This window comes from Miniopterus natalensis, chromosome 22 (genome assembly GCF_054644295.1).
Source record: "Miniopterus natalensis isolate mMinNat1 chromosome 22, mMinNat1.hap1, whole genome shotgun sequence".
NCBI classification, from domain to species: domain Eukaryota; kingdom Metazoa; phylum Chordata; class Mammalia; order Chiroptera; family Miniopteridae; genus Miniopterus; species Miniopterus natalensis.
This window is the reverse complement of record NC_142102.1, coordinates 9,180,503-9,251,923: the sequence shown is the minus strand read 5'-3', so window position 1 is coordinate 9,251,923 and position 71,421 is coordinate 9,180,503. Positions and strand designations below refer to the sequence as shown.

General features: G+C 46.8%; 1 protein-coding gene across 3 annotated transcripts; it reads right to left on the bottom strand.

Moving 5' to 3' along the window:
* Positions 1–40,798: 40,798 nt before the first annotated feature.
* SV2B (synaptic vesicle glycoprotein 2B) lies at positions 40,799–70,632 on the bottom strand. 3 transcript variants are annotated; one of them, XM_016197752.2, is made up of 12 exons: positions 70,167–70,632; positions 65,031–65,211; positions 64,571–64,722; positions 59,237–59,370; positions 57,819–57,908; positions 56,164–56,274; positions 55,242–55,330; positions 52,729–52,893; positions 45,639–45,772; positions 42,751–42,951; positions 41,468–41,627; positions 40,799–40,982 (listed from the first exon to the last, which is right to left on the bottom strand). In XM_016197752.2, exons 1-12 carry the CDS (start codon positions 70,615–70,617, stop codon positions 40,799–40,801), a joined length of 2,052 nt encoding a protein of 683 aa, XP_016053238.2. In that variant the 5' UTR covers positions 70,618–70,632. The 3 variants fall into 3 exon arrangements, with proteins under 3 accessions (XP_016053238.2, XP_087685315.1, XP_087685316.1); XM_087829189.1 differs by lacking the exon at positions 42,751–42,951 and having other exon boundaries at positions 70,167–70,617; XM_087829190.1 differs by lacking the exons at positions 64,571–64,722; positions 65,031–65,211 and having other exon boundaries at positions 70,167–70,617.
* Positions 70,633–71,421: the final 789 nt, after the last annotated feature.

The window sequence follows — 71,421 nt, the reverse complement described above, 5'->3', positions numbered from 1 at the left end:
TAGCATTTTGTGACATGTAAAGATGAAGTTCCATTTTCCATGTTCATAAATAAAATTATATTGGACTCGGCCGCCCTCCCTGGCGCACATGTGCCTGCGGCTGCTTTCACGCTGACGGGCTACGACAGAGGCCATCTGGGCCACCACGCCTACAGTCCTCACCACCTGGCCTTCACGGAGAAACGCCTGCTGGCCTCTGACACGGACGCTCAGCCACATCGTCGCTTGAGAAAAGGGAAATGTGAGTCCGGGTTAAGTGGGAGCTGTGTAAATTAGGGGGCAACCTTCCCAAGCACTTCAGCTAAGAAAATTCACTATTCGAAGACCAGGTTAGGTGGCCTGGCGGCGCCACTATGGCCACCCGCCCAAATGGCCCCTCGCCTGCGCCCCTCGGTGGCCGGGTCACAGGCGCCCTAGGAGGGAGGGAGCATTCGGGGGGCCCGCGCCGTCCCCCCGCCTGCATCTTCGCGCTGCTTTCCGAGCGGCTGTCAGAGGGCCGAGGCCCGCTGTCACCTGCGGCCCCGGGAGCGGCGCCCACAGCGGGCCGCCACCTCAGCTCGGCAGCTGCCCGCGGTCCCGCCGAGGCGCCCCGGGCCTTCCACCTGCCCTCCGCGGGCGGCCTCCGTCGCTCCCCGCGCCCCAGCCGCACAGACGGAGAAGCCCTTTCAGGCCTCGCCCGGCTCGCGCGGAATCCCTCCCGCAAACAGAGCTCCTCTGTCGTTTGCAACCGGGCAGCCGCCCCTCCCGGGGAGCTGTAGTAGTGTTTTTTCTGCGTGGCCTTCCTGGCCCATCGTGTGTGTGTGTCTGTGTGTGTGTGTGTGTGTCTGTCTGTGTCTGTCTGTCTGTGTGTGTCTATCTGTCTGTGTGTGTGTGTCTGTCTGTCTGTGTGTGTCTGTGTGTGTGTCTATGTGTGTGTCTGTGTGTATCTGTCTGTGTCTGTCTGTGTCTGTCTGTGTGTGTCTGTGTGTGTGTGTCTGTCTGTCTGTGTGTCTGTGTGTCTGTGTCTGTCTGTCTGTGTCTGTGTGTGTGTGTCTGTCTGTGTCTGTGTGTGTCTCTGTGTGTGTCTGTCTGTGTGTCTGTGTGCCTGTGTCTGTCTGTCTGTGTGTGTCTGTGTGTCTGTCTGTGTGTCTGTCTGTGTCTGTGTGTGTCTCTGTGTGTCTGCCTGTGTGTCTGTGCGTGTGTCTGTGTGTGTGTGTGTGTCTGTGTCTCTGTGTGTCTGTGTGTCTGTGTGTGTGTCTGTGTGTCTGTCTGTGTCTGTGTGTGTCTCTGTGTGTCTGCCTGTGTGTCTGTGCGTGTGTCTGTGTGTGTGTGTGTGTGTGTGTGTCTGTGTCTCTGTGTGTCTTTGTGTGTGTCTGTGCGTGTGTGTGTGTGTGTGTGTCTGTGTCTCTGTGTGTCTGTGTGTCTGTGTGTGTGTCTGTGTGTCTGTCTGTGTCTGTGTGTGTCTCTGTGTGTCTGCCTGTGTGTCTGTGCGTGTGTCTGTGTGTGTGTGTCTGTGTGTGTGTGTGTGTGTGTCTGTCTGTGTCTCTGTGTGTCTGCCTGTGTGTCTGTGTGTCTGTCTGTGTGTCTGTCTGTGTGTCTGTGTCTGTGTGTGTCTGCCTGTGTGTCTGTGTGTGTGTCTGTGTGTGTGTCTGTGTGTCTGTGTGTGTGTGTGTGCACACACAAGCTCACAGGTAAGCTGGGAATGAAGGAGAGAGTGTCAGGGAGAGAGCAGCACAGGGTAGCAGAGGGAAGACATAATGTGGACACTGTGAAGTTAAAATATGGGGTCCCCAAGTCAGTCCCCTTCGAGCTGGGCAAATGGAGCATGAAGAGAAGAGAGGAGAGTGGGTGGCCCTCTCTGACACCTTACTCGTCAACTAAGACAATTTCATGACCAAAAACACCTTTGAAAAACAAGTGACCAGGGGGAAAAGTGTCTGAAAAGAATACAGGATAAATTAACACTGGCTGTCCTTGGGTGGGAGAGAGAAGAGGCAGGTTATGGGTAATCTTTTCCTTTCAGTTCAACTATTCTGCATCTTCACACTCGCTTTTCGATGTCAAGCTGTAGACCAAGGACATCACTGGAAAAGCAAACTGACTGAGAAAAGCACAATGAGGCCTGGCGCAGCCAAGGCGCATGGGCTACTTTCCATGCCTAATTACTTTAGGGTTGATCAAAACACACCACTTTGTAGAAACTCTTCTTAAGATGTGTTTTGTAACATTTCTCCTTTTGGCCTAAGGACTATACACTGAACACAAATGAACCTTCCTCCAGCGCCCCAGGGCTGGTTTACGCCCCCCCTCCCCATCCAAGCACAATGCATACATGCGATTCTGACTAATTGAAACATTGAGTGATTAAGATTTTACTCTAAGATAAATATACAGTCTTCTGCATATATTTATCTTCTGCCCCTCAGCTAAGAGGGGCAACTGAATAAATGCACCGTAAGGATAAAAAAGAGAGAAAAGATAATACCTACAATATCTACCAAGCTGGAAACAGAGGGTGTAAGTGGCGTTTGACATGGCAGGCCCAGGAATGCTGAACCCTAAAGCCAGCAACGGGAAAGCAGCCAGGATCCCCCAAAAACTCAAGAGTTGGCGCCGTAATTCATTTCTGGAGGCAGAGGGAAGAGTAAAGATGAAAAACAGGACTGGATTTCTATTTAAGTAGCGCGCAGAGCCCATGTCTTCTCCCTGCCCTGGATGACTGCACCTCCGCCAAGGTGGCAGCAGCAGCCTGGAGGTGTCTTCCTGGCAGGAAAGGGACAGTGTCTCTGGGCAGGAGCTGTCCATAGCCAGGTGCTGAAGACACTAAAAAGAAGGGATCGTCCGCATAGTCAACACTGACACTCTCCAGCCTTCCTTCCCACTTGGTTGCAAAGAGCATAGCAGACACTCGGGAGGTAAAACGGTTCTTCTCTGGAGAGAATCTCACCTGCCCGAGAGAAATGTCTAAAGATACTGGTATTGATGTGGGGAGGTGAGTGGTTCCCAGAAGCCTGACCCAGCCAGATTACCTGCCAAGGGAGCCCACGGGCACAGGGCTTCTAACAGCTTTTAGGCGACTCCTTCGTTAGCAGAAACAGACAGCGAAGGGTAACCAGACAGCTCGGGAAAGCTTCTAACATGAAAGGCAGAGACCAGAGCAAAGAAACAGGCAAAAGCAACCTGGATGGTAAAAGGATTGTGTCAGGAGATAAAACACTCAAAAATCCATTATGAGTATCCTCAAAGAGATAAACGCAGGTATTATTTTCATGAAATAAGAACTTAACCCATAGAATAATAAAGTTCTATAAAAATCAAAAATATGAGAGAATTTTCTTTTAATTTTTCATTTCAACCTCAATACAAGGTTGAGTAGGAGACTTTTATTTCTCCCCCAGAAATAAAGCTAAGAGAAAGCTTCAAAATAGAAAAAAAAGCAAGAAAATTAGAAAAGGTTCAATGCCATCAAATGATCAGAATTTCAGAAGCAGAGAGACAAAGTTGAAAGATATAATTTCTCAGATTGAAACAGATGAAAATAAACCCATACCAACACATGCCATCTTAAAAATTTGAAAAATAGAGCAAAAACAAGACCCCAACAGCTTCCAGATAGGAAAAAACACATTATTTACAAAGAATCAAGAATCAGAATGATTTTAGTCTTCTTAATAGCAGCCCCAGAGGCTAGAAAATAATGGAACAACATGTTCCAAATTTGAAGGGGAAATAATTTCCAACTGCGAATGCTACACCCAACCAATCACTTAAGTGTAATAAAGAATAAAGTCATTTTTTCTAGAAGAGATAACTCCAAGCAGATAAAACTTATAGACTACTTGGTGTATTTTAATGCAACTACAGGAAGTGGTCAAGGATGACACAGAACCATAAAACAACTCAGAAAATTAACTCCAGAAAAAACAAATATTATGCCAGAACAGAAAATTTATCACAGTACACGTATATGGCTACTCTATGAATAGCACTTATAGATAGTCATAAAAATGTAAATGGTGAATATTGATCTAAGTAACCAAAGTGATACAACTATTTGGGGATGATGGAGTAGAGGAGAGGATGTCTGCATACAGAAAAGCAGTGAAAGAAGAAATTAGAGAATGCTTAAATCCCCCAAAATCGAGAGGTAATAGAATAAGCATATTATTTAGAGATATGAAAGCCAGTACCAAAAGAAATCCTTATCAGAATTTATGGTGACTGCCTACGAGGAGCACAGCATAGGGAAACTGGAGGCGGGAGAATGCTAGGACTCATAATAAGCCTTATAAAATTACTTGACCCTTCAAACAGTATGCATGTTAAAAGTTTAAACTTAAAAGTCCATTAATTTCTCCCTGCTGGGCGTGGCTCAGCGGCTGAGCATCGGCCTAAGATCCAGGAGGTCGAGGTTCGATTCCCAGTCAGGGCACATGCCTGGGGTGCAGGCTTCTCGATCCCCAGCAGGGGGCGAGCAGGAGGCAGCCGATCCATGACTCTCATCACTGATGTTTCTCTCTCTCTCCCTCTCCCTCCCTCTCTCTGAAATCAATAAAGACATATTTTAAAAAATAAAGTCAATTAATTTAAAATCTCTACATAAACGCACACCAGGGTTCCTCCTAATCAGCTCTGAGATCAGCCACTTAACTTTTCTGAGATGCAAATTCCTCAGGTATAGAAGATAAGAATGAGACCTGATGGGCTGACTCTACCTACTTCACGAGAAAGGTAAAAATCAACCAGAAAAATAACCAGCAAGAATAGCATACGCTCACTCACATTTCTAAAACATACTCGTTTAAAAAGTGCTTTCAGAAACAAGTATTTTATACTGGGGGAAGGAAGAAAAAAAAAAAAAAAGCCCAAATACCATGTCAGTAAAAGCTCTTTATAAATTGTAAAATACGCATGTGAAATAACGAGCTTTCGTTTCTGTTATAATAACCACCTGGCATAGCTCAAAAGCTTACGACCTAGCCTGACAGGTAGAAGAGCTTGTCTGGGGGCCTCATAATTCATTGCCGAGTGGCAGGTAATTTCATTTTGCGTGGCAATGATACTGTCTCTGGCTTCTTCTATGTTACCTTCCTCGTGAGGAAATAAAACACCACCTTGCAAGCGAATGGAACGCAGATTTAGAAGGACATTTCCATGCCCATTATTTCTTTTAATCCTCAGGACTGTCCCCGCTTTGCAGACCAGAAATCCATTCTTCAAAGGCTGGAAGTGACCTGCCTCAGACCTTTCAACAAGGGGGAGGGGGTTGGAACTCGAACCGAGGTCCTCCGACTGTGAGCCTCTGCTCTTTCCATTGCACCAAGAGCCTGTAGCATTAGAGCACTTGAGTGCATCTATTCTAACCTCTTCAGGGATTAAGAAGCTGAGGCTAAGAGGTTGCAAACGATCTAAGATCATATGATCAAGGAGTAAGTTAGGAATTCAGTCAAGACACTTCCCCCGTGGTCCCTAAATAGTTATAATTTCTCTGCTATGGCAGCCAGCCTGAAAGATAGCCCCCAATAACCCCTGTATCTACTAGTACTCAGACTCCTGCATTACCGCTTCCATACTGAAGAAGGCGGACTGAGATAACCAATGGGATGTTGTGGAAATAACAACATGGGACCTCTGAGGCTAGGTCATAAAAAGACATTGTGGTTTCTGTCTCGCTCTCATAAGTCATTTGCTCTGAGGGAAGTCAGCCACCACGCTGCAAGGACACCGGGCAAGAAACAGAACCATCCTGAGCCAAGGGTCTGCACCAATCTCCGGCCCCACTCGAGCCTTTAGATGACAGAGCCCCTGACAATATCATGACTATAACCTCAGGAGACACCCTGAGGTCAAACCGCCTGGCCAACTTTCTCCTGAATTCCTTACATACACAAACCATATAAATAATAAAGGTTTACTGCTGTTTAACTCACTTAGTTTTGAGGACATTTATTATAGAGCAATAACTAACCAATACAGTTTCCATTATGGGCAGTAGTTTCTCCAAGATACGTGCAACCTTCCGCTTTCTCCTTCTGAATTCTGGGCTTCTCTTCCCAAAATGTGCTCATAAATCCACTTTTCAGTAGTTCCCTGAACTCACTCTCAGAGACGTTAATCAAATAACAGAAGTTACTGCAATAATCTGATTGCTCCGTGGCCTTCGCCCAGCGGCCCCAGAAGTTTTTCATCTTGTCCCCAAGCAATTTCCTCACCGGATACTCATGTCTAAAGCCTGAGATAAGGTTGGCTCGGCAGTGTGAACGCCCCAGACTCTGTATCTGACCTGCCCTCTGGGGAACACACAATCCGACTGGAGATGCACCTCCTTGAAATGCTCGTTCCTGAAATGATGGGGTTATGGCACTTAAATATATTCTTGTTTATTCAGCCCAGGTCCCACGTTTCCCTCTTCTTCAAATACTCCTACCATCCTCCTGTCCCTCGTGATGTTATCGCCTTACTTCTAGAAACCAAAAGCATGGACACTCGTTCTTAACACTAAACGCACTGACCCTCCTTTTAAAAATGTATGTATGAATCACAGCCCTTTCTTTTTCCAAAGCAATTAAATTGTGCAACCTCTAGTTTCCCAAAGACTGGAACATTTGTGCAACTCTCTTGAGAAAACGAAGTGATGAAAATCCTGAACGCATCCCACCTTTGCCCTGGGAAAACCGAAAGTCTTGTCAAGAGGAATGGGTCAGGATTCTAGCAAACAGGGGATCGTCCCTCGTCCTGGCTAATGGGGAGGTTAGGAGGAGGCCCAGCCGGCAACGCCTTCCAGAAGAATTCTAATGAGAAATAAATGAGCTCAATCCCAGTGCTTCTGAGACTGTCAAGACTGTACGAATTACCCAGCGGGCTGGTAAAACGCAGATTCTGATTTCTAAGTCTAAAGGGTGGCCTGAGATTCTGCATTTCAGCAAGCTGCCCGGAGATGCTGCTGCTGCTGCTCGACCGTGGGCCACATTTTGAGTAATGAAGATATAAAAGAATTGCAGCTCTTCGTTGTTGTAACGGGCGTTGTTAATATAATCGCCACAGCAAGAGTGGCAATGCTAACTAAGTGACAGAGCTAGGATTCAACTCCAAGGAGGCCTACCTCTCAGCCCAACCCCCACGCTGCCCTGGAAATGTTGCCCCAATAAATTTAATTTAAAAAAAAAAAAAAAAGGCACAGTTAGACCACAGTTTATAGACATTATGCCATTGGCCTACTAGCTCAGTGACTTCCCTCAGTGACTTCAGCCCTAACATCTTCAAGTCTCCAGAAAATAATTGCAGCAGAGCAGTTACGGATTCATTATAGCTTCCCTCACATTATCACATGCTGAGGGCTTTTCAGGTTGCCCAGAAGAAGTCTGTCAGCAAAGACAGATTCGATCCAAAATGAAAATTGAGGTTTAGTTCGGCCCGGGGAAGGGAAAAAACAATTAACCGAGAGATGGGAGATTAACCTCCCGGGGCCACATCTCAGGGGCGAGCAGGAGCTGACGGCTCTGTGTTCATTAGAATCAATTAAGCGTGGCCGCCCCTGGATCACAGGCAGAAGGGTCTCTCCTGAGACTGAACGGGCCCAGGGACACGCATGAGCTTTAACCTCATGGCTTTTCATGAAAGGGCTGGGCCTGAATAAGCAGATTTTTGACTTTATAGAGGGTGTGACGAGGCTGGTGAGACCAACCTGGTCTTATTACTTAACAGCACTTCTGGGGCAAGGGTGCTTTGCATTTTTATTAGTTTATCTTAAATACGCCAACAATCAGGAGATAAATCCTGAGAAAGGGAAAGAAGTAGGCAGACCTCACTTTCTAAAACCTGGTGCCAGACTCTTTGGTACAAATTGGCGGTTCCAGAACAGTCCGGGGGCTGTAAACGACGGCATGGGGAGTAGAGTCAATAATGTTATAATAACTCTGCACAGTGCCAGGTGGGCACTGGAAACAGCAGGGGGAACACTTTGTAAAGTGTATGACTGTCGAACCACTATGAAACTAATACCAAATAATATTAAATGTAAACTGTAATTGAAAAATAAAATTAAAAAGAGTATGCAAAAACAAACAAACACATAAGTGGCCATACAGAAGAAATGGTGTGTGCGCTGGAGCTGGAGCTGGAGCTGGAGCTGGAGCTGGAGCTGGAGCTGGAGCTGGGGCTGGGGCAGAAGCTGGAGGTTTGAGGCCTAGTGACATGCTTGCAGTCACCGCCAGTTTAAAGCTGGGCTGATGTAAGCTGTGACTAACCACGGAAAAGAGCAGCTCCTGCTCTGTTCCAGGCGTGATGTGGAGCACATTAAATGTAGTAAATCTTTCCTGCAGTCCTATGGAGAAGGATGGATCTGTGGCCTTTATCTTACCGAGAATTGGAGTCATGTTATTGGCTTCAGCCTGGAAGGAAGCCCTGCAGCAGAAAGTGGAAAGGGGCTCAGCCATCAGAGGCCGGGGACAGTCGCCACCCATGCAAGCGGACATCCATCAGTGCAGCTCAGCCACAGCTGAAATCAGAGGTGGGCCACCAGGATGTGACAAGCAGCACCGCGCTCTTCCACCTCACGGCTCTGTGCAGCCTCCCTGCAACCTCGGTGCAACCCCTGAGCAATTTAGCAGCAGCTTTCAAGATTAAAAATGCGCACAGGGCTCGATGGAGGAGTTCAGCCTCTAGGGATGTGCCCTGTGGACATTCTTGCACGCGCGTGCAGTGTTGTATGTGCGGCGATTTTTCTCAAAGCGCTATTTGTAATGGCAAACCCACTGGGAGGAAAGAACTCAGCGTCGATCAATGTGAAAGCACTCAAATAAATAATGGAGCAACGGATTAGGGTGGCATTAGCTATCTGTAACAAGCTGCGCGACACTGTCACTGGCAAACCAGAATGGACGCTCGGTTGGTAAGAACAGGAGCCAGCCGGCATGCCCACGACGACACACGCAGGGTGGGCGTCAGCTGTGAATGGCAAACCACGTGGCAGTTAGGATGGGACCTCTCTGTAGTCACAGCTATGCTTCCCCTTTGAAAGTCCGTTTTCAGATCATTGTTTCATTAAGAAATTCAAGCTGAAAGTCCAACCGTCTCGCCCTCCATTCCACCGGCTGATTCTCCTGCCCTGGGCACAGCAAGGCCTCTGGTAGCTCAGGACGCTGGTGCTTATTTGAAGGGTGAATGGAAGGGTAGATTCAATGTATTAGGCTTGTTACGCGGTTATCGGTGGAGTTGGTTTTTCTCCTGTGCCAGTCTCCTTTCGAGTCTAGATGCTGGAGCAGCTGATCGAATGATCCAGCCCGAGTCCCGCGTGTGGACAGCCGGCCTCACCGAGTTAAGCTGATTCCGCAGCAGGATCGCTCCATCGGCAGCCTGACAAATCACGCTCAGCAGGGATGTTTCTCTTCCCCCTGCTAGCTTTCCTTTCAGCTCGAACATGCAAATAAAACTGTACGAGCCAGAAGAAAAATAGTTAAGAGCTTGGAGTCCTACTCAGTCCCTCTTCTTCACCTGCCATGGCAGCTGAAGGGCTGTGACCAAACCCGTCGGGGACAAACCTCCCCACTGGCCCCCTGCGCTCCCTCTCTGTGAAGGCACAGAGGCCTGTCCCAGCCCCGCCACGTTTCCTCACCCTCAAGGGGGCTCACACAGGACCCCATGCCTAGAAGAATGGCCTAAGTTCAGGGTGAAAAGGCAATCTGATCCCGAGGCAGGCCCTGCTCGGGAGCTGGTGAGCCCTGCGGGGCCTCTCTTGCACCCGCTTATGTCGCTCCTGCTCTTTGGGCCTCAAGTATGTCCATCCAGGGGCAGGGTGTCAACACGGTGAGGTACATCCAAAACCACCATCGTAATTTACGCTGCCAAGGAGGCCAAAGCAGGCCCTACCTGGCATCCTATCAGGCGTTCTGGTTTTTTCCCTGGTAGGGGGAAAGCCCTGAAGAGCAAAGAAAAACGCCCCGTGTCAAGATTAAGTCCAGGAGTGTTGAGGATACAACATGGCATGGAAATAAATTTCTGTCCATTGAAAACATCCTTCTGCAACGGGGACATTTTAGGAAGGACCAGCTGTGAACCACCCCATGGAAGCAAATGCATTTTCCTCCTTTTTCCATCCATAGGGATCAGGGTTTGGATCCCAGTAGCTTAAAACAAAGCACGCGGTGAGAAGGCCCATTCCTCGCAGTGCTGCGGACTGGCTGCCCCATTTCACGGCGGGGCACCATTCAGGGGCGAAAGGCGACAGAACGTGTGCATTTCTTAGTCTTCACTAGGGATTGTGGAGCCCAAGACACCACGGGGAGTCCTGGGGCAGCAAAGAAATGAAGGGGCTTGTGGCAAATGGGTGCTCAGAGCAGACAGGAGAAGTTCACCATGTGCCAGCTGCTCGTTGGAGCATCAGTCTCGAGACAAGCGTGTCCTGTTTTCCTGTCACTGCACCTTGCTCATGACTGAAACAGGGGCAGAGATTCTAGGCTTCCCCCATGCATTCTGGAAAGGCCAAAGTATAGGAACACAGGCTGCCCACTTCTTGTCTGGATCTTGGAGTTAACAGAAGGAAAACCCCATGGAAAAAATATATATATTTTTTTTTACTTTTCTAAATAAAATACATTTAAGTTAGCAGAGGCAAATTTCTCTCTCGTTAGGATACCTATTTTCCATTTGTGAGCTTTTGAGAAAATATGACACAAGTTTTCGTGTCTGAAAGTGCTAAAATTTATTCTGAATTTTTTTAAGAATCAAATACATACCCAATAAACATGTAATGAGTAATTTTATATTCTTTAAAGGAACTGGCCCAGGCAGAAAGTTGATTGATTGCAGAGTGACAGGCAGGTATCGGTACCATATCAAAGGCCTGTTCATAGGATCATGAACTGAGATTTGGGCTTCAAGTTGGCTTAGCTGACGACTGTAAGACCTTGTTCAGTAAGACTCTAACCCCTACAGGACAGAAGCAAGTGACAGCGCTGCATAAAACATGACCACAATTCATGGCACGCTTTCTGGCAAAGATCTCAGGCGGCCCCTGAGGGGTCGACAAAGCTGTGATTCCACATTAATTGATACAAAGGGTGCTGTTTTCCAGATGACCTCACACCTAATTGAATGAGGCAGACACACTTGCCACACGCGATCATGTTTCCTGCACGCGTTATTGTCACTTAGCGTTCACCGGCCTTAACCAATAGTGTGTGACGGTTGAGGGGGCCGGCTCTGAATTCTCATAGACGCAAACCCTACGAAAAAATAGCTCTGTGCGTTTGTAATTTTTAAAAGGATGACAAAGAACAGGACCTACCTCAAAAGGTGGCTATAAAGCATGAGAAATATAATATCTGGCATACAGTAAACATCTGTAAATATCATTATTACTGGCATTTTCTGAAAGCATTACGGATAGGTTCATTAGGTAGACTTTGCTCCTTGGGCAAATTGAACTAATATTTTTCAAGCACTTTTGTACATAATGCCTTCACATGTGCTTTTAATTCCTCACAGAGCCACAGTGAAGAAGGCATTATTATTCCCATGCAAAAGCTAAAATAAATCAAGGTAAGGTAGAACAAAATAACTTGCCCTTCACCACTTGGCTATAAAGTTGGGAAGTGTTTGATTTGAGTTAAAGTCTTCTAACTCCAATCATGGACAATGTATTGTGTGCCTGTGAGCAGTGCATTGAAACTCTCTCTGCCTCAGTTTCCTGTCCTACAGATGGAAGGAATGGTATCTCCAAATAAAGGATTATAAGAGAAACTATCATAAAGTAGTATTCAGAATATTAGGTTTTAAAAATTGGCTTTTTTACAGCTGAGAAAGCCAACTCTGCCTCAGCCAGGAGAGACTGTATTTCAGCCTATTTTTCAAGCTCAGGTCCGCAGGTTTGAACTGACCACCTTGCTCAGTGGCTGGCACACTGTTATCAGCCACCCATCCGCGTCTCTCTTTCTAAATTGTTTTCCACCCTGTTTCTTGCTGCAGGCCTGCTCTCTTCGCCTTGCAAGCTCCTTCGGCCCAGTTCGGGGCACACACGCTTCCCATCGACGCACGTGGTGATCCGGCTCCCTTTACATCTATGGAAGGACCAAGCGTGGCTTGCGTGGGAGCTCAGTGGCTTTGCATAAATAGGAGCACGTTCGTCTGCTAGGGCAGCTGTGACAAAGCACCACGGTGACTGCAGGGGAGTGAGCGGGCCCAGCAGAGGCCAGAAGATTGTCCTGCTCCTCTGGCCACAGTGTGGACTCCGGGCCTCGTGAGCTAACGCAGTGATCAGCCAGAAAGTTCGGGATGGTTTGTGAGCAGCAACAGGTAATGATAACATTACGGATCTCATTCTGTTTCCCACTTTTCCTCGTCTGACATTATGCATTTGAGACGTTGCTATTTGCAGATCTGGTTCCCTCCTTCTGGCTGCTATATGGCATTCTGTCGCATGCACGTGTCCCGTCTGACATATCTGGTCTTCTAGGGACGAACAGCTGCACTGCCGCCAGTTTGGGTTTTTGGGTTTTTTTGGGTTTTTCTGCTCCACACACATTCTCACAGACATCTCATCATCTGAGAGTTCCTCTGGACACTGTACTGAGAAATCGAAGTGCTGGGTTGCAGGCATAGGACTCCCTGCTTGCACTAAATACTGTTGGACTGGCCTTAGAATAGCTGCAGCTCCTCCCAGAATTGAAGGAGGGTCGGCCAAGGGACTTTTACGTCTCTTATTGGAGCAGAAATTATTCCCTGGTGGTGGCCACCTTGCGGCCTGCAAGGGAAAGTAAGTATAAGCCCCTGGATCAGAAAGGAGCCCAGAAATGAAGGCCCAGCTGCTGAAGTAGGCGGACCGAGCCCTCTTTCCCTCTGTTTCTCTTCCTCACGAGCCTTACCTGACACTGATATACTGCTGGGGTTTTTTTGTTACTCGCCTGGCATATCATCAAATTCAGTTTTCCATTCTCTAGTCCTAAATTTACATGTTATGATTTTTAATATTTTCATTTCTGCATCATAAAGGATCTAAAAGGGCGTCAGAATCTGTTGGCGACAGACAACTGCGTTGAAAACAATCTGTAGTTGAAATCACGTAGTGATAGAAAAAGAACACTTTTGATAATACTAGAAAGCGATTATGTTATATTGTTAAGAGGTAAAATCAGGATGCAAAGTATATGGCAAACAATTATAAGGTTAAGAGAAAAATATCAGAATACAGAATATTATGCAGCACATGATCACAACCACAATGACTGGAGCATTTTCTCTGAGGCTACCTGCCAGTGCCAGCTGCTCAGACTCTGGGCCTCAAGTTTTGCAGAGCAAGAGGGCAGAAGCTCAGCCCAAAGCCTGCCCAAGGTTGGGATTATTACAGCTCTTTCCCTCATTAGGCACGACCCCTAGGGACAGGAGCAAACTAGGCCAAAACCCATCTGCTGTCTTATTTTACCACAGCCACGCACAGCCTAGAAGGCCAAGTTTCTAAGGCGCTGGGGAGAAAGGCACAGTCATCCTTGACCTTGAGGAACCTAAACAAATAATTTCCAAGTGCAATGCCCACCAAGCTGTCAAAGATCACCAAGCCCACGAGGAAGCGAGGCCACATGAAAGAAAACAAGCAGAAGAAATAGGCAGCAAAAATCACACACCGATTATACAACCACCGTGACTTATTTCTACAGCGATTAAAAGTAAGCTTGAAAATATTCACTGATAACAGGAACCTATAAGAAGTGATATAGTAGATCTGAAAAAAAACACACACACAACTTTAACATATAAAATATGTAATAAAAGGAATTAAGAGCTCAGTGGTTGTGCTAGGCAGCAGATTAAACATAGTTTAAGAACGATTAGGGGAAAAGATTTTCCAGTGCCTTAGTCCATTGGGGTTGCTGTAACAGAATACCATAGACTGGGTGGTTTAATCACAACAGAAATCTATTTCTCACACCTCTGGAGGCAGGAAAGACTAAGATTTAGATACCAGCAGATTTGGTGTCTGGTGAGCACCCACTTGCTGGTTGATAGATGGGACACAGAAGCCAACTGAAAGAGCTCCCAAGGGCCAAAGATGCCAAAAACCGAGCAACAACATAAATATAGAATTGGATTATAACCCAAAATATAAACATCTGTGAGTCAATACTGAAATAAATACAAAATAAATAGGAAAGCAGAGACATGCCTGTGCAGAAGAATTACAAATAATGTATGTGGATACTACGTCCTGAAAGAAAGGAAGCTTAACTCCCTAATGTTCAAGTGTGAGCTACACATAGTGCCTTCCTTCCAAAAAGAAGGAAAATGGGAGCAACTTTACAGTGGAAAAGCTTGGCAACGCTACGTCAGCCGGGTGATCAAGGTCAACATCAACAACCACAAGCGACCCGAATGGTACGGAACTTTTATTTGATGAAAGTGTTACTTTGCCTGTGTGATCTGAATCCCCAAACCCCATAACTCCAGCCTAATCACAAGAAAATATATATTTTTTTAAAAAATTTCAGTAGAGAGACATCCTATAAAACACCTGACCAGCAATCCACAAAACTATTAAGGTCATCAGAAACAAGGCATAATCTAAAAAACTGTCAGGGTCAAGGGGAGCCTGGAGAGGGATTACAACTAAATGTAGTGTGATGTCATGTATGGGGTTTAGAAGAGAGAAAGGACATGAGATAAAAAACTAAGGAAATGCAAATAAACTACGACCTTTATCATGTATCAATATTGATTCATTCATTGTAGCAAATGTCACAATTAATGTATAGTTTAGGGATTCATGTAAAGGTAGTAAAATTATACAGAGAAGCAAAAAAAATACATAGTGATTATCTAAAAGGGAGGGAGGAGGTTTTGATCCTGAGAGCCAGATAAGTATTCCCTGGGGTGCTTATGATGTGTATTTCCTGACCTGAATGAGAGATAATTAGGTACTAAAGCAGATGTTGGTTTAGTAATATTCATTAAGCTTTATTATTATGGGGTAAGCTATACATATCTCTGTACTTTCATCACCATAAAAATATTTTTTAATTGAAATTAAATATACACTGAAATAACAAAGGAGATTTTTCTCTCAGTCAACAAGATTATGGATATTTTTGCTTTTTCCTTCATTTAAAAATATTTTCTAATTTTTCCGTAATGCACGTAAATGCTATTTCTTATCTGAGAAAAATAAACTCTACTTATCAAAAAAAGGAAAGAAAAGCGGAGTGTCAAAGAATATCTGGCCAGAAATAGTCTTTTTATTTCCATTTAGAGCTTTATGTTTTGATAAAAGTTGACTAGAAATATACCAGTTATGGCCATTTAATTCCAAACCAAGTGGAAATTTAAGGTATCATATAATGACTGAAAAATCTAAAAATGCTGTGTTATTCTTTGCCGTATGTCCTTTGAATGCTATAAAAGATTGCTTTTATAATCCCCAGTTTGGAAATACGCTAGCAAACAACAAAAATACGACAACTTTGGAGAAGACACAATGACCACAGAAAAGATAGCCAGAAGTTGCCTATAATTTCACAGCCTCCATTTGAAAGCAATTAAGCATCTGGCCTTGTTTGTGATATCAAATACCAGGGGGTAAATTATATGTGAAATAGGCAACAGCCTCAGCTTGATTTTGTGCAGGCATTCAAGGGAACCACAAGATGTGTATCCTTAGAGAACATGTGTATCCTTAGAGGAGTGTATCTTAGAGGGGTGTATCCTTAGAGGGGTGTATCCTTAGAGGGGTGTATCCTTAGAGGGGTGTATCCTTAGAGGGGTGTATCCTTAGAGGAGTGTATCCTTAGAGGAGGGTATCCTTAGAGGGGTGTATCCTTAGAGGAGGGTATCCTTAGAGGGATGTATCCTTAGAGGGGTGTTTCCTTAGAGGAGTGTATCTTAGAGGAGTGTATCCTTAGAGGAGGGTATTCTTAGAGGGATGTATCCTTAGAGGGGTGTATCCTTAGAGGAGTGTATCTTAGAGGAGTGTATCCTTAGAGGGGTGTATCCTTAGAGGGGTGTATCCTTAGAGGGGTGTTTCCTTAGAGGGGTGTTTCCTTAGAGGAGTGTATCCTTAGAGGAGTGTATCCTTAGAGGAGTGTATCCTTAGAGGAGTGTATCTTAGAGGGATGTATCCTTAGAGGGATGTATCCTTAGAGGGGTGTATCCTTAGAGGAGTGTATCTTAGAGGGATGTATCCTTAGAGGGGTGTATCCTTAGAGGGGTGTTTCCTTAGAGGAGTGTATCCTTAGAGGAGTGTATCTTAGAGGAGTGTATCCTTAGAGGAGTGTATCCTTAGAGGAGTGTATCCTTAGAGGGGTGTATCCTTAGAGGGATGTATCCTTAGAGGGGTGTATCCTTAGAGGAGTGTATCTTAGAGGGATGTATCCTTAGAGGGGTGTATCTTAGAGGGGTGTATCCTTAGAGGGGTGTTTCCTTAGAGGGGTGTTTCCTTAGAGGGATGTATCCTTAGAGGGGTGTATCTTAGAGGGATGTATCCTTAGAGGGGTGTATCCTTAGAGGGGTGTTTCCTTAGAGGAGTGTATCCTTAGAGGAGTGTATCTTAGAGGAGTGTATCCTTAGAGGAGTGTATCCTTAGAGGAGTGTATCCTTAGAGGGGTGTTTCCTTAGAGGGGTGTTTCCTTAGAGGGATGTATCCTTAGAGGGGTGTATCTTAGAGGGATGTATCCTTAGAGGGGTGTTTCCTTAGAGGGATGTATCCTTAGAGGGGTGTATCTTAGAGGGGTGTATCCTTAGAGGGGTGTTTCCTTAGAGGAGTGTATCCTTAGAGGGGTGTATCCTTAGAGGGGTGTTTCCTTAGAGGGGTGTATCCTTAGAGGGGTGTTTCCTTAGAGGGATGTATCCTTAGAGGGGTGTATCTTAGAGGGGTGTATCCTTAGAGGGGTGTTTCCTTAGAGGAGCGTATCCTTAGAGGGGTGTATCTTAGAGGGGTGTATCCTTAGAGGGGTGTATCCTTAGAGGAGTGTATCCTTAGAGGGGTGTATCTTAGAGGGATGTATCCTTAGAGGGGTGTTTCCTTAGAGGGGTGTTTCCTTAGAGGGGTGTATCCTTAGAGGAGTGTATCCTTAGAGGGGTGTATCCTTAGAGGGGTGTATCTTAGAGGGGTGTTTCCTTAGAGGGGTGTATCCTTAGAGGGGTGTATCCTTAGAGGGGTGTATCCTTAGAGAGGTGTATCCTTAGAGGGGTGTATCCTTAGAGGAGTGTATCCTTAGAGGGGTGTATCCTTAGAGGGATGTATCCTTAGAGGGGTGTATCCTTAGAGGGGTGTTTCCTTAGAGGGGTGTATCCTTAGAGGGGTGTATCTTAGAGGGGTGTATCCTTAGAGGGGTGTATCCTTAGAGGAGTGTATCTTAGAGGGGTGTATCCTTAGAGGGGTGTATCCTTAGAGGGGTGTATCCTTAGAGGGGTGTATCTTAGAGGAGTGTATCCTAGAGGAGTGTATCCTTAGAGGAGTGTATCTTAGAGGAGTGTATCCTTAGAGGGGTGTATCTTAGAGGAGTGTATCCTAGAGGAGTGTATCCTTAGAGGAGTGTATCTTAGAGGAGTGTATCCTTAGAGGGATGTATCTTACAGGAGTGTATCCTTAGAGGGGTGTATCCTTAGAGGGGTGTATCCTTAGAGGAGTGTATCCTTAGAGGGGTGTATCTTAGAGGGGTGTATCCTTAGAGGGGTGTATCTTAGAGGAGTGTATCCTTAGAGGGATGTATCCTTAGAGGGGTGTTTCCTTAGAGGAGTGTATCTTAGAGGAGTGTATCTTAGAGGGGTGTATCCTTAGAGGGGTGTATCCTTAGAGGGGTGTATCTTAGAGGGGTGTATCTTAGAGGGGTGTATCTTAGAGGAGTGTATCCTTAGAGGAGTGTATCTTAGAGGAGGGCATACTTAGAGGAGTGTATCCTTAGAGGGGTGTATCTTAGAGGGGTGTATCCTTAGAGGGGTGTTTCCTTAGAGGGGTGTTTCCTTAGAGGGATGTATCCTTAGAGGGGTGTATCTTAGAGGGATGTATCCTTAGAGGGGTGTATCCTTAGAGGGGTGTTTCCTTAGAGGAGTGTATCCTTAGAGGAGTGTATCTTAGAGGAGTGTATCCTTAGAGGAGTGTATCCTTAGAGGAGTGTATCCTTAGAGGGGTGTTTCCTTAGAGGGGTGTTTCCTTAGAGGGATGTATCCTTAGAGGGGTGTATCTTAGAGGGATGTATCCTTAGAGGGGTGTTTTCTTAGAGGGATGTATCCTTAGAGGGGTGTATCTTAGAGGGGTGTATCCTTAGAGGGGTGTTTCCTTAGAGGAGTGTATCCTTAGAGGGGTGTATCCTTAGAGGGGTGTTTCCTTAGAGGGGTGTATCCTTAGAGGGGTGTTTCCTTAGAGGGATGTATCCTTAGAGGGGTGTATCTTAGAGGGGTGTATCCTTAGAGGGGTGTTTCCTTAGAGGAGCGTATCCTTAGAGGGGTGTATCTTAGAGGGGTGTATCCTTAGAGGGGTGTATCCTTAGAGGAGTGTATCCTTAGAGGGGTGTATCTTAGAGGGATGTATCCTTAGAGGGGTGTTTCCTTAGAGGGGTGTTTCCTTAGAGGGGTGTATCCTTAGAGGAGTGTATCCTTAGAGGGGTGTATCCTTAGAGGGGTGTATCTTAGAGGGGTGTTTCCTTAGAGGGGTGTATCCTTAGAGGGGTGTATCCTTAGAGGGGTGTATCCTTAGAGAGGTGTATCCTTAGAGGGGTGTATCCTTAGAGGAGTGTATCCTTAGAGGGGTGTATCCTTAGAGGGATGTATCCTTAGAGGGGTGTATCCTTAGAGGGGTGTTTCCTTAGAGGGGTGTATCCTTAGAGGGGTGTATCTTAGAGGGGTGTATCCTTAGAGGGGTGTATCCTTAGAGGAGTGTATCTTAGAGGGGTGTATCCTTAGAGGGGTGTATCCTTAGAGGGGTGTATCCTTAGAGGGGTGTATCTTAGAGGAGTGTATCCTAGAGGAGTGTATCCTTAGAGGAGTGTATCTTAGAGGAGTGTATCCTTAGAGGGGTGTATCTTAGAGGAGTGTATCCTAGAGGAGTGTATCCTTAGAGGAGTGTATCTTAGAGGAGTGTATCCTTAGAGGGATGTATCTTACAGGAGTGTATCCTTAGAGGGGTGTATCCTTAGAGGGGTGTATCCTTAGAGGAGTGTATCCTTAGAGGGGTGTATCTTAGAGGGGTGTATCCTTAGAGGGGTGTATCTTAGAGGAGTGTATCCTTAGAGGGATGTATCCTTAGAGGGGTGTTTCCTTAGAGGAGTGTATCTTAGAGTAGTGTATCTTAGAGGGGTGTATCCTTAGAGGGGTGTATCCTTAGAGGGGTGTATCTTAGAGGGGTGTATCTTAGAGGGGTGTATATTAGAGGAGTGTATCCTTAGAGGAGTGTATCTTAGAGGAGGGCATCCTTAGAGGAGTGTATCCTTAGAGGGGTGTATCTTAGAGGGGTGTATCCTTAGAGGGGTGTTTCCTTAGAGGGGTGTTTCCTTAGAGGGATGTATCCTTAGAGGGGTGTATCTTAGAGGGATGTATCCTTAGAGGGGTGTATCCTTAGAGGGGTGTTTCCTTAGAGGAGTGTATCCTTAGAGGAGTGTATCTTAGAGGAGTGTATCCTTAGAGGAGTGTATCCTTAGAGGAGTGTATCCTTAGAGGGGTGTTTCCTTAGAGGGGTGTTTCCTTAGAGGGATGTATCCTTAGAGGGGTGTATCTTAGAGGGATGTATCCTTAGAGGGGTGTTTTCTTAGAGGGATGTATCCTTAGAGGGGTGTATCTTAGAGGGGTGTATCCTTAGAGGGGTGTTTCCTTAGAGGAGTGTATCCTTAGAGGGGTGTATCCTTAGAGGGGTGTTTCCTTAGAGGGGTGTATCCTTAGAGGGGTGTTTCCTTAGAGGGATGTATCCTTAGAGGGGTGTATCTTAGAGGGGTGTATCCTTAGAGGGGTGTATCCTTAGAGGAGTGTATCCTTAGAGGGGTGTATCTTAGAGGGATGTATCCTTAGAGGGGTGTTTCCTTAGAGGGGTGTTTCCTTAGAGGGGTGTATCCTTAGAGGAGTGTATCCTTAGAGGGGTGTATCTTAGAGGGGTGTATCCTTAGAGGAGTGTATCTTAGAGGAGGGCATCCTTAGAGGAGTCCAACACTGGAGAACCTTTATGATTACACCTGACCCTCTGCAAGTTACATCAGCATCCCTGGGTTTTGGTGTCCTCACCTGTAAAAAAAGGGCTTGAAAGAAATGCCCTCTAAGGAGCTTCCCAGGTTAAAAATCTCACGACTGCAGCCTCTCCAGCACACAGGAGGGCAGACCTTATGATAAGGCCAATGGTGACGATACTAGCACTGAATATTCCACATTTTCATATCACAATGCCATTTATTTATGTCCACTTTACCCTCAACAGCTCCTATTTTAAGTGGGAATAAAAATATCATTCTACCTATCTTAGAAATGAGAAAACTGAGTTGAACTAGGCTGGGTGATCTCTACAATTCTCTTATTTTATTACTATGACAAATTTGCCTTCTAGTAAATAAAGGCGCTTGGGCCAGAAGCAAGGCCTCCTGATTATGAAAAAAAAAAGCCTTTCCCTAATTCATGGTCACCTCCTGTAGCTCAGGCACCTCACATAGCAGATGGAATTGGCCCAGAGGTCACTCACTTATTTGGACATTCCCCAAGGTTCCCACCAAACAATTACTGCACATTCGTCTCTTCTATAAATGTCACTCAACTGAGTCTGTGAGATCCGGGTTGTAATTCCAACTCCTGATCTCTGACCCTCATTTTTATAAATGTATAAAACTACTAAGAGCTTTAGATCACTGCTTGGACGGTAGAGGCCTTGCTCGACAGAACTGCTATACCCCCCCATGTTTTATAAGGCAACACAGTGAGGCCGGTGTCATCCTTGGGACAGTACAGCAACTCAGCCCCAATCTCCAGAATGTTCCCCACATTTACAGTAACTGGGCTTTGTGTCCCTGCCTTCAGTATCTTTCAGCAAATTCTGCGCCCTGGCCTGATAGTGTGTCTCCAACTTCGTGGGCCACCAGAGCCACCTGGAGGACTTGGGAAAGCAAAGGGATGAACCCAAACACCAGAGTTTCTGACTCGCTCGTCTGCGGTGAGAGAATTTGCATTTTTAACAAGTTCCCAGGCCATGCTGCTGCTGCTGGCCCAGGGAAGGCGAGGCAGACTTCATATGCCTCAAAAATGAGAGAAACTGGCTCGTAGAGAGACTCAGAAATAAAAGAAATAGAAAGTCAAGTCTGAGAGCATCCGTGTTCCCGGCCCCAGGTTTCTCTGAGAACTGGTCACACTTGTGTTCTCAGGTTCTGGGACACCCCAGTGTACCTAAAATGAACCCCCCTTTTGCTTAATTTAGCCAGTGCGATTTTGCTCTGCTGGCACCTAAATGATTCTATAGAGTTGTATGTCCACCCAAGGCAACAACTCTGAAGGTTATCATTCACTGAGGTGTCACTGAGGGGACACCCAGGACTCTCTAGTGAACTTAGGGTGACAACTAAAATCTAACGGCATAAAGGTATTCATCTGAGATGCAATGCACAAGATTTCCAGCTCTCAAAAAAATGATTTCGTGGAATTGCAGGAGGTCAAAGTGTGATTTTTATATAAGGTCTGAAGTCAGTGGGAAGAAGTGCTGATGAAAGAGACAGGTTTAGCCCAGGCATAACCAGGTCACTCTCTAGCTCTACTCTGAGATTCCGGTTTCAGGATAAAATAATATCTCAGCCTTCAATGAGTTCTGCAAATGCAAGGCCTGTGCCATCAGATGAAGGAGCCAGGCTGTAATAGACAACCTCGACAAGGGGGGAGGGGGACCCTAAGACAAGAAATAAAAGATAAATATAAAAGACAAAGCTTCTTTTTGGATCTTCTCGAGAAGTCTTAAGCTGCATTTCCACTATCTCAACAGAGCAATCAGAAAACAAGCCTGCAGGGTTAGGCGGGAATGGGTGGGGAGGGTTCCTGGCCAGGCTCGCCCAGGGTCCCCAGAGCTGCAGGGTGTCAAGCCCTTAGGTGCCCAAGATTGTGCTGTTTCCTTCACTGTCTAGAAAAACATCAGATGCCCTAACAGGCACTTCCTAGAGCTAACAAACCATAACCTGGGTCCACTGGTCTCCTCCTTACCTGCAAAGAAAATCTACCAAAAGTAATCAGGAGGGCTTGCCATGCGAGTCATGGCTATAACTAATACCCTGGCTGGCACTAATGTGGCTTTAGACGCCAATTTTCAAAGCGAAAAAGGGGCAGCCCATCTGCTCCGGGGGATGTGCTCCGTCTCCCTGCCCTGAGGGAAACTTAAACCAGCCTGCCGAGGGGACATTGTAAGAAAGTGCAGGGACGGTGAAGTTTCTGCCTGATCGAGGCCTCCTGGGTCGGGGCCTTGCTCCTGCCGTCAGCCTCGGCCTGTAAATAAATGAGTCCTACGGGCACTACCGGCCTTTCCCTTCCGTTGTCCACATGTCCCCCCTTGTTGGGCCACAGCCTTCACAAACTGGACTCTGATTCTTTTAGTTCGCCTTTGCAGGGTGTGAGAGAGCAAAAGCCCACAGAGAGTAACAAGAGAGAGGGGTGCTCTGTCCCTGGAAAGCATTAAAATGCGGGGGGGGGAGGACAAGATGGCGGCGCAGCAACCACAGCAAAATCACAACTAAAATACAGAACCGCCGTCACTCGGGGCCTCCTGAGATCCGGCTGCACAGAAGCCCCACAGCCAGGGAGCTGAAGAAGCACCGAGAGCAGTAGGAGGGGGAGACGCGGGCGGGGCGGGGCTGAATAGCAGGGACACGGCCGCGGGCCTACCCCCGGCACCTCGGGGTAAACCCGGGAGGGAATCTCGGCGGTGGGGGTTTCCCAAAGGAGGGAAGGTTCCAGCCCCACAGCAGGCCCCAGCTCAGGGCTCCAGGCCGGGAAGAGACGTCCCCTCAACTCCGGGCTGTGAAACCAGCGGGGACTGTCCCTGAGGGTCGCGGAGGCTGCGGGAGCCCCAGCAGCTCCTCTAAAGGGCCCGGCAGGGACTCACTCGGACCCGCGCCCTCTGAGCCTGGCAACGGGCAGCAGCCAGAAAGGACCCGGGACACTCGGGAGGAACTAACCTGCCTGAAATCGGGCGAGAGCTGGAGGGCAGCTTCCTCCCAGGCAGAAGGGCTGGCGGAGGCCATGGCTCCTGAGGCGAGTCCTCCCCGCACAGCCGGCAGGCAGGCGCCATGTTTGAGTCGCCAGCACCTGACACACACCGTTGGCCCCGCCCCGTGATTCCCGGAGGCCCCGCCCCTCCCACCTGCAGCTCATCCAGGCCATTTCCAGGGGCTTTTCTGTGCAAGTGGCCTCTCCAGCCTCATGCTTAGGACTTTCCTAAAATCTCTCAAACAGGTGGCAGCGGGCCCCATACGGCTCGATAAGTGGCCCAGGCCTGGCACTAGGGCAGCCTGCACTGGCTCATAGCTTGGCCTCTCCTGGGCACCTCCAAGCCCAGCACAAGCAGCAGCTAACTGTGGTTTGCTGTGTAGCTCCTGCTGGGTGGCCCTGGGCAAGGCACTGGCACAGGCTGACTTTGCACCTCCCGGGAGGCCCCAGAGACAGTGCACCCGGTGGTCAGACTCTACCATGCTGGATTACAACCCTACCACACCCACGAGGGACACTCAAGGGGCTCACTTGGTGAACACCAAAGCTCCCCTGAAGTAAATCCTGATCCATAAGGGTGTCTCCAGCACAGCAGCTCTCTGGCTGTAGTTGCAGCTGGTCTTCACAGCCGACTGGCCTGGGGGTCAATTCCTCCCAGGGACGCCAACAGCAACCAAGGCTCAATGACAACAGGGCAGTGCACACAGCCCACACAGGGGAGCACCTAGAAGGCCCAGCTCAGGTGACTGGGGAGGCTGAGCCACTGGACCCTACAGGACACCTACTACACAAAGCCACTCTACCAATTCCAGAAAACATAGCAGCTCTACCTACTACATAGAAACAAACACCAGGAAGCAGTCAAAATGTGAAGGCAAAGAAACACGTCACAAAGGAAAGAACAGAAGAAATCTCCAGAAAAGGAACTAAATGAAATGGAGCCAAGCAAGCTACTAGATACAAATTTCAGAATAATGGTTATAAGGATGCTCAAGGATCTTAGTAAGACTGTTAAGAAAACAGGTGAGATGGTCAACGACATAACGAAGTACCAGTCAGAAATGAAGTCTACAGGAACTGAAATGAAGAATAATTTACAGGGAATCAACAGTAGAGTAGAGGATGCTGAGAATCCAATCAGCAATTTGGAACATGAGGAAACAAAAATCACCCAACCAGAAGAGCAAAAAGAAAAAAGAATCCAGAAATATGAAGATAGTATAAGGGTTCTCTGAGACAACTTCAAGAGGTCCAACATTTGTATTATTCCGATGTCAGAATAAGAAGAAAGAGAGCAAGAAACTGAAAACCTATTTGAAAAAATAATTACAGAAAACTTCCCCTACCTGGGGAAAGAAATAGACTTATAAGCCCAGGAAGCACAGAGAGTCCCAAACAAGAGGAATCCAAAGAGGCCCACAGCAAGACACATCACAGTTAAAATGTCAAAGGCTAAAGACAAAGAGAGAATCTTAAAAACAGCAAAAGAAAGGCAGTTAGTTACCGACAAGGGAGCTCCCATAAGACTGTCACTGATTTCTCAACAGAAACTTTGCAGGGCAAAAGGGAGTGGCAAGAAATAGTCAAAGTGATGAAAAGCAAGAACCTACAACCAAGATTGCTCTACCCAGCACAGCTATCATTAGAATTGATGGTCAGATAAAGAGTTTCCCAGACAAGCAAAAGCTAAAAAACTTCATCATCACCATTAAACCAGCTTTACAAGAAATGTTAAAGGGTTTTCTTTAAGTACAAAAGGAAAGGCCAAAACCAGAAACTTAAAAATATGAGAAAGGGGGAAATCTCCCAGTTAAAGCCCAATATTCTATAAACACAGCAAATCAGACATTTAAAAAGCTACTGTGAAGGTTAAAAGAAAAAAAGTATCAAACTCAACTCAAAGTACAATAAGTACTTAGGAGATACACAACACAAAAAGATCTAAAATGTGACATCAATAACATAAAGCATCTATGGGAGAATAAAAATGTAGTCTTTAGAGAACGTATTCGAGCTTAAATGTCAATCAGCTTAAAATAGAGAATAGAGCGCTATAAAGAATGATACACGTAATCCTCATGATAACCACAAGCCAAAAACCAATAAAAGATACACAAAGAACAAAGAGAAAGGAACCTAAACAAAACACTGAAGAAAAATGGCAAACTACAAGGGAAGAGAGATCAAGGAATCAGAGGCACAGAGGAAGACATGCAAAAACAATGAAAATGGCAATAAGTATATACTCACCAATAATTACTTTAAATGCAAATGGATTAAGTTTTCCAATAAAAAGACGTAAGATGGCTGAATGGATTAAAAACATGACCCATCTATGTGCTGCTTACAAGAGACTTGCTTCAAATCGAAAGACACATACAGACTGAAAGGGAAGGGATGGACGAAGGTATTATGTGCAAATAGAAATGAACAGAAAGCCAGAGCAGCAATACTTACATCAGACAAAATAAACTTTAAAGCAAAAAAAAATGCAAAAAAAAGACAAAGAAAGACATTACATAATTATGAAGGGGTCAACCCAAGAAGAGAACATACATGGCCAATAGAGACATGAGAAGAAACTCAACCGATCATCAGGGAAATGCAAATCAGAACCACAATGAGATATTATCACCTCACACTCTCGAGGGTGGCTCTCTGCAACAAATAACAAGTGCTGGCGAGGACATGGAGGACCCCACAAAGGAACCCCTGTGCACTGCTGGTGGGATTGTAAATTAGTGCACGCACTATGAAAAACAGTATAGAGATTCCTCAAACACTTAAAAACAGAATTGCTGTAGGATCCACCAATCCCACTTCTGGGCATTTATTCAAAGAAAACAAAAACACTAATTTAAAAAGATATATGTACCCCTATGGTCATTGCAGCATTACTAGTTAATAGCCAAGACAGGGAAGCAACCTAGATGTCCATCAATAGATGAATGGGTAAAGGAATATTATTCATCAATAAAAAGAATGAAATCTTGCCATTTGCAACAACATGGAGGGACCTAGACGTGAAATAAGTCAGGCAGAGGAAGACAAACACCGTATGTATAGAACCTAAAAGAACAAAATAAATCAATAAACCAAACAAACCAGAAACAGGCTTATATAGATATTGCCAAAGGGAAGGGTGGAAGGATGAAAGTAAAAAAAAAATAACTAGAATAAAATACAAGTACCATGTGTAGCCCACTCGTTCAATAAGTATCTTTTTAAAACAATAAAAATAAATAAATAAACAAATTTGTTTAACAAATGAGCTGATATGGCTTCTTCATCACATTTACAAAGCCACACATTCAGTCCTACATCTGACTAAGATATTTCGACCACAAAATAAACTGGGGCTGGTGGGGCTGGACCTGGGTGCTGTGTGTCCTTGTCACTGACAGAACCTGCAGATGGCTTCACTTTTCCTCCCACAGGCACAGCCGCACTAATATAACAGAGAGGGCTTTATTACTTTCCCAGCACACTTGTTTGTTTTCTCGGGGAAGAGAGGATTTATACTCAAGAGCTTGATGCCCTGAGATACTTTCCTGCCATCACTCTCAGCAGGTGCCAACGCTCTGACACCAACCGGACACCAGCCCAGGGAACAGGTGCTCAGCCTGGAGGCCTTACCCCTCCCCATGAAGAGTTTACCTCAAAAGGTCCAGCCAGATGATTAACTATCCCCCAGCCGCAATACAGATTATTAGAAAAATACCGTAAAAATATTAGACAATGTTTTGATGTAAGAAAATTTAAAACAGCCAAATTCAGAACGGCCCAGCCACCCCAGATGCAGCTGCTCAAAAGCACTTACGCAAGTGGAATATGAGCACCGCGAAAGCCGTTCTTGTACTAGTGTGTTGGGAAATGAAATTTTTTAATTACCGCATTCACTTTTTAAAATTTTCTCATTTTTGACCAAGACTGTGTAAGGTTTTGAACAAAAAAAAATTATATACATTCCGTGATAGCTTTTGTAAAGCGAGGACGTTAACAGCCATTGGATATGCGCTACGTGCTGAAGGATGGGCATACAATATTGCAATTTACCCTCGCAACACGATGAAATTTGCTATAAATGGTTATAACAGACTGAATTACGGTTCCAGATCCTTACTCTGTTCCCAGTAGTAGGGTCATATACCACACCTTTGTCCCGTAAACTTGCAGTGCCCCTTGAACTCTAGGTTCAGCTCTGTGACTTGTTTTGGCCGGTGGGATGTTAGCAGGGAGGATGAAAGCAGAGGCTTCTGCAGGTGGCCTTGTTCTTCCACTTTCGCTGTCATCGGCCTAGTCTTCTGGTGCCAAGAAGACACATGAGGTGACCTCAGCTGAGCCAAGCCAAGGTCAGTCTACCCCTTACATGCCCAACCCCCACACATGAGCTAAATTAGCCCTTAGTGTTGTATACTTTTGAGATTGGTTGTTACTTAGTATTGTTGCTGTGGTTTAACTAAAACAGTGACTGAGTCAGAATTCAAACTCAGACCTCTCGCTCCAAATCAATAGTCTTTTGTCTGTGTCATACTAACACACAGTGTAAAACTTTTACTAAAAATCACACTTGCTATATGGGAAATTGGCTTGAACCAAACGAGATGTTAAACAAGGTCACCCTGGTCGCCCTCCCTCTTTTCCCGTTATGAACTTCCATGCTTAAAATATCCACGTTGGAATGGTGCATGCCTCACAAATGACAATGACTTCTATTAAAACAATTTCAATACAAGAATCGCCTGAACCTCTAAAATTGAACTAGACATGGTTGGAAATCAATTTCATGTACTAATATTTGCTATCAGAGAAACAAAATCACACTTGTTAAAAACCTAGCAGAGAAATGGTTGAAAAGAGAAATAGCTAAATAAACGGTGGTGTGCTCAGATAATGGAATATTATCCCTCTATTTATATAGAAAAAAAGCTAAATATGTGCATGCATATTTTCTTATCTTTTCATGAGGAGAGAGAAAAGTATGGAAGGATGCACCAAACTGTTACGTTGGGTACCTTGGGGTGGATGAGAGCACAGGTGCGAGGGAAAGATTACCAGCATTTAGTTTATACATTTTTATGTTGCTTTGCTTGTTACAACATCTTATATAACTTAGAAGCCATTATGTCTTCGAATATCTTTTCTTTCTCCCCTCTCTCTGGTTCTCCCATTATGCGTATGTTGGTGCACTTGATAGGTACCTACATTTCTCTGAGATGCTGTTCATTTCTATTCATTTTTTTTCTATTTCTCATCTTGCACAGTTTCATAATTCTTTTTTCTCCGACTTCAACTCTTGAGCTCCTCTAGTAAAGTTTTTATTTCAATTATTTACTTTTCAATCCAAGAATTTCCACTGGGCACTGTGTTATAATTTCCATTTTTTTACTATTCTCTGTTTGATGGGACATTGTCACCACACCTCCCTTTACTTCTTGAATGGTGGTTTCCTTTAGTTCTGTGACCGTATTTGTAATGGCTCTTTGGAAGTCGTTTGCTGTTAAATCTGACATCTGGTCACTCTCACAATCAGTTTCTATTGTTTTTTTTCCTGGTGTATGGGCCCCATTTTCTTTTCTTTATATGTCACCACCACCATCACCACACACAGTGTTAAGCCTCTAGTGTTGTTCCTCGGAGAGAGGCGGATGTGGGGATGTCGCATCCACACTGGAATGACAGAGGTATTCGTAGGACTCTCACCGAGCTGGTAAACTCTACTAATTGCCTTTTCCTTACTCTATTGTTTGCAACAATTCCCTGAAGCATAAATTGCTCTATAAATTAATCCAATCAAATTGTGACTTTTTTGGAGGAACACGTGTGGATTTCTATGTTACAAGATCTGTATATGGCTATACAGATCTTGTAACATAGAAATCCACACTGTGTGCCCACCACCCAAAGTCAAATCTCCTGCCATCACCATATATTAGAACAGTTGGGTGTGGTGTGTTTTTTTTTAAATATATTCACTGGTTTTACTGGTGAGTGGACCAGCAAAGTGCCTCACCTCATGCTTTCTTGCTGCAAGTGCCCAATCACCTGACCTCATGTAGCCTCAGTAATTAATGAAAATGTAAATTAAAAAGCAAAAGACCTGGAGGATATTTTACTCCAAACCTGATCATTTGCAGATATAGAAACTGAGGCCCGAAGTCAAGCGATTGCTCCTCATGATCCTTCCTCGTGTTCTCCCTCCCAAGCTGCGGCATCCTTGGGAGCCCAGGCAGACCCTAGAAAGATGTGGCAGGTGCAGGTTACGGAGGGACAATGACAATCTTCATGCTGCTCAGCTTGTGTCCCCCGGTTCAACCAGGCAGCTCCCACGGAGGGGGTATTTTATTTACGGGGCGCAGAGACCCCAAATCAAACACTGGGCCAGCTAAATCAAACACCCCTGGATAGCCAACTCCCAGGTTCCCTTAGAATGGTGACATTCAGTCCCTGCTCCTTAAATCTCGTGTAACTAAAGATAACTCTGCTTTGTTTCACAAAAATGCATCTGGAGTACAGAATCTTAAAACAGAGTGTGCCCAGATGGTAGCGATATTTAAGGAAATGCTGTTTTCCAGTTTGGGAATTTGTAGATTTCATTGGTAGGATTTTTCAAACCCCCTTCTTGCCCATACGCAGTTCAAGTTGTCAGGGGAGTTTCGTGGCGTAGTCATGGCAACCATGAAGCCTCACTATGCTCCCACTGCCACCCTGCTGCGCATAAACACACGCACACGCACACACACGCACACTTCACACACTTTACCCACAATCCATAACTCACTCCAACTCCAAAAACCATTTACATCCTGAAAAACGAGCTTAAAATAACAAATACCAGAGTTGTACGAACCTCTACGTGTGGTGTGTTTGTCACTCGGCCTAATTACCATTCACACTTAAAATAAAAAAACCTAAATAGGATTCCGTAGCAGACTGCTTGTGGTGGAGCGCTTGCATTTTAATAGAGGGGAAATAAATTCGTACATTCCCCTCTTGGCTGGGAGAAAGGTTGAAACTGAAGGTGGCTTTCAAAATCTGCTCATTCCGCCCGGCCGGTGTGGTTCAGCGCATGAGCATCGACCTGGGAGCCAGGAGATCGCGGTTCGATTCCCGGTCGGGGCACAGGCCCGGGGTGCGGGCTCGATCCCCAGCAGGGGGCGTGCGGGCCTCTCTCCCTCTCCCCTCCTCTCTCTGACATCAATAAAGATATATTTTTTTAAAAAAAATCTGCTCATTCCCACTTGCTTTTGCTTTCCTTGCAGTAATAATTATTCCTGGCTAATAATGTTGGTTTTTAATACAGGTAATTAGTGTTTCCAACACTGTAATTCAATTTCCTGAAATTGAAAACCTGCATTTCTACGGGTCGGGTCGCAGCGATTGGACCAAGAAGAATTCCTCTCCCTTTGCTCGAGTCGGGCCACACCAGGTGGCATGTCCAGCGCCCAGGACACCAGTTGATGAATAGATCTGCCTTCGGGGCCAGGAGACTGAATCAATGAGCAGATCTGGAAATCGTATCTTAACACTAAGCCCTGGAGAAACTGAGAGTCTTTGGTGTGGGGAAGGGTGTGGGATTTTAAATCAGAAAGTCTGCATTTGATGTGAAACCATCTCTGAAGAGCAGAGGAAATGCTCCTGAGAAAGGAGTATCCATAACCAGGGAGAGATACCTGACCCAGGCATTGCCGCCCCTCCAAAGCAAAGGATTGGGGAAGTGTCCTCACTATATGTCCCCAGGGCCCCTGCCACCCTGCTCCCTGTGGTAAAATGTTTTGGGCAATAAGCCCTCCCAGCGAGCGAGTCCCATCTCCTCCCTCTCAGTGACTCTCTTCCTAGCCTGGGTGAGCCCACAGATAAAGGCCTATGTGAGAGGAGTTTATTGGGGGTGGGGGGAGTAATTCCAGGGACCGAGGGACAGGGAGAGGGAAGAAGAAAAGCCAGGACAAAGGTGCATCTGCATTGACTAACTGGCCCTCACTCTTGGCCCCTCACTCACATCTGAAACGGGTCCCCGAGTCCCCCGTCTGCAGTGAGCAAGGGAAACTCACTGGCACACGGGCTCCTGTCCCATGTGGGTCCAAGGCCTCTCCCGCAGGCCATGGAGCCCACTCCCCTTCAGAGTTGAGCAGCTCAGCAGTTCTTTGGATGTCGCAGGCTGTGGCGTCAAAAGGCCCCAGGCGGCAAGTGAGAGGCCCTCTGTGTAGGCCCGAGGGAAGGTGCTGTCAGGTCCCCTGTGCAGGAAACTTGTCAAAGCCTGTGACGTGAGGGCCACAGCAGCAGCAATTGGACTGAAATAAGAGGTGAGGCCGAGAGGATCTGGGGGGGCCTGGGAGAGAGAAACAGTCCACAGAGGCCACCGCAAAGCAACCACCAGGGCAGAGGGTGGGCAGCGATTCCTTAGGCATGCGGCAGACAGGCCCGACTGTCCGTTCCCGACTCAGGGGTACCGTTCCCCATTTCCCTCTCTAGAATTTTCTCCAACTACCGCGCCGTGCTTAATTTCCATCTCTCTGAAGCTGCCTGCATCCCCAGACGCAAGTTCTGTCTCCCTTCCATCTGCAATTCTGCGCCTTTTCTGTTTCCCCCCCTGGGAGGAACCAGGGTCCTCAACGCAGCCTCCTCTGTTCCTAGGACTTCTCATGATGACACCTTGCCCGGTCCTGCGGGCACCACCACTGTCCCCTCTCACCTTGTTCCATGCCTGCCTCCTCCTGACCTTCTTTCCTTTAGCCTAGGTTCCCCAGGGGAAATCTTATATCCAGTATAAATTACATCTGAGGGCTTGATGCCAATGCAATATTGATTTTTTTAAGCAAGATATAAAAATTTCGGATAGTCTATTATTTGGCAAGCAACATAAGAGACTATGAAGCTGCAGTTCTTGAACATGAGGAAAAAAGTAAATGCACACTGACCAGATCATGCGAACAAGCCATTCTAAAGTGTTCCACCGGCCCAGCCTGTGTGGCTCAGCGGTTGAGCGTCGACCTGGGATCCAGGCGACCAGGGTTCGATTCCCGGTCAGGGCACAGGCCCGGGTTGTGGGCTAGATCAATGACTCTCTCATCATTGATGTTTCTATCTCTCTCTCCCTCTCCTTTCCTCTCTCTGAAATCAATAAAGATATAAAAAATAAAAATAAAAAAAAAGTGTTCCACCGGTGCCACGGAGACTGAGTTCAGACTCAGTAAAACCTTAATGCCAGAATTTTGGAAGAGACATCATTTCTACGACACTTCACCCTGTCATCCTGTATCTCTTACCCATGTAAGAAACCCCAGTTTCCTTCAGTCATTCTTTCTGCGGGGCATGGGCCACGTTTGTATGTTTTGTACATATTCCTAAATTTCCTATAAACTGGGCCACATTTGTAGTAATCAGCCACGTTTCTTAGGGGTTTTGCTCCAGGCTGTTAATGGAGGGTTTCCAACCGTATTAGGGGTTCCTTCTGGAGGCGCACAAGGGATGCCACATGTTTGCATAGCAGTGTTTTCACGTTCATCTGCCTGCTTCGGCACCCCACTTTGATGTTTAGGGTCACCCCCCCACAGACACACAGAGCCTTTCCCCACTATTGCCATTGGTGTGGCCGCTGCTCACAGTCCCACAGCCTCTGTTCCCACAGGGAATCCACACGAGTCCAGGGAGGTGGCCAGCGAGCCATCTCCGGGCCTCTCTGTCTTCCCTGCCCTTCCTTCCCCGGGCAGCTGCACACATCTGGCCTCCGGTCTTCTCCAGGATTCTGCCGGCAAACTAATGCCAGGGAGGCCCATTTCGTGCCACGCACGGGAGTCCCGCTCAGATGCATTTCCAGACCCTTCGCTCACCGGCCTTTCCCGGTCTCCTTTCCTCTGCGTGCTCCTCTGCAGCTGCGGAACTTTCTGGAAGTGGCCTGGCTCCTTCTGGCCAGGCTGAGGTACATGATTTCTCTGCTACATTTGCCGGTGCCGTTTCTGCCCGTTTGGCATCAAGGAAAATTGTTTGTACTGAGCAGATGAAACACGCAACACTTTTTTCCCTTAAAACCACGGATTCAAGGAGAGGCAAAGGGGGAAAGAAGGCCCGGGGAGGTCCCTCATTTGCTCGAGCTTAACTTTCTTTTTTTTCTTTTTAATATGTATTTATTGATTTTAGAGAGAGGAAGGGAGAGGGAGAGAGAGAGAGAAACATCAATGATGAGAGTCATTGATCAAGCCCACAACCCGGGCCTGTGCCCTGACCGGGAATCGAACCCCGATTTCCTGGATCCTAGGCCGATGCTCAGCCGCTGAGCCACGCCCGGCCGGGCCAAGCTTAACTTTCTAATAAATGACTTAATCTGCGGAGTATTTGGCTACAAAACAACTCTCTTCTCTCTTTTCTCCTTCCCTCTCTCTCTCTCTGATTACTTCCTTTCATAGTTTCCACGGGTGCTGCTAAATAAAATTTCTTGTCACTGTTTTGTGGGGATCTCAGTTAAGATCTGAATATAAAACTTAAATTCCTTTTCCCTATGGGGCCTTCCACTTTTTTCTTTGAAGTTAGCCCTGAGCCCAGATTTCCCGCCCTCCCCCCTTACAGAGCGCCTGCCACTTCTTCCTTCAGCAGAAGCCACTGGCCAAAAATAAGCAAAGGACGCCCCCTGGAGCCTCCCCAACAGAAATATACGTAACTTGCATGCGTTTCCTTCTTGCTTTCTACCAAGACTCACACCCAGAAAGTTCTTTCTCTGGGCCTTTGCTCTGCATGCCTTCCCTGGTGGACACTGCTCTCATCGTGGAAAGTCAAAACCTGGAGGGGCCCTACAGCCGTGTGCCCGCCTCTTCTATTTTAAAGGTGAGGAAATTGAAGTTTATCCACCAGCCGAAGGCCGCACGGCCTTTTCCTAGATCACACAAGCTAGGAGTGCAGCCAGGGGCCTCTGGGGTCCCAAAGGGAGCTTCTCCCAGTGAATCTGCCTGCTGTGCATGGGTCAGGTTGCTGGCAGGATTTGCTCCCAGGGACTCAGCTAGGATTTCAGAGGGAGGGGAAGGGAGAGGGGGAGAGAGAGAGAAACATCAATGATGAGAGAGTCACTGATCGGCTGCTTCTTGCAATCTCCCGACTGGGGATCGATCCTAGCTGAGTCCACGGGAGCAAATCTTGCCAGCAACGTGGTCAGTGTCAGCAGCCACCTCCCATATGTGGAAGAGTGTGATTTTTGCACAGACACACTGTGAACATGCCAAGGCCATTCCCTTCTGCATCCTGTCCATAACGCTGACCTTCACAGACCCCCGGGCGCACCCAGGGGGTGTTGCCTGGTTAAATAAGCATGGGTGACATGCCAGCTGCCTGCTAGGATGTCACCCCTGAGCACTCAATAAATGTGTGCTGCCCGGCCGGTCTGGCTCAGCGGTGGAGCATCGACCTGGGATCAGGGAGATCGCGGTTCGATTCCCGGTCAGGGCACAGGCCCGGGTTGTGGGCTCGATCCCCAGGTCAGGATTGTGCAGGAGGCAGCCGATCCATGACTCTCTCATCACTGATGTTTCTCTCTCTCTCCCCCTCTCCCTTCCTCTCTCTGTGAAATCAATAAAGATATATTTTTTTAAAAAAAAAGAATTGTATTAAATTTTTAAAAAAATAAATATTTGCTGAATCTGAATCTAGACAATTGCCCCCAAAGATTAGGAAAGTCTACTTCAGGCCCAAGCATATGACAATGGTTGGAGGACCCCCTGGGCCGTCCAGCAGGTGTCTTCTGGAATCATCTGCACATTCGGAGGCATCCTAAAGAACAGAGGGAAAATACCCGGCGTTTTGCAAAAGCCGTCTCATTTCGCTGGACGGAAACCGGGACAGAAGGCGAACCAACTGGAGTAGAGGCCTGGTTTACATTTCCAAGGTCGCTGCTGCCCTCCAGTGTTAGAAATATAAAGCAAACAGGACACCTGGTAGAATCTAAATCCAACTTCAAGTGTTTCAAATTTACTGTCTCAGGCGCCTTAGCAGGTCCTTGAAGCCACCACGGCACCACGACACTGCACTGCGGCTGACAAGCTGCTCCCCCGAGGTTCCTATTCAGCCAGTTCACACAGGCGCTTCCACACCTGTTCAGACACTGAAATGCTCCACGCCAAGTGGCAAAGAGCCACCACCCCATGTCCCCCGAGGACCTCACCACCACTCAGGAACCAGGCCCTCCCCCTGAACCCCGCAGTCCCCCCACCATCCAGTACCCAAACCCCTAACGCTCAGCAAAGCGGGGCCTCCAAGACCCTGGCCCAGAGCTGCGCCTGCAGCGTCAGGTCGGCGTTTGGATCAACCCGGTGATTATATATTTTGAACGTGACATTTTAATGGCTCTTTACACTTGAACTACGGCAGCGATGTTCAACCTTTTTCATCTCACGGCACGCACAAAGTACTGAAAATCTGCAGCACACAAAAAAAGGATATTCTTTGCCTGACAGAAGAAAAATAGGTGTGACTTTGATTCACTCACACCAGACGGCTACTGTTGTGTTGGCTGTGGTCATTTTTTTTTATTTAATTTGACAATCTCAGGGAAGAGAGGTCAGCGTCCCTGTCTAAATAATCAGGTATTGCACATTTTAAAAATTCTTGTGACACAGCGGTTGGGAATCGCTGAGCTACTGTGCTCATTCGTCTGTCCCTTCACCGTTTATGGACACCTACCATGTCCCAGGCGCTGTGTTAGTCACAATGCATGTGAAAAAAGAAAGGTCACTACGGTCACAGTCCTGTGGAAGCCTCCACACTTAAGATGCCATCTCATTTAGTTAATACTGACCCAGTGGCCTGGAAACTGGCAGCCAACGACTAATTGACACCCAGGCTTCTCGGAGAGGGAGTTCAGGGGGTGATTACACTACACCGTGTGCCACGTGGTGAGGGGCCAGCTGCACCTCTTAATAGCTTTTTGGTCTCTGGCGAGTTACTTTAGCAGAAAGCAACTCGGATCCCCTGTCACCGAAGGGAAGAGAGTAACACTTAACATCATTATAGCAATTAACGTATTATGAGAATTATAGACGACAGTCTTTAAAGGTCTTCTTCACGGCCCTTGTCACACAGTAAGTTTCCAGCTCGTATTTGGATCACAGAGTTTCAGAGGTTAAAAGTGGACTTACCAGTCCCCAAATGAAATGTCACTGCAGCTTTAATATACTAGGGAAGCAACAGGCAGAGGTGGTCAGGGCAAGGCCGCGCTGCAGGGACAGTCAGATGGGAAAGCACTTAAAGGGACAGGAAAGCGGAGCACGACACAGTCACTTGTGTCATTCCACACTCTCAGCATCGGCTTAATCCTTCAGCAGATACATTACTGTCCACAGTATTATGTACAGACGTATCCGAACAGCTCTAGATGGACACACGGTAAAGGTGTAGCCAGCCAGCTAAAACCAGGTCGGGGGGCCCCTTTGCCAGTCGCCTACAGGCCCCCTTTTCACGGCTCACAGCAGGTGGCTCTGTGACGGCTGCGGAATCGGGGCCTAGTCAGCACGACACAGGACTGGGACATATAACTGACCGCGTCATCTCAAGGTCCTCAATTCGGATGAGGGGCGGCAATGTTTCCAGAAAAATACCACATTTCCCAGCCTACCCTGCAACGAAAGGAGGTCAATGATGTACATGTAGAAGCAACTGGAAGGGGCACCTAGGGAAGCAGTTTCAAGGGGGACTAGCTCAACTGGGAGGTGCAGGCCCTTGGCCCCTTGCCCTTCCTTCTGCTTCTTGTCTGAACTATGGATGTGAGGGCCGGTGCTCCGACAGCCATTCTAGGTCCACGAGGTAACCTTGACAATGGAAACTGTGCACTCAGAATTGAGGGGCCCAAAGGCAGGAGTCTGTTCCTAATGATCAGATCACAAAGCCTCCGTCCCAGTCATGGCTTTCTTTCCTCTAGATTCCCTTTATATGAGAGATAAATAAACCTTTAACTGATTATAACTGTACCTGCTTGTTTGCATTTTCAGTTGTATGCCATCCAACCTAATCTGAACTAAATCCCAACTACTGGGTCAGTGTTAGCTCAGGCACCCCTCAGAAAAGTCAGACCTGGAGGTGGAAACACATCTCCCACTTGCCCTACCAGCCAATGTCCTGTTTGCATTCATAGCCCCCATCCCCTCTTCCATGTCAAACTTCCTAGAAAGTCGGGTAAGTAAAAACTGATTAACTTCTGCAGAAAAATGTGTCTGTTCCCTTACCTGGTTTATAAAGATAAGAAATTAGCACACTCCTTGGGGAAAAAAGACATTTGTTGCAGAGGGTAACCACATACAGAAAGCCACAGTTCATGACAAAGAAGAAATGTGCATTTTACCGATTACAAGGTTTGTTTTTATTACCAACTGAATATCCATCTTGCCCACTTGCTCTAAGTGAAGTGAGGTGGGAGGCAGTAACTGTAACCCATTTTTTCACCACTGAATCCCCAGGGTTTAGCACAGAGACTGGCACACAGTAGGGCTACAATAAGGACTTGATGAATGAATGAATGAATGAATGAATGAATGAATGAATGAATGAATGAATACTAATTTTTCTGATCCTGCCACTCATTGTAGGTCAACCAATCAAGTGAGTTTTCAATGACTGGCCTCAGGAAACGGAGGGGAAAGGTGGGTCACAGCGTCCCATTCCCCAAAGACTCTGTGGGAGGCCCTATAGCAGGATATCAGTGACGGAGGAGTTAGTCCAGAATCACAAAGAGGGATCATTGTGAGCCTTCAACCCCACTTCTAGGACTACATGTCACCTTGGACATGTCATCTAACCTTCCCATGACCCCCAATGCAAAATACAGTTAAAGAAAATGATTCCTGATCCTCCGCCCAGCTGATCATATCACTGTCGGAATCCAGAAGAGATCTCAGAATCTGAAAATAATCTCTAGCCTCAGTTCTGAAAGGTTTGTTTGCAATTACGTTTATTATTGTCTCTTTAATGAACTAACACAAGGTACCGGGAGACCCTCGGAACGGGGGGATCTGTAACACAACCTCGGGCTCGTGGCCTAAAAATCTCACAAACTGACACACCCCTCTCACTAATCCTTTTCAAACGAAAGATCGAAAATCGGCATCAGGAAATGACACACTACAGTTGAGACTATTAAAAGGAACCCCTCCCAAACCGGGCGGCATAAAACACATCATGACCTGTGAACGGATTTGCTGAACGAAGGAGGGACGCTCATTCCTTCCTTCCTTTCTCCACGGCCGCCATCGGGAGTTTCTCTGGGCAGAAGACGAATGCTGTGCCTCACCCCCGATGTCCTGCCACAGAGACTGTATTTCAAGAAGCATTTCTCCATCTCGCTGGGAGTGACAGCGTCTGAGAGGAGGGCATGTTCCAGGGCCTGACAATCCCTCGTGGAGAAAGGCTGAAGAGCAGGGATGAGATGAGGATGGCCCTCGGTTGCTTAGGTGGTTGGTACAGGGAGCCGGACAGATAATGCAGAAGGTCAGTGCTTGGGAATCAAAAGGAGTTTACCCCGAAATTATTGCAGCCACCGCGACCCTACAAAATGAATCCTGTTTTAGATTTACAAGCTCCACCTTAACTAGAAATGCAGACTCAAAGGGCCTCCTGAATTTCTTGTGTGAGAGCTGCTCACGGAATCCTGTTATCCTATTGAAAACCAAGGTGCCACGGGCTGTAATAATCCCAGGTTTACGCAGCTCTTGACTGTATTTCACACCATAACAATGCACTAAGTATATTACAGCTATTTTACATTGGGCCTCTCATTACTGACGTAGCGTTTCTGTTAGGGAAACTCTATAAAGCACTGAGAGGAACAGAACACACGGCGCTACATTTATATTTTGGGGAGTATCGGGGTGTGAAATCAGAGCTGATGTGTCTTCGCTGTACAGAAAAAGGAAGTAAAGGGATGGGCACCGAGAGGCAGAGGAAACATTTGAACCATTAAAACCGATCTCAGATTGAGGGTAGAAAGGTGCCGCGGAATTTACTCTTCCTCCATCCGCTGTTAATCGAGAGAACAGCGGAGAGATGGCCTCAGGCCATCGCGGGGCCTAAGCGCCTCTCTAAAGCTGAGAAGGGACCCGGCACGACATCACTATTCGGGTTTACATGTGTGGACACTGCTGGCAGGAAGCGTGTGGCACCTCGAGCACTGACAGTGTTGCCAATCAGCTCAAAACACAAGCTCTCGAGGCTGATGTTCACCCGGCCTCGGCCAGTCCACCTCCAGTGTCACCAGCTCATGGCTCAGTCCCTTCCACGCAGGACAGTTCTCATGGGCAGAACATCCATCCTTTCCTCTGGGGTCCAGACGTCAGCCCGTTGCTGGCCTTTGCCAAAAAAGTAGTTTCTCCCAGATTCCTCCCCCCACCCCCAACTCGAGTTCCAAACTGGATGTCCAAGAGTCCTCTTGGCGCGCTCCAGGAAAACGCCTGGGACATCCACGCCACTCCCTGCTCCCGTGTCAATGACACGTGCTGCAGAAGTAAGTCCTGAACCGGGCCACAAAGCATGGATTTCCCACGGGACGTGACCATTCTCACAAATCCGGCTCGTGTCCCGCTGCGAAAAGGAGCAGGAAGGATTTACACTCTGAAGAGCTGTGGCTACACTTCCCCACCCCTCCCTCCATCCCACGTGTCGTGTCATCCCTGGTGTTTGAGTCTCACCTACGAAGAAAGTGCCCGAGGCCGCACTGAGCACCTCCCCTGTTGTTTCTGGGTGAGTGGCCAAGTCACATGCCAGGGTGCGGACACTGAGCCTGAGTTTCACAAGCGATCTGCGTGGGAGAGGAGAGCGCACCACCCACACGGAGAGAAGCTTCTGGATTCGGTGAGCTGGACAACGTGGGGTTGCGAAGCGCATCCCCCCCAGAGCCGGCTAAATGGCTGTAAGAAATTGTGCTTGCATTTCGCTCGATCCGACCCATTTTCCTGGGACCCCAAACACCAAGGCCTCCCCAAATATGGCTATAATGCTGGCAAGTATTTGCAGATACCATTTCTGCAAGTTAAGCCCAAGTAGTTATGTACAAAGTTAGTTTACAGAATACCTATCCTATGAAGTTGCTGTGGCTGGATCAAAATAGGGATAAATATCATTCGTAAATGTGTCACCTAATCATTCTAGAAAGCTCAGGACACTTGGGGGAGGAGGTTTCTAGAGATTAGGCTCAAATATTTGGTTTTCTATATTATCTTCACCTCGATTGTGCCAATTTTTAAATGGAAAATATGATAGGTGGCTCTTTTAAATGCAAAAATATATGTATCCTGTACTTCAAACCCATTAGTTATATGATGACTCTAACTTCCTGTCCAGGCCCATTTGTTAGGTCACTGGCTCCGAGGAACTTTATGAAGGAGGCTGAGTGCTCTCACGCTCAAGTTCGCTTTGAAATGCAAAGGATCCTTGCACCCCTGGAGGGTGTCATTCCTCCTCCCCTGCCTTGGGCTGGGGCTACCTGAAACCAAGGACGCAGCTCTAGGATTATCAGGGTGTCTCAGGACACCCCAAATCAGTCACCTGAGTTACAAAGCATCTTGAAGCTGAAATGGGTCCTAAACTAGGGGTCGCAAAATCAACATCTCCTCCTCCAGGGCCATCCAAAGTCCTCTGGGAGGTGACAGACAGGAAGTGTGGGTGCACCGAAGGTCCCCTGGGAAAGCTTCTTCCAACGCTTCCTTTCCCCATGGCTGGTTCACATGAGGACCTGCTCCCGGGTCTCTGGCAGCCGAAGAGCAATCAGGCCGCCCCCCACGAGAGAAGTGGCAGCCAGGAGGATGGGGACCACTTTGGTGATCCCAACAAAAGAAGCAAAGATGGTGTTTCCCAGAATGGCTCCAAATTTGCAAAATCCATTGAGGATGCCAAAGGCCGTTGCCCTGTAAAAGAAGAAAGTAAATTCTGAAAGACACCAACTAGACTTCATTTGATGAGTAGGGCCCGGTTCTTTCTTTTCCTTGGGGGGAAGGTGTGGGAGGGAATTTTTTTCCCCCTGAAATGTAAAAGCAATCCATTCTCTTTTAGTCAAATTTGGAAATACAGGCTAACATGAAGACGCAGGGATATACAACCTTGCCACAGAAAAGCAATCACCACTATTAACATTTTGGAGTATTGCCCTCTGATTTCCTCTCCTGGGCACGGTTTACATTCATCCCTTCACCTTGCCATCCACCACCTCCCCCAGTAAGCCTCAGCCCCCCCACTTCCAGGCCTAGGCCGGCCCCCACATACAGGAGAACCTCAAAAGGCCAAGAAATGTTTGGCCCATGGAATTCCGGGGACATCCAGGTGGCCATGGGGCAGGTAGGTTCCTAGGCAAAGTCCAAACAGGGCCCAGAGAGGAGCCCGGGGAGGCACCGACCTCTGGTTGGTGGGGTACAGCTCCACCGTGATGACATCCAGAGCATTCCAGGCCGCGATGCTGGTCCCGCAGAACAGGCACTGCCAGCCGATCATCGCCGACTCGCTGTTGCCAAAAAACAGAAAGAAGCAGCAGACGGCCGAGAGGAGCATGGAGCCGCCTGCGGAGGGAGGGCCAGGGCCCAGAGAAACATGAAGCCCGAGGCTCGGACGAGACTGTCACCCACAGGCCGTGCCCCGCCTTCCAGCCTCACAGGTACCCCTGAAGTAACAGGTCACCTCAAGCAAAAGGTCCGACTCTACACAGACAGTGCAGCTTGGACCCTCACACGACCCTGGCCAGGGACTTAGAGCCTCTGCCTGGGTCATGCCACCAGCTGGCCTATGGGAAGAATTTCGAAACTGTCACTCTGTGCTGCTAGCCAGCCCAGAATAACTGGGGACCAGGCAGGGGGCGGGCTGGTTAACAGTCTATTATATGCCAGACATTCTTCTAGATGCTTGAGATAGGTTATTATCCAAAAAAACACCTTCTCGTGGAACTTACATTCTAGCAAGAACATAACTGTAAATGGGCTACAGAAGGAAAACCTGTTTATTTTCCATTTATACCCACCCCATGCCAAATATCTGCCATCCTCAGCCCCACTCTGTGCCCCAAGGAGGTATAAAAGCAGGTCCCAAGTAATCAGCTGGGATTTCGGGCAAGAGTCCCCACCAGGCGTCAGGTGCCCGGGGAGGTGGGGAGCAGGGTGGGGGGAGGGAGGACCTCAGTTCACAAGAAGCCAGAAGGCCTGCCCGGCCTCACCAACAAGTGCCTCCCTGCGGGCCCTCTGCTGGGGGGATCTCGCTCCCACACCCAGAGCACCCGAAACTAGTGGCAAGCCCTGCTGGCCAGCTGGGAAACAGTAACTGCCTGGATTCTGCTGATTCTGGGAGAGGGGGGCTGTGAGCAAAACCAATGCTCACTTAAGAAAGAGCATTTTATACATATATATATATTTTTTTACAATAACCATATGAATAGAATGGGTATATTTAATGTCCCTATTGAAATGCTAATAAAATGAAACAAGTGACTGTCACAGAATCACTCAGTTGGGAGGTAGAGACAGACCCGGCTGGAACTAGAGGTCTCAGATCTGACCACCCCCCTGGGGCCCTGGATTTTGTCGATGCGCCTCCTTGACTCTTGCCTGTGTGGTTTCCTGTGCTAGATTTCTTTAAGAAAATGAAAACTTCCACCGCACACTTGAAATCTCCGCCTCGGCCCCAACGACTCACCGATCATCTTGAGCCTTCCAATTCTGTCCATGAGCAGGGCGGAAATGATGTTCCCGGGCAAGACAGACAGGCTGCCAAGGAAGCTGACCAGGTAAATCAAGAAGTCGTTGTCCTGCTCCAAGTCCATGTGACAGCCCTCCTTCTGCTCCAGAAAGGTGGAGTTGATAAACCGGCAGTTGATGAACTTATGCTCATAGAGGTCTGGGGAGAGAAGGAAAGCTTGGGTTCTTGTAACGCGGAGGGAGGCTCGGGGGGACTCAGGGCAGAGGCCGGGATGAAGTTACACCACTTCCATGGGCAGGCCGCACCAGCCTCTGGCAGTCACAGTCTCAAAGCCGAGGTGATATCTGCCGAGGTATGAATGGAGCGAGAAATCTCTACAAATGTAATGACCCGCACAACTTCTGATCAGCAAGGGGAAATAAAATGAACATGCACTGAGAGCCTTGTTTAAATACATCATCTCTCACAGCTTTTTGATCCACTCATCTACTGATGGGCACTTGGGCTGTTTCCAGATCTTAGCTATTGTAAACTGTGCTGCTATGAACATAGGGGTGCATATATCCTTTCTGATGAATGTTTCAGAATTCTTAGGGTACATTCCTAGGAGTGGAATCACTGGGTCAAACGGCAGCTCCATTTTTAATTTTTTGAGGAACCTCCATACTGTTTTCCATAGTGGCTGCACCACGGACAATGGTGGGGAGAGTGACTGGGGAGGGGGAAGGAACGGGAGGGAAAGGGTCACTGGGGAGAAAAAGGGACATCTGTAATACTTTAAACAAAAATAAAAGTTATTAAAACTAATAAAATAAAATATAAAATAAAATAAAAAAATAAATAAATACATCATCTCTCAAGCCACTTAACAGTCCCCCGAGGCTACCCAGCTATTAGAAGCTGAAGACAAAAGAATTAGGTCTGGATTGAGCAGACCGCTCCACAGCCCATACAGAAACCTGAGCATTCTTCAAAATAAAAACAATTTAATTGGGTCAGTGGCTTTCAGGGTGGGGGTGCAGGGGGTCAGAGCAGGGGAGATGAATGGGGAAGCACAGAGAATTTTTAGAACAGTGAAAATCCTCTTTATGATACTACAATGATGGATATATATCATTATACATTTGTCCAAGCCCGTGTATAACGCCAAGTACAAATGTGCAACACCAAGAGTGAACCCTAATGTAGACTATGGGCTCTGGGTGATTGTGATGCGTCCATGTAGGTTCATAAATTGTAGCAAATGTATAGGTCTAGTGGGAGGTGTTGACATGGGGGAGGCGATCTGGGGGGGAAGGTTTATGGACATCTCTGGGCCTTCCTTTTAATTTTGCTATAAACCTAAAACTTCTCTAAATAAAAAACTTAAGTCTTAAAGAAGTAGCAACCATTTGCTTTGGGATCAGTTCCCATGTCTTCCGACACCTTCTAGCACCAGCTACTCTGGCTCTCAGGAAACCTGGGTTTGGGGGACCGACTCTGGTGCTGCTGACCCCCTTTAACCTCTCTGAACCTCCATGTGCAAAATCAGAGGAGTAGTCCTGATTATCTCTGTTGCTTCCCACATGGCATCTCATGACTACACGTGTTTGCAGAAATCCCCATGTTAAGAGCATGCAAACAATCAGGCATCATCTCAACTTGAAAGAAGAAAAGATAACGCCAGATTTTAATCACAAATAGGAATGCACAGAACTAATTTTGTTTTTTAAGTTCAGGCTAAAAAAAAAAAAAATCATTTAGGAAGGTAAGTCCCATCATAGATTATTTTGAGACGGGGATTTTTGGAGGCCAGACGTTGAACCTTTGGAGGCTGGCATCATGGAGGAAAGAGATGTTCTTGCATAACCACTCCTTGGTGCAAATGCCAGGGTGAAAGCACGGATCTGGACACAATACAAGTGGTTCGGTGGAAAGATCACAGACTTTAGAGCCCAACAATTGAGAAATGAATCCAAGCTCTATCACCTTGCTAGCTGCGGCCTTGGCCAAGTGACTTCAGCCTCAGTTTCCATAGCTATAAGACGGGGCTAATAGGGCATTTCTCACTTGAGACAATGTAAGTGAAATCCCTGGTAATGCTCAGGGAGTTTCCTTATATCCCAACTCCACTTGGTATGTTATTAACATGTGGTGAGAGCAGTCAAAATAACAAGGAATGAGAAACTGGTGGAATTTCTGATTTTTTAAAATTTTTTTGATTTTTTTCTTTTTTTAAATATATCTTTATTGATTTCAGAGAGAGGAAAGGCGAGGGAGAGAGAGATAGAAACATCAATGATGAGAGAGTCATTGATCGAGCCCGCAACCCGGGCCTGTGCCCTGACCGGGAATCGAACCCTGATCGCCTGGATCCCAGGTCGACGCCCAACCGCTGAGCCACGCCTGGCCGGGCTCTGATTTTTTTAAAATCTGAAATGGTATTATTTTTAAATGTTCTTATCATGTACACTTCATACAGAAAGCTTGAAAAAAAATGCAATTTTCTCTTCTCACTTACTGTTGAGATACCATGAGTCTTGAATTTTGAATTCTGTGAGTTTCAAATGAGGCAAGATCTTGAAGAATGCACCTTGTGGATAAAATACAGCCCTCCTGCGATGGTATTTTTGATCTGTGTCATGCTTTGCTCCTACCCAGGGCCCTTAGCATATAGCATCAGTCTCATTGAGATCAGAACACTCATCTGGAACTTTTGTTTCCTTTGGATGTGATAAAACTGGGGTGCAGATAAATTAAATGCCTTGGTATAGACTGTGCAGGTCATCTGTGCCACACCTGGGGCTAGACCCCATTTCCCACCCCAAGGCTCACTGCTCCTCTTTTGATTCTTAGACAGGACTAGTCCACCCCCGACAGTCCCCCTGCTCTGTCCCTGTTCTTACCTGTGTTATAAAAGATGGTGGATTCAATGGTGCAGTTCTTGAAATAGGTATCCGTGGATGTCACATCTTCAAAATAGCACTCGTCAAAGAAAGTGTCTTCAAAGAGAACATGTTTGAAGTACATCTTTGTGAACCTGTGGGAAAGACATTCGGTCCTGAGTGATCCATCCAGGAGGGGGGAAAAAGGAGACTTGGGAGCAACATGGAAAACACAGAAAGGCAGAAAAAGGGGAACCACAACCCAAGAGGTGCTGGAATATTCTTTTCACCCCAGACTACTTCCCCATTTCTTAGCTGCCGGTTTGTGAATGAGGGGGGCTTTATGAGTGTGGGTGCACATGGGGGGACTATGCATCAGCCTGGTGCTTCCCAAGTGCAGGTCCACGGGCCTTCTGCACTGGAATCATAGAAATTTGAATAGTGTGAGATGAAAACACTGATAACATCTCACTTTAGGGGGAGCTTTCAAAACATGCAGGCCCCTCAGCTGGTCTTGGTAGGTTTAAAAGCAATAGATTTGTGAGAATCTTTATGTTTAAACTCGCCCCAACGAAGATGTGGGGAAACAGGCACTTTAACTCACATGGTTAACAGGATCTAATTGGTGCAGCCTGTCTGGAAAGCAAGTTTGGAAAATTTTCAGTGCACGAGCCCCTTGACCTAGGAAGAATCATCTCGAACAACGTGTCCAGCATGTACTCGCTCATGCGTTCAAAGGGGCACATTTGCTGATGTTCAGTGCAACATTTTTTATAACAAGAAGTGACTTTTACCCAGGCGTGGCTCAGTTGCTGAGTGTCCACCTATGAACCAGGAGGTCACGGGTTCGATTCCCGGTCAGGGCACAGGCCCCGGTTGTGGGCTCCTCCATCCCCAGCAGGGGGCGAGCAGGAGGCAGCCGATCAATGACCCTCATCATTGATGTTTCTCTCTCTCCCTCTCCCTTGCTCTCTCTGAAATCAACAAAAACATATATTTTTTTTTTAAAAAAGAAGTGAGTATTAGGTAGGTAGGTAGGAAGATACACTGGAATACCACGTGGCCATCACAGTCATTAGGTAGACCTATATGTCTTAATATGGAAGAATCTTCAAGATATAGTATTAACCAAAAAATATCAAATGCAACGTAGTTTTCACAGCACATGACCTTTCATGTAAGAGGATATGATACATATGCCTCTAAATACACAGAATTTATCTGGAAAGTTACACCAGAAACTGGTAGGTGCTGTGGCCCTGGGGAGGTGCGATGCGGGTTGGGAATGAAATAAACTTTAATTTTTCTTCTGTACCAAGTGTATATATTACTTTTCCACTTAAACATAAAACATTTAATAAGGGAGGGGGGAAGCACCTAGGTGATTATGAGGTACAGTCACATTTGGGAGCCACTGCACTATTTAAACTCCCACGTAAACTTAACAGGAAAGAACAATATTACATTAGAAAACATACAGGGACATGCATTAACAATACCCCCTGTTGGTTATATTTCCTAAGCTTAGTCAAACTTATAACCTAGAAACCTTTGGATTTGTTTTCATATGTGAAGAATGACAATCCATTCGTGTATGGATTGATGTGAGTGATGATTTGTTCATTTATTTACATAGTCAGTCTTACTGAACATAGTACTAGGTGCCAAGAGTAGAGAGGAAAGACATGGTCCCTGCCCTCAAGTCTAACTGGGGGGGGGAGCAAACACACAACTAAAATACAGCGGAATCATAGTGATAGAAGCAGCTCAGGGTGCTGAAGGTCACTGCTCCATTTCAGGGCCACCAGGTCATTCAGTCCATGACCACATCTGATGGCCAGTTCCCCTTGCCCTTCATGTCACATTGTCGTCTGCTCAGAACCCTGACCCAGAGCCACCTGCCAGTAGCTTCTGCAAAAAGACCTCCCACCCAATGAGAAGACCTGGGCAAGTGCTTCTCAAAGAGAGGTCCTCAGACCATTCGCCCCAGGCTAGTATGAAAGATGCCCTTTCCTACCTCAACCTCTTGAACAATAACCCCCAAAGTCTAATATCAGTTTATTACATTTTTTTAGTGAGTCATTGATCTACAAAGCCAAATTATTTTGGATCATTTTCCCAGGGTCCAATTTACTGCAAACATTCAAAAAGGGCCTTCCAAAAGCCCTCACTGAACTCCTCGGATTTCCATGGAAAAACTAGTTGTTGCAGGAAGACGCCTCTGATTTCAACACAATTGTAATTTGTGTGCTGGGTGTGTTTACTCAGGAAGCTGTTTCGAGAGATTGTCTCAGATGTTTGCCTTTCTTAATATATCCTTCTGTTTTTATACAGCGCTAGGCTGCCTCTGTGGCCTTCAGGGATATTTTAATGTTCTGGTAAAAGTGGGCAGGAAGCAGAGCCATAAATCATAACGCGCCAGATGCAGACAGACCTTAAAATGTATCTCTGAGTGAGTTCTAAAAAGCCAGAGTTACAAAGAAGGAGATGAAAGGAGAGAGGGCCGAGGCATATTTTATATGAGTCTCTACATAAATCATCTCTCCCAATCTCTAAATTATATACTGAACTGGTCCAAGGGTTTTCATGCAGGAGAGTTCAAAGGGTGAGAGGCAGGTTAGCAAAAGTATCATGTGGAACTTTTCCTGTAAGGAAACAAGCCATTGGCAGTCCGGAGTCGATGGCAGAATTATTATTATAAACGCTATATTTCTGTCACCCTCAGGCCCAATGCTTAGTCCACCGAGTGGCCTAAACTATGCCGAAAGTGACATCTGCTTAGTCACCATGTTTTCGATGTGATGGCATCCCCCTCAAGAAACTCAGTCTAATTTAAGACATAAACAAGAGAACTGAAGATTAGAATTTAGTTGATAATTAACAAGCCAGAGGTATGCTATAAAATCACTTCAAAAAGGGCACTTGTGACACAGCTGGGGAAAAACACGAGATGACTTATCCTAAAGGACAAAAATAAAAGAGAATTCCTTTAACTTTATAAAGGCTATCAGCCAAAAACGTAGAGTAAATATTATATACTTCAAGGTAAGACACCAAAAGTGCCCCACTCAAGTCAGAATACCTGTTAGCACTGCTTCTCCCCATGGCTGAACTTGTCATAAACAAGGCAATCCAACAAGAAGCAGAAAGAATGAAATTATAAGCATAAGAAAGGAAGAGAGAAAATTGACCAAGTGGAGAGAAATACAATGTTCAACGGCTGGAAGATTCTATGGTGTGAAGATGTCCCCAAGTGAATCCAGATATTCCATGTCATTCCAATCAAAATCCCAACCGGCTGTTTTTAATGGATTTTAAAACTTGATCCCGAAATTCATGTGGGGGCAAAACTAGCCAAGAAAAATGATAATAAATAGGTGGAGGGAACTAATACTCCTGGAAACGCAACGAAACAGCAAAGTTATGGCAGTTAAGTCAGTGTGGTTTTGGTAAAAGAAAAGACAAACAGACCCATGGAACCAGAGAGCAAAGAAACACAGTAATACATGGAAAGAAACTTGACACGTGATCAAAGTGCTATTACATGTCATTAGGACATCTCCCCGCTCTGGGATAAAAAGCTATCCTGTTTTTAATGATTTTTTTTTTTTAATGAACATTTTCTTTTGTTTTTCTATATGAGGACTGACTCAGAGCCACCTGATCATATAAGACGCACCGGGTGGCTGCGGGTGGTGCTTGGGGGACAGGCCAGCACTCATCTGTGTACTTTTGTTCTGTCTCGGGGTCCGACAGGAGGCTGACATTTAGGTTGCGACAGGATCTCCTTTATTGACAAAAATCTCTGGGTCAAGTCTGAAGCCCTTTTTACACAAAGGCATTTTCCCCCAAGTGCGACAGTCACTAAAGTGAATCATTTATATCTAAATTTTAAATCAGCAAAGTGCGGATAAATTAAAGAAGGAATCCTGGTAACAGAGAGAAAACTACAACCCAAGCTAAAGAATATCAACCTAAAGCTCCAGAGAGGCTGTGGTTTGCAAAGACGGGGTGTCTTCCAGCTTCACGCCAGCAGATGGCAGCAAACCTCAGGTCTGTTTACCCTTTAGACCAGGTTGAAAGATTCCTGATCTTCCCAGGGGGAAAACACCCTTTTTTTACTCAATAATTTGCTGGGAGGAAAATTATGGGCTCCAAGTAGTTGTAATTTTAGTATCCACTGGTTTAAAAGCATATATATGGCAATTTTTTTTATTTTTTTTTTTTTAAATATATCTTTATTGATTTCAGAGAGAGGAAAAGAGAGGGAGAGAGAGACAGAAACATCAATGATGAGAGGGTCATTGATCGAGCCCAGAACCCGGGCATGTGCCCTGACCGGGAATCGAACCCTGATCGCCTGGATCCTAGGTCGACGCTCAACCTCTGAGCCACGCCCGGCCGGGCATATATGGCAATTTAAAATTAACTCTTGGCCACTTTTGAAGGGATTTACATTTTAATAATCACAGAAACATCCACATGTCGTGGAAACAAAGAAATACTGTAAAACTTCTTTGAGACAAAATATTTGCATCGGCACCAGCAGGCGGTTCTTGGCCTCTCTGTGCATCTCCAGGCCCTTGGCAAAAATGCTATGGTCCCCTGGGCTCCTGGGCACACAAGATGAGGCCACTGCTCCCAGCGGCCCTGCTTCCTCCCCGCTCACGCCCGAGCTTGCTGAGAGCTTCGGGAGGCTGAGAAAGCTTACGAGGACTAGGCCTGAGGACTTCAGCCCTAGCTGGGTTGCTCAGTGGTTAGAGCGTCGGCCCTCGGACAGAAGGGTCTCGATTCCAGTCAAGGACATGTGCCTGGGCTGTAGGCTCAATCCCTGGGCTCTGGAGGCGATCCACCAATGCCCTCCCCCCGCCACTCTGAAAAGCAATGGAAAAAATATCATCAGGTGAAGGTTAAAAAAAGAAAAATTCAAAACCAGCCCGTTCTAGAGGAACCTTTAAATGCAGAAAACGCCGTGTGGAACAGGGCCTCTGTGGGGATGGAGACTTCCCCGAAAAGACATTTGTAGTTGTCAAGGGTATGGGATTGGAGTCCAAATGCCTGGGTTGCAAGAGGGACACTTCTATTCATATTAGCTGTGTGACTTGGGCAAGTTACTCAACCTCTCTAAGCCTGTAAAGTAGAAAGCACATTTCTTGCCTCCTAGAATTTTTGTGAAGATTAAATGAGGTCACCTATGTAAGGCACTCAGACAGCACCTGGCACACAGAAGTGCCCAATAATATTGGCTGCCGTCATTATTTATCACTGGCCTTATCATCTTTGTCATTGCTATCTTTATTATCACCAAAGTCACAACAGAATATCCCTGCACACTGGAAACTTCATAAATGGTCTCTTTTAGTCGATTCATCTCTGTGGGAAATGATGTCATATCATGGGTGACATCTAGCCATCCATAACGTCTCTTAGGTTTCCACACTTCTAAAATGTTCCAGTAAAGTCATGGCAACATTTTTTCCTTGGTGATGCCAACACAAGACCTCTCGACTTCTGCTGAAGAGTCCTCAGAGGGAGAAATCCTGGGAGAATACTGGAGAAATCCTGGGTCTACCCCCAGGTAGCTTTTGGGGTTGCCATCCCTGGAGTGGCCACCCTCAGATTATAGCAGCGTGGAATCTGTGTGTGTGCATGGCCCATGTGAATGTGTAGATGTTTGTGACTGAGCTTCTGTGTTTAAAAAGGTCACCTGGCCCGGCCGAGCGTGGCTCAGAGGTTAAGCGTCGACCTAGGATCCAGGCGATCAGGGTTCGATTCCCGGTCAGGGCACAGGCCCAGATTGTGGGCTGCAGCCGATCAATGACTCTCTCATCATTGATGTTTCTAGCTCTCTCTCTCCCCCTCCTTTCCTCTCTCTGAAATCAATAACAATATATAAAAATAAATAAATAAATAAATAAATAAATAAATAAATAAATAAATAAATAAATAAATAAAAATTAAAATAAAAAAGTCACCTGAATATCTGAACTCCATGTCCACTGCGAATGGGCCCTAACTTTCCTGCCAAAGGGCTCGTAGATGTAGGAATAATATTCCCCTTTCCTTTCATATTTCCTTTCTCATCCTAAATAACAGCAAAATGTTTGCTAAGGTCTGGCCTGTAAGAGCCACATGGACTAGACTAGAGAAGGCACCTCCTTGCACTTGACCCAGACACGCGCTCCCTTCCCACGGTGGCTGACGGTGACGGCAGGGCCCCTTCACTCAGACACATGGGCGGGGGAGGTGGGCCATGAACTGGAGGAGAGAAGTCGTGGTGTTCATTCTGAAGCTGGGGTGAGAGACATGGGCCGTTTCTGTCACTGACAGTGAACTATCTGGTCCATGGTATTTCTGCGGCCACCACGCAGCCTGACCTGCTGACCTGCTGGGTACAGTCCAAGAAGGGAAACGACAGAGGAAACAGGAGGCCCGGGGTAAACTTAGCCCTGTCCTGGCCCATGTGGGGGGCTTCAGAGAGCACCCTCAAAGAGACATTCTTAAAGCCCAGTGGGCTGGACTGCGCATTTCATTTGTCCCAGGAGTAGAAAGAAGTCCAAAGGACTGAGGAAAGCAGCCCCAGAAAAACAGAGACAAGCCTCTGGAGGAAGACTGGCCATGCTGACCAGTCCTTGAAGGTAATATTGGCTAGGAGGGTAACTTGAGATAGTGTCATGTTAGTCTTGATCTGAAAGAGTGTCCAGAATCAAAGAGAAAGGTCAAGAACCAGGCAGTGGGCTGGGGCAGGGACCCCAGCGGCGAGAGCTCTGGCGGGTGGCGCTAAAGGGTGACAGCTCCCCGCAGGGCTCTACCAGAAGGTGTGGGTCTCAGGAAAGACGGGCTGGTTGAAGCTCCTCAGTCAGATGCCTCCATCCCTGGATGAATCAGCTACAGCAGCAGATCAGGGCTGACCTGGAGCCAGCACCACACAGACACAGCCACCAGGGGCATGACTGGGCCTGTGGCAGCCACGACAAGTTGTGCTACCACAATAGACTCGGAGGTCATCCCTCCGCCACACTGAATTCCCACCTTTCCAACGGCTCTCTCCCAAGATCAGTCCCCAAGGACTGTCACCCTGATCCAGGGGACTCCACGGTCCCTCACTTACTTGTCATTCACAAGCTTCCCATGCCGGTGAATCTGGTTTTCCATGGTGAAGTTGATTGTGGCCCCGTACACGTGCTCGCCGAAAAAGACCTTCATTTTGGACCTGTATTCTTCATCTTGAAAATACCGGATCATGTCGGGGAACCAAACTGTCAGGCCGTAGTAACTGGAAGGGAGAAGACAGACTATTTGAACTGCTCTGTTCTTTCACGATCAGCCCGCATTCCTGGTCTGAGGCAGATAACACTCATTTTAAACGTATTAATATGGTTCATTAGTAGAAAATCTAATCATGTAACGCATCACAGTAACAGACATGAGGGAAACAATCGTGACCATCTCCCTACATGCGGAAAAGTCATTTGATGAGAAAACATTCATTCCTGATTAAAATGCCAATAGGTTGGAAATCGATGGACACTTCCTTAATGTGGAAAAAAATACATATCTCAGCTCAAAAGGCAGAGTCTTACTTAATGGGGGAAACACTAAAGACATTCCTGCTAACATCAGAAACAAGACCAGGATACCCTTATCACCACTACTATTGACACTACTTTGTAGGCCTTGGCCAACCCAGTTAGACAGAAAAAGAACATTAAAAATTTAAAAAGCAGGAGGTAGAACTACCTCTATCTGTAGATGATATAATTTTATACCTGGAAAATTCAAGATAATTAACACAAACACCCAGAAGTGGTCATTAGACATATAAAAAAAAGATGCTCAATCCCACTCATAATAAGAAAAATGCAGATTAAACTACATGGTGTTTACCATTCTCGCCGACCAGACTGTCAAAACCTCAAAGTTTGCCCAAACACCCCATTGGGGAGGCTGTGGGTTAACAGGTGTTCTCATGCATTGCTGGGAAATGGGAAAAATTGTACAATATCATACGGAGGACAGTTGGTCAATGACTAAAAAAATTACTGATGGCCCTGACCGGGGTGGCTTATTTGGTTGAACAACGTCTCGTGCACCAAAAGGTCACCAGTTCGATTCCCGGTCAGGGCACATGCGGGGGTTTCAGGCCCCATCCCCAGCAGGAGGCGTCCAGGAGGCAGCTGATCAATGTTTCTCTCCCTCTCATCCATTTTTCTCTCTCTCCCATCCTCTCACTCTGAAGTCAATAAAAAATGACTGATGGGTTGATCCCCTTGGACTCTAGAATCCCATCCTAGGAATCTATCCCAGTGATAAACTTGCACAATACAAAGTAGCCTCCAGACAGTTATTCATTGTACTTTGGTTTGCAATAGTAGAAGCCTGAAGCCTCCCCAAGACTCTAGCAATAAATTCCCGGTTGAATAAAGAGGAGTACTTTTCCGTGGAGGGCTGTGCACATGAGCTATGCCTCTGTAAGGACTGAGGAAAATCTCAATTTACTGGTCTGAGAGGTCTCCAGGAGGAATATATTGCTGAGTACCAAAAGCAGATATTCCTTTGAATAGGAAAATCAGGAAAAAAATAGGTATACATATTAGCTTAACTTTGCTAAAAGAAACACAGGAATGAGAAACAGGAAAGGGAAAGATCGATTGGGCACAGGAGGTGGAAGGAAAGAGGCAGAAGTCATTAGAGACAATTTAACTGAATCAAGGGAGCGTGTCTTTGGTCACGGGTGGTGGCGAGCAAAGCAACATCACAGGTGGAAGTTTAAAATCTCCCTGCAATAAAAATAATAATAATAATAATAATAATAATAATAATAATAATAATAAATCTCCCTGCAAGTTCCTAGTTGATGACTGTAATTTACTGAGCACTTATTCTGTGCCAGGAACTACCGCAAGCACTGTGACATACAATTAGACAGCCTCATATGCTGTATGCGGGCCCCAAACCTTGCCCAGAAAGAAGGGTCGTGTTATTTGGAGGTGAATGAAATGACTGGGGTGGGATCCTGCCGTCTGAGGGACGAGCCAGCTACCAGCCACCCTACTCTATTTAGTTTTCCTTATTGTAGAGCACAGCACTGCACAGCCTCCCTATGTTCCCTATTTAATATTCACAGTGACCCTGGCGGCCACCTCCTCAGCCCTCACTCCCTGGGAACAGACGTTTCACTTCGTATCAAACCCTCAGGAAGGCCAACGGCATCATCAGCTCAGAGGCAAATCCGGATTTGTCTGGAATCAGTGGGAAACCGCATCCCCTTGGCTGGTGAGCTGTGTCGCCCTGGGTGTGTGACACTCATCCCCTGACAAAAGTGTCCTGGCTGCTAAAAAACAGAGGCTCGCGGGGAGGGTCCTTGGGACAGGATGCCAAGGGCGGCAGGGGCGTCTTGAAAGCGTGTGACACCTGCCTGAGGTTGAAACCCCTCCTGGAACCCTTGTCACAAGAGTAAGGAATGTCCCCGCTGGGGCGCCCCTGGAGTGACCTGCCCGTTCCTTGCTGCCGGGAGCACCCAGGCCGACGCGGGCTCCTCGAGTTACAACCAACCGCCAGCCTCCGTCTGCAGACGGGACACGTGAAGCGCAGAGAATTTAGTGACACTAAGGACGGACGTACCTCAAGGCCATCGTGAACCAGACCACGGCCAGGATCAGCGTGTTCATCCTGCAGGGCCCGAGCACACAGTACTGCGCGTTATCCCAGACCTGTAACCACGCGACAGCGGCTGTCAAAGGAGGGACCCGGCGGCGCGACACAGCTCGTTTCTAAGGTTGTCCAGTGAACTGCCCAGGAAGCCGGGGAGAGGGTGAGCGACGGTGCCTCCCAGAAGCCGCAATCCTCTTCGAAGGGAAGCCTTTTCTCTCCTTACTGGCCGGCTTCAACCTCTAACAGTCCTGTCCTGTCTTCCCCGGGAGCACTACACTGTCCCATGCGTGTGACAAAAGCAGTGAGTGGGGATCTCAAGGCCCGGAGTAAGCCTGAGTGCCGAGTTCCGCTCCCTGCCTGCGGGGATGGGTTGCTATTCCACATATTTAATGACCTTGTACCAAGGTCATCCAGCCTCAGCAGGCTCCGGCCATCAGGTACCTCGGTGCTCAACAACTGACTTGCCCCTGTAAGGGCCACTTCTCTGCAGAAATGGCCTTGCCCTTCATGAAGACAGTCTCAGAAATCACCAGCAAACCTCAAGGGGTCATTTATTTCACTCCCTCCTTTATTCCTATGGATTACTGAAAGAAAGGATGCTAGAGGGAAGGACATCTACTCAGACGACGCATTTTATAGCTACATTCAAAATCTCTGCCTTGGGAAGGAAGAGCAATGAAAAAAAAACTAAGGTTTAGAGAGTTTGTGGCTCAAGGGCTCATAGCAAGTGAGAGGTGGTCATGGGCTCTGACCCAAATGTCCCCAAGCAGGGTGGCTTCTGCCCCATCACACTGGCCCGGGTTGATAGGGCTGTTCAAGACCTCTGTTCTCCACCCACTGAGGTTACAGATTGCCACAGACCCCCCCCATCCCCATGTGTCCCCAGTCATACCTGCTTGAAAGTGGTCTTGAATCTGACCAGACAGCGCTGGTACCAAGTTCCTGTTGAACTTTGGATCTCAAAGAATTCATCCATTTGCTTGGGAGTTTTGATGTGGGAAACCTGTAAAGAGCAATGGGCTAGAGAATCTTAACCCCACTCTGTATCAGGCTTGTCCATTTTTAGTTTATTTATCCAACTGCAGACAAAAATGAATCAGTCTTTTCCCTCAGTCATGCCTTTGGGAGGTTAGTGGGTCATAATTCACTGAATTCTCATTTATATCTGATTTTCCCACAGTAGGGTTGACTCTACCTTAAAATTCACAAATCTATCCTCAATGGGTATTAACATCACAGAAGTCTAGAACCCACTTAGGAAATTGTGTGTGTGTGTGTGTGTGTGTGTGTGTGTGTGTGTGTGTAGGGGAAATGGGGTTTGCTATGTAGGACATTTTAAAAACACAACAGAATAAGAGAAAGTATATCTTCCTTCTGTACAGCAAAGGCAATCTTCCACAAAATGAAAAGGCAACCTACTGAATGGGAAAAACATTTGTAAATCATATATCTGATAAGCAGTTAATATCCAAAATACATGAAGAACTCATATAACTCAATAGTAAAAAAAAAAAAAAAAACCCACAGACAAAAAAACAGAAGATCTAAATAAACATTTTTCCAAAGAAGACATACAGATGGCCAATAAGCACATAAAAAGATGCTCGACATCTCTAATCATCAGGGAAATGTAAATCGAAATCATAATGAGATGTCACCTCATACCTGTGGCTGCTATAAAAAAGCCAAGAAATAACAAGTGTTGGCGAGGGTGTGGAGAAGTGGGGGCCCTTGTGCAGGGCTGGTGGGAATGTAAATTGGTGCAGCCACTGTGGAAAACAGTATGGAGGTTTCTCGAACAATTAAAATTAGAACAACCATATGATCCAGCAATTCCATTTTGGGTATTTATCCAAATAAAACAAAAACACTGACTCAGAAAGATATATGCACCCCCATGTAGGTGGGAGTTAATCCAGGAAGGCTTCCTGGAGGAAACGGGCTTGAGGTTGGGTCTGAGAGGAAGTTATGCCAACAGGTGCACAGAGAGGCCTGCAGCGGGCACTCCTCAGGGTTGGCCACAGAGCTTGGTAGGGAGGAGCAGAGATCCTGGGAACGAACAGGACATCTTTGTGGAAATTACCACTTACTAGTTTTTGAACTCTATAAACTAACAAGAAACAAAATTCAGGCTAACAGCCAATGGTGGTAAGGGCGCAGAGAAATGGGTAACCTATTGCTTGTGGCCTTGTAGGCTGCTACAATCTTATTGAAATATAATTTGGCGACGTATCTCCAGAGCTATAAAAATACTCAAGCTCGTTTTATTTCTAGGCATCGGCTCTTAGAAAACAAACCCAGGATGTGAAGAAAGGGGTTCTCCAACCTTAGGGTTTTTTAACCCAGTTAAAAATCTCTGACCTTAGGCACTGACAGGATGTCCGTCAAAATGCAAAAGAATGAATTATGACACAGTGATACGAATGGCAGGGGTTTTCTTCATCTTTTGACAAATTTTCTGGGAATGTGCTTATATAATAAAATTATCTTCGGCAAACCAGGAAAGAGGAGAGGCCGCCTTTTGCTGGCAGAGGCGACCGCGCTCACCGTGAACACCTTCTCCGGGGTCCCCTTGGCTCTCATGTTGGTATCATGGACTTGCTTCAGAATCATCCAAGCTTCGTCATGTTTGCCCATCTGGTAAAACCAAGGAAAGACATGTGACAAGTCCTTGGCTGGTTAGCGCTGACACCTGAATCTGAGACAAGGGGATGTGGACTTGTTGCTCTGCAGGGCTTGTGAAACACGAGGACAGGTTTCTGTCACCAGCCCACAGTGGAGGGACAATAAGGCTGTGCCTTCGAGGTGTGAATGCTCAGAATTAACATCCTTATGAGCTACGAGTAACTGCTCAGGGTTGTAAGGTTGAAGGGACTGCTGGGGGGAAGTCATTTCCTCACTGGGCAGGACAGAGCAAAGACACAACATGTTAGGGGGTGAACCGTGTCTCCCCCAAAAGATATGCTGAAGTCCTAACCCCCAGGACCTCCCAGTGTGACCTCATTTGGAAAAAGGGCTGCTGCGGATGTAATCAGGAGGAGGTCACTCTGGAGCAGGGTGGGTCCCAAGCCCATGTGACTGTGTCCTTATGAGAAGATGCAGAGACACACAGGGAGGACCCGTGTGATGACAAAGGCAGGGACAGGCGTGATACAGCTGCGGACCAAGGAAAAGAGGCAAAGAAGGATTCCCCTGAGGGCTCCACAGGGAAGGTGGCCCTGCCGACACCTTGATTTTGGACTTTCAGCCTCCAGAACGGTGAGACAACAGGTGTCCCTTACTCTGAGCCACTCAGTCTGCGGTCCTTTGTTCCAGCAGCCCCAGGACACTGACACACAACAAAGGTAACATGTGAGATGTCCCTGGTTAAAAAAAAAAAAAAAAACGCTCCCTGCTGCATCTGTCTCCTGGTCAGTGGGGAATTCAACAAGGAGGCTCACTCCGAAGAAAGTTCTAGAAGGAGGCCCATAAGTGGGCTCCGGACTGGGGCTATAAGAGCCTGTGAGTCCCACTGTCCCTTTACCAGCCCAGCCACATCTGACCACTGTACGCACGGCAACCCAAGGTGGCAGGCGCCAAGGAGTCACCTCTCAGGACATCGGGAGTGGCTTTCTGGGGGGAAGGGGTCCTGCACGGCCAAGGGCCCTGAAGCAATAAGCTTTACCACAGATGTCACAAGCAGAAACTTCACGCAGCTTTGCAGAGCCACACAATCCAGGCCTCCGAAGAGAGTGGGTGCCAGGGGGCCCCCTGCACCTTGGCCCAGTGCTCAGTGAGCTCCTGAGCCCCTCTTGAATCCAGGGCAAGCAACCATCACGGGTGGGCAGCAATGGAGCCAGATTCAATGAGGGGCCAGGCCAGCCAACATGGGGAGTTTGCAAGAGAGGAAGAAGAGGGCCTACGGGGCTGAGGAAGCTCCTGTGGCTGTCCCGCTGCTCTGACCTGGGGCAGGGGCGCTGACTCACCTCCAGCAGAAACCTCGGGCTCTCTGGCATGAACCTCAGGGCCACCAAGGACACGGTGCAGGGCAGGGCGCAGACGACGACAAACACCCTCCAGCTGTGATAGTGGTAATGGGAGCCCATGCTGAAGCCCCAGCCTGCCGAGGAGAAAGCAGAGGGTTTTCTGACACCATCTCCGAGCGACCTTCAAGCCCTGGCTCTCGGGCTGCAGGGCACAAGAGCATCGCCCGGGAAGCCGGTGCAAATGCAGACTCCCTGCTGCACCACCGAAGTTTCTCATTCCCAAGTCTGCCCAGAAAAGCACAGGACCCACCTTTGTGGGCCCCCCTTTTTTCCCTCTTCCCCACCCCTCCTGCAGAGTGAGGGCCTCGTGTTCATACATGTGGACACACCACGCACGCCACCATGCTGACGATCGGCATCCTTGCCATGACCCCTTGAGTTCAGTGGAAATTCCTGGGTCCTGAGTCCCCACAGCAGGGTCTGAGGACGCAGAGACCCTGGCCTCAGAGACCCCTTTCTTCATGGGGAGGGGTGTGGGTGCAGGAAAGCCAGAACACGGCCTTATAGGACCCAAGGTTTCGACAGAGGATCCCTCTAACCCAGGTCAAAGGGCAGTGTCAGCTCCAAGCGATTCCAGGACACAAGGTTCAGGACCATATTTTGGAAAACACTGTCAGTCATAATATTAACGTTTTATAATTTTAAAGAAACTGAGCTTCTATTTTCAAATGAATTCTACCACCATTGAAATGGAGAGACAGCCAGCTCCTACTCGGCTTCTGTTATTCCAAGTATTTCCAAAATTTACTTTCAGAAATTGGTTTCAGGATCTATAAAACATTATCTCAAATATCCTCATGGGTGGCGGATTTCCCTCGGTGAAAGAGAATTGTCACACGGTGCCAAGAGCCTGGACCGTTGCAGTCACACAGATCAGAGCTCAGATTCTGGTTTTCTCACGTTGTGCTTGTGTTGGTGAGTTTGCACGGCTATAAAATGCAGGTGATGAGACCTGCACAGATTTGCCACGTGGGAACACTTCCAGCAACCAAGTCGCCTGCTCTGAGGGTAGCTCTGGCTTATTTAGAAATAGCTCCATGGCATTCAGTGCCAAAGATGTCGAGCAAAATAGGAGAACACCAGCAAAGACCAGCAAAAGAATAGTTGTTTTATAAGCCAAGGTTATAAAATAAAGAGACTGATTTTCTTACGCCACCCGAAGTATCTCTGAAGACAATCCCAACAGCATTTTTTTAAAAGACAAAGCTGTATAAGTGAACACATTGGCTTCTAAAGTTCAGAGGGCAATCATCGTGTGTCTGTAAAATCTCTATTCCACTGACTTAAAGAACTCCAGCTGCCAACTCCAGTGGCGGGCAGCTGATGTCTTGGATTCTCTATTAATCGCATTGTGCTTGGAGTTGTCCTTGCTGTGGGCTCGTAACCAAGATCTACTGTGTCTGCAGGTATTTCTTACTCTGTTGGCACAATTAAAGAGCCAGCCAGAGGGAATCCCATGTGGCAAAGTGGAGAACTGAAGCCGCTTCAGCACATCTGGCCACACAGCACGCATGTCACCCAACGTCCTCAGTCCCAATCAAATCTCTTGTACAGCCCGGCTTTGTCCCTTCCCCACCTCACTGGGGTTGGTTTGTTTGCTTTCATTTTCATTAAGAAGCCTCTCCTTTCTCCTGAGAGTAATACTAGAAAGAGGAAGATAAAGCCATAGTAATAGTTACACCTCAACTCATGGCCAAAAACCATTCTGGCATAATTAGAAGTAAAGCGGACCAAAGCCAGGGAAGCCAATCTCAGCTAGGTGACAAAGGAAGGGCAGAGCCAGGTATGTTTATAAAGTATTCTGCCTCAGAAAGATTTTTTTTTTTTATGATAATATGTTTAAATGATCCAAAATCCATTATCCCCCCTCATCCCTCTGTGGTTTTTATGGTGACTTCAGTAATCTGCACTCACTGCATTTATGAGGCACGTCTTCAGGGCCTTGCATTAAATAACATTAAAGAGTGAACCACTCCTCAATAGGTGGAACAGCTATTAATTTGGAGACAGGGATTGCTCAGTCCACTGAGCTTCAGCTTGCCCTACTTTTCGGCTTCGGGATTTCACAAACAGCTGGTGACGCTGGCTACAGTGGGAGTTACTCTTCCATAAGGCACATTTTTTCTGAGTCCCCAGGAAAACATTCTGAGTTTTATTAACGGTCTTTCTCAATGACTCCGTCACCCAAATTCCTGGTGCCAAGACCTCCCGTCACCTCCTTCCAGCCAAAGCCATGAAATGGGTTGCACAAGCCCAAGCCGTGCGTAAACACCAGTCTCCTTCCTGTAGTGAGGAGAGGAGTTTAGAGGATTAATGTCTCGGGCTGATTGTGAAATATCATCAGATGTCTGGTTCGCTGTAGACAAAACATCTGGTCCTGGTATAATGAGGCTTAAGATAAATAATCACCAAAAAAAAAAATAAAAAATAATAATAATAATAATCACTCCTATTTTGCTGTGATTCAAATCTATCGTATTTCTAGGATGGGTTTCCTCCAAGTTAATACCTGTTTCAATGGAGCCAGACCATCTAAGAGGCTTGTAATTTTTTAAAAACTTATTCTGTAAAGTGTATTGAGTGTCTTTTATATGCTCAGAACACGGTGGATGCTATCTCTATTCTCATGTGGCTAATAATTCAGTTAATAATATAAATTTTTACTTTAGTTCTTTGATACTACCAAGGATTGACCCCACTCAACAGAGTCTGTTTTCGCATTTCTCTCTTCCCCCATCACACCCCATTCCCCTACCTCCTATTGACCATTTATTCCCCTCTTTCTCTCATCTCTCTCCCCTCAACTCTTTGTTGAGAGGCCTGAATTTTTAAAACGGGATGTTAAAGTCGCGGACTTCATACAAGCATACAAATAAAAAACACCTTGTCCATTTGGGGTGAAATATTTAACCACCAGCAGAGGTCAATGAGCAGCCGTGCAGCCCATTCAGCCATGAGGAGCCCCCTCAGTCTTGGTCAACATGCTCCCCGACTAAGTGCTTTTACTTCTCTCTTAGAAACCAGACACCCAGACCTCGGTGCCCAAAGTGAAGTGAAAAAATGACGCAGCGTGCAGTGACCACTGTGGGTTGCTCCCCTAAAACGTCCCTCCAAGGCCTTCTCCACCCTGTTGCCCTTACCTGGTTTGGGGCACTGCCCCCACCCCCAGTGCCAGGACCGAGAAAGGAGGTGAATGGGAATTATTGGGGACCTGGTAGCCTCTGGGGCACAGTGATGGGCTGAGGTGGGCACATGGCCTGAGCTGATCCAATCGAAGGAACACAAAGGCCTTTGCTCGCTGGTCAGGTGCAGGGCGCGCCTCGGAGGTGGAACAGTCTGCAAACGGGGAGCCTAGGATTGCGCCTGCTTTTTAGGGGGAAGCTAGCAGGACACTGCCCTTTGTAGCCCAAGACTTGCTGAATGTTAGGCCTGGGCCAGGCCTCTACTGTCGGTTTCTCTCTGCTTCCTTGCCCTGCCCATTTTATAGGCGAAGAAACCAAGGCTGGACCAGATGGAGCAATGCGTCCCGAGTCATGCACAGCGCCACTACTTTGACTCAGCTTTTATGCAGATCTTATTTGTCTTCTCTCCTCCCCTCGCCCCTCAAAAAAGTTTTTTACTCACTTTAAATGTGGAAATCGTTTCTTAGGGTTCACACATTTGGACCAGTTAACAGGGGGAATGATACTAAAGCAGCAATTATGGGGGGAAAAAGCAATTCCTTGGACACACATGACCAACAGCACAGCACGTGGACAATTAAAGTGTGGGTTTGAGTGTAGAATGCAGACCCTGATTTTAGGAGAAATACAACCTTGTACCGAAAATTGTGCAGAACTGCTTTTGGCGACAGAATTATCTGGAAAACTCTTTCACTTTTTATTTCATTATTCCTGTTCCTGTTTATTTTCGGTTTCTGATACAAAATCCAGAGGGTTCCCAAGTACCACATACGGCAAAGATTACATGGCGCTCCCAAGCCCATTTCCTCTCCTTTCTGGGCGTGCAGCTAGATGGCTTTGCCGAGTGTCCTTTGCAGGAGGGTGTGATCATATTCAAGATTTGGGGCAAATGGGATGAGAGCAGAAGGATGTGCCCTACTTCCTAGCCTGTCCCTCAAAACCATTCACATACAACCAGAGACCTTCAAGTCACATGTTGAAGACGGTGGGGTCATATGTTAGGAGTCTGAGCCCCCAAATTATTGCTGGAGCAGAGCCACTTGCAGATCAGAGACATCAGCCAGACCTAACAGGAGGGAGCATTTCTCCTGTGTTAAACCACTGAGATTTCAGGATTTATAGGATTATTAGTGTAATGCCCCGAGCTTCACATTCACTAATAGAGGAGTCACTGGCTACACTAAGACTTCTTAAAAATATATACACAAGGCCTCCATCAGCTCAGAACACACACAGGACACATTTAAAACAAGGACACCAAGGAGGCGGGTGATTCGAGAAGTGTTGGTTAGCTCCAGGAGCGGTTGTCTGCTAACCCCACACCTCCGCAGGCCCCAAATCATAGCAAAGCCTACACCCTTAATCGGTGGCTTTCTCAAAATGATTTTGAAGAACACTGATGGTATCTGTCACCCAGGATACTCAAGAGGCATAAGCAAATTCAAACTGCTCCCTTCTCCCTACTTTACTCTTACCAGAACCAACAGCAGATGCTAACATTGCCAGGCCTCTGTCTAGAGAATCTACTTTTTACAATTGGCCGGATTAATAAAATTGTCCCGACTAAAACAGAGACCTTGTCTGCAAGGGCTGCTCCACTTCTGCAGGCTACAGGAGTGTGGCATGGGGGCCGGGGGTGGCGGGGGAAGCATCAGGGTTCAAGGTCATGTCAGGGGCATGACCTTGGCCAAAATCACCAACTTCTTTTGGCTTCTGTTATATCACCTATAAAATGGGGTTACCGAAGCCTAACTTTTTGGGGGGAGAACTGCTGGATGAGATAACAGGTAAAATTCTTTCAAATAAAAAGAAAGAAGAAAGGAAAGGAGAGAATGAGGGAGGGAGGGAGGAGGGGAGAGGGGAGGGAGGGAGGGGGAAGGGAGGGGGGAGGGAGGGGGGGAGGGCAGACCGCATTATTTCCTGAAATACATGTACTGAAATTAGCAATGTGTCTCCAGCGTTGGAAGTTCTTTAGAAAGATCAAGCTGACACAGGAACTATGCAGGGAATAAGGTGGAGGACAGGAAATGTGGTCTGGATGTAGCTGCCTTGGTAACAAGGGACCCTGGGCCACTTTAAGCCATGTGCTCACCGTAGTGCGGAATGATGCTCCAGGCCATGGCAGATGCATAGATGCCCCCGGTCATCCAGAAGATGCCCAACCAACTGAGGTGCTCCCCTCGCTTCTCCCGAGACAAGAATTCCGAGAAATAGGCAAAAACAATGGGCAGAGCCCCACCAATGCTGCAGAGGAAAGCAATGCCAGGAAAAATGAAGTCACACACTAAAAAACGGTCACAGCAGAAATCCAGTTGCCTCGACCCCACCCTTAGGCTCTGTGGGGAAACACCCAAGTGAATTTGAAAGACTGGCCAAGGTCAAGTGACACTGACCTGACAACCTAACCCCTTTCTAAGGTTAACTTCAATATGGAATCTTGGAAGTCAGACAAAAAAACATAGGATTTCTGGCAGTACCGCTGAGAGCTGGAGTGCCAGAATGGATGGACCATTGTTCTAGAAGGGTCCAGCTGGAGCTCTGAGGCCACATACCCTATGCCTGAGATGAGTCTGCAGAACAGAAAGGCTCCGTAACCCTGCACGAAGGAAGAGAGAGAGGCAACGGAGGCGTTGAGGGCCAGAGACATGCTGAGAACTCTCTTCCTCCCCAGCTTATCAGCCAGGCCCCCCAAGACGAAGGCCCCCGCCATCATTCCTAGGTAGACTATCATCCCTGTTGGGAAAGAGAGGGGAGAGGGGGGAGAGGGAAGACAAAACATTAGAGACCATGCAATGTGTTAGAAACCCCAGTGCCTGTTTTATGCATCCTAGAAATTCCGTGTCACTGACATAAAAGGGTGGAATGAAACAGACCTTCGTGGAAAATTCGAAGTTCTGTACACATTCAACTTCTTGGGAACGCTATCCAAAAATAAACATTCTCACATCTGTACACGTACTAACATAGATCAACCATAACCGGGTCTGACGTGCCTTTCTTTAAATGCTGATGTTTTAGATGCTTGAGGTCAAGGGGGCTTAATGAGTATGTGGCTTTTGAGACACAAGGCTTGACTTCCTTCCAGAAAGCTGGTTCTGATGACAAGCCTCTGAGCATCTCTGGAGGTTTTTCACACGGGATATACACTCCGAGCACCAGAGGCAAGCAGGTGATCAGATACAACATCAGACGTGAAACAGAAGACACTCTCCGCACATCTGAGCAGCTCCGGCAGCCTCCGGGGAGAGGAGGGGCTCACACTTTTCCTGTTCAGGGGACCCCATGGGGCATGACCCCATGACATCCCCAGGAGCATTTCTCTGTCTCCCTCTCCCCTCCTCCCTACCCTGCTCACATCTGAGACTGAAGCTTCCTCCTCAGGAAACTAAAACAATCCCTTGCAAAGTGAGAACCGGCTCATCTGGGCTTGTGCTGCAGGAGGTGTATAAATAAAGGAGGATTTTTATATCCACTGGCCTACAAAGGGCCATTCTAAAGGTGTGCTTTTTATTGATTTCAGAAAGAGGAAGGGAGAGGGAGAGAGAGAAAGAAACATCGCCCCCTACTGGGGATCGAGCCCACAACCCGGGCCTGTGCCCTGACTGGGAATCCAACTGTGACCTCCAGGTTCATGGGTCAATACTCAACCACTGAGCAACACGGGCCAGGCCAAAAGGCCGTTTTAGCTGTGCAGTGGTGAACCCCCCATTGGACCTGAGTGTTCTGTCTGACGTGGTTCCTGGCGGGGAGGGTGCGGGGAGTCCTTTGCGCCTCTGCAGCTCTGGTCTATACAGGGAAATGGGTCATTCCTGTATAGACCCCTTTCACGGCCTGACACGGAGAGATGGCAGGGTGGCCCCTCAGCATTCTGGACAGCCTCTCCTGGGCTGACAGTCTATGCCTCAGGGATGGTTACAGAGCCCTCAGGAACTGGCATCTGTCCTTCCAGCTATGGCTAAGACATGGGCTATGTCCCCCTCTCTCCTACAGAGAGGGCCTGCAACCGACTCCAGCACTGCTCTGCCACTTACATCTTATTGGGGTGATGCACTTTGCATAAAAAGGTTGTCTAAGGTGATACATGTAACGGTCACCCAGAAACATCTCCCATGGGCAGGACAGCAAGGTAAACGAGAACCGAAAGACTTGAAAGTGAGACGTCACTGGTTTCAAATCCTGGGTCTTGTACTAACTACTTTTGACAAGGTGCTTGGACCTCTCAGAGCCTAAATTTTCTCATCCATAAAATGGTGAAATAGCGCTTCCCTTCCAGATTGTTATAAGGATTAGAAATGTCATGTAAAATGTCTAGCACAAAATGAAATGGGCTGAGACGTGGCATCTTCTTGGCAAGCGCTAAAAGCAAAATTGCACAGATGTGGGCTCTCCAGATTGAGAGCACGCTCCCTTGGCTCCCAGCATTTGCCCTGGGAGCCAGCAGAAGCGTCGACCATGCCCTTGCTCTGTTAATGAGGCTGCCAGGCACCAGGGGGGCAGAGAGACCAAGAGGGCGTGAAATCATTACTGACATGGCCAATTTGGACGAACAGGGGCCCACGCTTTCAGTCAGAAGGCCACAAAACAAATTAACATCTTGGAAATGTTTAGACCAATTGGGGATGGTTTGCTTTGGATTGGGTTTGGGGGTTTGTTTTGTGCCCTTTTTAAAAATATGTATTCAAACTTAAAGGCACCTAGCAGAATTTGTAAAATAATAATAACCGAAAAAACTACTAAAATCCTGTTGGTGTTTAAAAACTCCAAGTGGCAGCCTTGCTTCTCAAGTCATTTCTTCTGTTTCTGCATGCTCAGTCTCTTTTGGTTTCCTAATGGTCACATTTGACACAGTTCTAACTATTTATTTTTATTGATTTTAGACAGAGAGGAAGGGAGAGGGAAAGAGAGAAACATTGATGAGAAAAACATCAACATCGATTGGCTGCCTCCTGCACACACACCCCAGTGGGGATCGAGCCTGCAACCCAGGCATGTGCCCTGACCAGGAATTGAACTGGGGACCTCTTGGTGCGTGGGTTGACACTCAACCACTGAGCCACACCACCCAAGCAGTTCTAATCATTTTAAAAGATCCTTATAGTTAAGCAGGAATGGGTAAAACTATTTCTTAAAAGCCCCCAAGGACAATTCTTCATGCAGATTTTTTAAATTTTCTATCTCAATTTTATTTATAGTGACTCTATATCAGGCGCCAGCAAACTACAAGCCTATAGGTTAAATCCTGCCTATTGCCTTTTCCTGTAAATAAAAGTTTTATTAGAACACAGCCATGCCCATTTGTTTACGTATTGTCTATAGCTGCCTTTGTGCTACAGGGGCACAGCTGATTAGTGGTGACAGAGACCATCTGGGCCCACAAAGCCTAAAATATTTACTAACTGGGCCTTTACAAAAAATGTTTGCCAACCCCTGCTGGAAAGCAAGTACTGAAGATCAGAAGAGCACAAGTATTTATAGCTCGAATCCCTAAAGTAAGTAAATAAGTCTCTGTGTTTGTTAATACCTGTTGGTCCTGCTACATGTAAGTTCCCTGAGAGGCAAGTACTAGTTATTTTCTCCCCAGGGGCTAGCACATGGGATACAAATAATAAATATTTGTTGAATGAATAAACTAAGTTGCTAGATAGATTTTTGAGTTCTTGAGGGCCATTAAATATGTTTCAGCCTTGAGTCTGAACCTGACTCATAATAAGTTCTCAGTAACTGTATGCTTGTTAAACAATTAATTGCATTGACTCTAAATTTAGAGAATGAATGTGTTTTGCAGGATATTTAATGACCAGGACAAATCCTTGTCTGTATTTATGATGAATCTCTTCTTTGCCACACTGTTAGTGTCCACCCTTTCTCTAACTTCACAAAATCCTCTCTGCTTCAAGCCCTGAGAGCTGGCGCTTGGCTCTGAGGGTGCTGGTCTCATCGCTGATTTGCAAAGCTGGTCCTCCACCCTGCAGAATCCATCTGTGCCTCACCACGTGGTTCCCAACATCCTGCAGGGGCTCCGTGGGTGTGCTCAGCCCAGCATCCATCCCCAAGACACACGGGCATTCTGCCCACTAACACTTATATACCGGGGAAACCGGGGGCAGAGCAGATTCCAGAAGAACACAGAGAAAAGCACTGAGTGGAAGAGATCTCTGGCCTGCCACTCACAAGACATATCTGTCACTTGGATATGGAAGACGGCTTAATCTGAAAAAGAGAGCACTCAGACTCTCAAGGAGGCCGCAAGATTTGGAAAAATAACTAAGAACTTGAGAGTCAGACAGACCTGAGTAGAAATCCAAGCTCCAACGCCCACTAGCTGTGTAAATGTGAGCCAATTCATTAATTTCTCTAAGATTAAAAAAAAAAGCTCTCTCTCTCTCTTTCTCTCTCTCTCTCTCTTTCTCCCACTTCCTTCCTTCCTCCCTCCCTCCCTTCCACTCTCTCTAAAAATCAGTGGGGAATAAAATATCCTCAGGGTGAGGATTTAAAAAAAGGACATATATAGGCTGAAAGTGAAAGGAACATAAAAAAGGTATTCCAATCAAATGGAAACCAAAAGAGATCAGGATTGGCTATACTTATATCAGACAAAGAAACTTTAAGTCAAAAATGGTCATGAGAGACAAAAACAAAACAAAACAAAAGGTTATTATATAATGAATGACAAAGGGGTCAAGTCATCAATTATATAACAATTATACAGGTTTAACAATTATAAAGTTTATGCACGTAAAATCAAAGCACCTAAATATGTAAAGCAAATATTCAAAGACCTGAAAGGAGAAATAAACAGCCATGCAAAAAAACAAAAAACATGCCTAGCTGGCGTGATTCAGGGGTTGAGCCAGGAGGCCAAGGTTCGATTCCCGGTCAGGGCACAGGCCTGGATTTGGGGCTCCATCCCCCGTAGGGGGTGCGCAGGAAGCAGCTGATCCATGACTCTCATCATTGATGTTTCTCTCTCTCTCCCTGTCCCTTCCTCTCTCTGAAATCATATATATATTTTTTAAAATATATCTTTATTGATTTCAGAGAGAGGACAGGAGAGGGAGAGAGAGAGACAGAAACATCAATGATGAGAGAGTCATTGGTCGAGCCCATAACCTGGGCCTGTGCCCTGACCTGGGAATCTAACCCTGATCGCCTGGATCCCAGGTCGACGCTTGACCGCTAAGGCACACAGGCCGGGCTGAAATCATATTTTTTTAAATTAGATAAATAAATAAATAAAAGCTAAAAACACCTTAATGGCAAATTGTGTATAAAACGATAATGCTGAGGGGGGGGAGGAAAAAATAAAAATAAATAAAAAATAAAATAATAAAATAAAATAATAAAATAAAATAAATAATAGAATAGAATAGAATAGAATAGAATAGAATAGAATAGAATAGAATAGAATAGAATAGAATAGAATAGAATAGAATAGAATAGAATAGAATAGAATAGAATAGAATAAAATGATAATACTGAGGGGGGGGAGGAAAAAATAAAAATAAATAAAAAATAAAATAAAATAAATAAAATAAAATAATAAAATAAAATAAAAAATAAATTAAATTAAATTAAATTATTAAATTAAATTAAATTAAAAAACGATAATGCTGAAAGGATACAGTGAGGGGCGCTATATAAATGCGTTACTGCCACGAAGAGGGTGACCTTTGGAAATTTCCACTTACCAAGCATCCCTTTCTTGGAGCTGGACAGGCACATGTCCTTCTCGGCACTGGGCAGAGCAAAACTCACCACAAACACCTCCACCCCATCGGCCATCAGGGCCAAGCCCAAGACGAAAAAGAGGGTCCACTGGAAGCGCCCGTGGCCACACTCGTCGATGATGGTCTCGTACTGGTGAGCCAGCTCCTCCTCGTCTTCCAGCCTCTGGGCCACCAGGTCTGCGCGGTCCCCAAGGTCACCCGCCCTGGGGGGCGCCGTCCTGGTCTTCTTGGCCCTGGCATCCTCCGGGGGGGGGATGCCCTGGTACTCGCCCTCGTATATCTCATCTTCCTCGTCGTGACCTTCCGTGACATCACTCTGCGCGTCTTCTTCGGGGTTGGAGTCGTCGCCGCGACAATAGCCATCGGCGTGGGCATAGGCCTCGTAGCTGTCCCGATATTTATAGTCATCCATTCCTCGGTTCCGCCACTGCCAGGTCGCCTCTCAGGCTAAATCGTGCGCACCGAGGTGGAGGCACAGGCTGTTTCAGTGACCATCACCCGTGCTATGGGCAGGGGTTTAAAATGCAGGGTGTGTCTGCGACTTCTGGGGTGAAAGCGACACCCGGGTTCCTGCCCCCGCGTCTCTCAGTCAGAACGGATTTGGGCAAGGCCACCTAAGCATCCTTGTGCGCTCGCTGTCTGTTGGAGGTCCTTGGAAAATTTCAGATTCTGGTCTGGCCTCCTTCGGGGACCCAGAGATGTCGTGAGGGGAGATGGTGATTAGCAAGGGGGCCGGCTGGGGTCCTCGACAAGACACCGCAGGACGTGGCAGGTGGCCGGCTGGCCTGATGTGTCCCGTTACTGAAGGTTATGCCCTGGGAGCACAGAGAGGGAGAGAGAAGAGAATTTTACATGCTGCTGAGATCCCGACAAATGCTCTCAGAATTCAAGATCTATAGGCCCGGCCTGTGTGGCTCAGCGGTCGGGCGTCGGCCTAGGATCCAGGCGATCGGGGTTCGATTCCCGGTCACACACATGCCCAGGTTATGGGCTGCAGCCGATCAATGACTCTCATCATTGATGTTTCTATCTCTCTCTCTCCCCCTCCTTTCCTCTCTCTGAAATCAATAAATAAATAAATAAATAAAAAGATATATATTTACTAACGCCAGGGTTTCGTGTGCAAGGGGTGGGAAACCTTGATGAGACACTCGGATGTGTAGTGAATGAATGAAGATTGAATCAGTGAGAGAAAGAAATAAGCGGAGAAAGAACA

Excerpts from the sequence above, each read along its gene's own strand:
- SV2B (XM_016197752.2), bottom strand. The coding sequence starts at position 70,617 with ATGGATGACTATAAATATCGGGACAGCTACGAGGCCTATGCCCACGCC. Across the intron at positions 41,628-42,750 it reads TGGAAGGCTCAAGATGATCG|GCGGCTCCATGCTCCTCTCG; the intron begins GTGAGTCGTTGG and ends CTCCCTCCGCAG. Across the intron at positions 40,983-41,467 it reads CTGTACCCCACCAACCAGAG|GGCAACGGCCTTTGGCATCC; the intron begins GTCGGTGCCTCC and ends CTTCTTTTACAG.